The sequence below is a fragment of the Girardinichthys multiradiatus genome, chromosome 23 (genome assembly GCF_021462225.1).
Source record: "Girardinichthys multiradiatus isolate DD_20200921_A chromosome 23, DD_fGirMul_XY1, whole genome shotgun sequence".
Lineage (NCBI taxonomy): Eukaryota > Metazoa > Chordata > Actinopteri > Cyprinodontiformes > Goodeidae > Girardinichthys > Girardinichthys multiradiatus.
Genome location: NC_061815.1, coordinates 35,100,748 through 35,161,695, shown reverse-complemented (window position 1 = coordinate 35,161,695; position 60,948 = coordinate 35,100,748). Strand labels below are relative to the sequence as shown.

Genomic DNA, 60,948 nt, shown 5'->3' with positions numbered 1-60,948 from the left:
ACAGACTGGATGACTGACTGAGTGCATGAAAAACTACAGGGCCACCCACGTGCTTACTGGTCTTGCCAAGGCCTATGTGTGTATACCCCAGGGACCCATGGTCAAAATACCCCCCCAAATCTGATTATTGTCCTAGATCGTGAGTTCATGAAGAAACTTGAAATGAATGTATGCCATTTAATTGCACAAGGATAAATTAAAAACAGAAGAGTATACTACACCTATTCACAGAACAGTCTAAGTCAAAAATGGGCTCTGGCTTTGAAATATGTTACTTAAAGAAGTATAATGCTGTGAGTTATTAACTATAGCTTGGGATAATTTTGAAAATATTCAGATGAATGTTTAATTTCTAGGGTTTGAAGGTTAAAATAATATCTAGGAGATCAAAATAAAGGGTACAAAGGGTAATTTCAAATGATTGATAATTAAAATTATAGAACATCTATCAGCATGTGAATTATTAAAAGAGTGGTCCTGGGAATAATTTTCTCCCCAAAATCTCAAAAATTTAATAGCCCTGATTTAAAGAAATGATGTCTGTTCTCCTTTTGAAGTGCTGCGATGGAAAAAAATGGGTTAAGCTTCTTTTGTTTGATTTCTGGTTAAGTTTAAACATTAACTTTTGATTTAACTGTTTGGGTATACCATAAACTGATACATTGCAATTAATGATAACTATCAAGAAATGCAGTCAAATTATGTTTATTATTCAAATTGGTAAAAAGGTATTTCTATCTAAGGAAACCCAGCAAATTGCATCGAGTCAGTGACTTGCGGCATTTACTCCTCCAGGATGAGCAAGTAGAGACAGTGGACAGTCACTTGCATTGACTTGACAGCAATCCCTCATACTGAGCATGCATGTAGCGACAGTGGAGAGGAAAACTCCCTAACATTTGGATTCATGTAAGAAAAGACTGTTGCTGTACTTCTAAATTATTTGAGATCTTTTTGAATTGTGTGTACTTATCTTTAAACAGGATCCTAACTACTGTATTATTAAAGCAAAATAGATCAATCATAGCTGTTGGAATAATTGTATATAGTTTTTATCTTTTATTTTTCTTCTTATCTTATATTTTTTCCTTTTCTTTAACTTGACTATTTGATCTTTATAACCTTTCATGATGTATGTGTGAGTAAGGATGTGATGAGTTTGTCTGCAGGCAAGGATCAAAGGTGGAGCTGAGAAGGAAGCAGTCACAGTTGAGGAAGTCATAAAGATGAAGGCTGATTGTGCTGAACAGAAGACACAGTGATCTTAAGATGGGGGGAGATTGTGGAAGTGTGTTGTTACAAGATAATGGTGTTTATGACCTGTTTACGATGCAGCTGTTTTCCCCATCCTTTAGAGAACGACATTCATTGTAACTAGGGAGCCCCCAAAGATAATAAAAAGAGAGGTGCGGACAGATGGTTTTCAGAGCGGTAGGAAATTTGTAACTGAAAGCACATCTCTGTCCGTTCTCCTCGCAGCGAGTAAAGTAACTAATTCTTTGTCTTTCTCTTCTTTTTGTGATGTTATAAGTATTTTCGGTTGTTTGAACCTGACAATAGCATTACGATATATTGCTGACAAAACGTATTATTGAAAAGAGATTGTTGAAACTTTATTACATTTCTGAATCTTTAGTAAATCCCTCAGTAAATTTGAATTCATTAAATCATTTAGCAAATTTGATATTTACAGTCTCACCTGAGATTAAATCTTTGGCCATTTATCCCTGTCTGTGATGTTTTGTCTTTGTTTTGTTGGAATGAATGAGTGTTGCATTAGACACATTCATGTTTAGTAAAAGGTTTCCCCTATATTGTTTCTGATGTAAATACAGTTTTGCAGTCTGAGCTGCACTACGATCGGTGTGTAAGCAAGAGGACCATGGAACCATCCAGAGCCCACCCATAGACTGCCTATCAGTCTATGGGTGGGCTCCTTATTAAAACAATTCGGAAAATCTCCCTTAAACATAGGAATAACCTTAGCGACTTTTAATTGATCTCCTACAATCCCAGTTTCCAGCGATAAGGAAAAAATATAATGAAGTGGTTTCAAAATTAACTGCTTTGCCTGTTTGACAAGACATGCAGGAATATTATCATGAACAGCAGAAGAAGTTTTAAGTTTATCAATTATGTCACTTTTTTTTGAATATCAGGGAGGTCAAAAGAAGAGATAAAAAAAAAACAATAAAAAAAAAAGAGATCAAAAAAAGTTTCCCTGTATAAAGTTTAATGGTAAATGGCCTGAACTTGTATAGTGCTTTATCAAGTGCCCAGAGACCCCAAAGTGCTTTACACTACAATCAGTCATCCACCCATTCATACACACATTCACACACTGACAGTGGTGAGCTACAGTGTAGCCTCAACTGCACACTGACAGAAGTGAGGCTGCCATACACAGGCGCCACCAAGCCCTCTGACCACCATCAGCAGGCAAATCGGGTGAAGTGTCTTGCCCAAGGACACAACGACTGAGACGGACAGAGCAGGGGCTCAAACCGGCAACCCACCAGTTACAGGACAAACTCCTACCACCTGATCCACAGCGCCCCGTTTAGTTCCATGACGAGGAATCAAAGGAATTTGTGAGACATTAAACTTTTTTTAAACTTATTATTGTTGCAACACTTACATTTTTCACTAAAATATTTATTTTTCCAGCTCCAATAAGATGATTACATTTATTCATGTAAGATTTGAAAATACTAGGTAAGAGGGGTAGGTTTTGATTACATACTTCTTGTAAAGTTTATTGTCAGGAGGGTGTGGTTCTTGGAGTGGACCCAAATGCAGACAGGCAGGAGCACATGGCATGCTGAATAGAAATAATTCATTAAACAAAAGGCAAAAACCTACACGTAGGCGTGAGGTGGGCGAGACATGGAACTCTGGCAAAAACTGGCATGAACAGACTTGCTGTGGCATACAGACATGAACATACCTGGCATGGCGCATAAACATACACTCAAGGTGGCAGCAGGTTGGAGTAGCTCAGTTACTTTTTTAATATGAGCCTTTGGGGTGAATAAAGTGTTTTTGAGTTTGAATTGAATTTGAATTTACTGAAATCAGGCCATGAAAGGAGGGTCCGAAATAAAAAACAAAAACCAAAGTTCAGGAGGGAGCGACTTGGAGATCATTCCAATGAAGCCAAAGAGTTCAGGAGGCCGGCAGTGGCGAGGAGACCTTGGCTGCCAGAGACAGCTGCAAAGATGAGAAATTCGAGTTTGGCTGCAGAGACAAGAAGACACCGATCATGAGACTTGGACCCAGGGCGAGGCTTGAGAAACTTGAACCCAGAGCAAATCTTGTGTGTCTTGGTCTCTGGCCAGAACTTGGGATTCTTGACCTCTGGCTCACGGACGCGAGGTGGTTCCACCTCAAACCTCTCGTCGCAGGACTCAGGAATGAGAGAAGGTTTGATCTTAAACCCCTCGTTGCCGAGCTCAGGAACCAGAACGAGAGGCAGTTCATCCTCAAACCCCTGGAAGACCTTGGGACCTGTAGCTGGAGGGGGGTCGATTACGATAAAAAAAAAAAAAAAGGGTTTACCGGACCCTAAAGAAAAAGGCAAAACATATTTTGCTGGTTTTTGACATTGTCTTTGTCATTGTCATTACAGGAGTCAGTATTTCTGACTGGAGAGCTGAGCTGCAACTTCCTACCATTTTTTTTTGGCTTGCAGGATTTAGCACAGAAGCCAAAGTTCAGGACTGATAACAAAGATGAATTATAGAGTGCATAAACTGCGGTTTATTTTTAAAAAACATCTTTAGCATAATGCATAATATTTGCCTGACTTTACTGGAAATACATAATATACCCATAAAAAATAAACAAACTAAAAACAGAGTATTCAAGAAGTTTAAAACAGCTAGGGGATTCTTTTAGAAACTGTCATCATATGATATTGTTTAAAGAGTTTATATCTTATTTAAATAAAGTTTGTATGGTTACCCGATGTGACTTGTGTTACCCAAACATTTGTAGATAACTACCTTGTAAAATAAAAAAAGCACAAATAATGATGTAGGTGACTGAAGATCTATTAGAGTTATTAAATTAGCAGGTCTTAGAACATTTCTTACAAAAATAATAAAATAAAGAAAATTAGCAGAGGAAGTCTGAGGCAGGTTTCTTTCCTACATCACTTGATGGTAATACAAGAATGCTTGTTGAATGCTGAGGATGAAGGAAATTTAAAGATGTAGACCTTTGATTGACACTATGAAATCTATGGAAATGGGTGTTGTAAAGGTAACAAGAAAAACAAGGTTGTAAGATCTAAAAGTGTCAGTAACAGAGTGTGCATTGCATTTACTATGTCTGCCTCAATGAATATTAAGATATCCGGCAGAAATGCTCCTCAGTAATCTTATGAAACAAATGACAGTTGCAGCTTAAATGTAGGTAAACCTTACAGTTTGTTTCAGTCAAAAAACATTCGTAATATTCAGTTTAGAACTTATTTAACCAGGCAAAGATCAAAAGCTAATATTACATTTTAGAATTGCACCCATTTTTTTTTTTTTTTGTCCTTGGTATTCGATTTTAAAGGCTGGCTTGCATGCTAAGTCCCCAATAAGGTTCTTCAAAAGTCAACCCTTTAAAAATAAGGAGGCAAAGAAATGTATTTTAATCTAATAAGGACTCCTAGCTGAGGAGTTCTGAAACTGGAGCTCACAGAGGTGTTTAAAATTGGGAATTGTGGAAACTGATTAAAGATCTGTATTTAAATTTCAACTTTTTATCACAGTGTGCCCAGAAATTCCTCTTATTGTTCTAGTTGAGGTTTGGTTGTTTATGCCTGTGTTATAAAGATTTTTAATGCTTACTTTTACTGTGTTGGTGTTTTTACTATCACTTTAAAAAACAAATGACCCCTTTGAAGGACAATATAAGTATCCGAATTTAAATCTAATTCACACAGAATCATTTCATGTAGAATATGTATATCAAAAATTCTTCATTCCAACTTTTTGTGCAACAGTATTGATTGCATTCAGTAGGCCAAATCAAATGTAGCATAAATTGTACCTTATTTGGAGTTGATTTGAATCTCTTTAAGTTTAGTCTAAAATTATTTGACAAACAACAACAATAAACTGCACAATGGGATCAACATTTTATTTATTTCTAGATGTGTATTAATATTTAATTATTTTATAGAAGTTAAATATTAATTTTGCCTCCATAAATCTGAAAAATAAAATATGAACACAGTTCTGTCATTAAGTAGCATATTCTGGTTTGCATTCAGTGGCGGTTCTATCATAAGTGGTGCCCTGGGCGGGACCCTCTTTCTGCCATCCCGCAGGGTTAGGGTTAGCCAAACACACAACAGCTCCCCAATAAGGCCAAATCTGAAAAATAATTTTTCGCCCTGTAACTTACAGAAAATAAAATTACTGATAACATATTAATTCATTCAGACAGATCGGCAGATAGTTTTCCCTCTTAAACATGTGTACTTGTTTTGTGTGTTTTAAAAAATTAAAAGAAACATATTAAAAATCTCAAACAGTTTTAAATAATTTCTTTTAACTGAAGAATAATCCAGTTTAGGTCTGAATAGTCTACATATGCAAGATTTTGAACAAACGATGGACAAATGCATCTACAGTAGATCCTCCCAAAAACACAGAATTACCCTTTAATTCAGCATGAAACATCATCATAATAGCAATAGAGTCTTTAATGGTGCAACTGAAGACAACCTTTGGTTTTATTATTGTTTTTAACCCCCACCCTGAACAAAATGTGTGTGCATTATTCTTCCCAGCATTTTAAAATGATTGTGGATCTCTCTGCAGCATATGGAGAATGGCATCAGATGAAAGATATTTTCTTTGCTGGAAGGTGCAGACGTTACTGTAGGAGCTGTACAACATCCTTTTCCGTTATTGGACATGTCAGCACACAGTTCTCTGGGCATTTGCTGCCTGCCGTGTTTCTCCCGCTGATGAGTGTTATAGGAAAAATGGAGTGGAACTTGATGATTTCTGCTACTGAGTCAAACATCTGAAGAAAAACAGGGTGTAAGTTACGACAAATTTAATGCTTTGATGAGTACGTGTCTAAATGTTCTCTTTTGATTTATTACACTTACATCATTTGAGCGCTGGCCTGTTCCGAGTGCATACTTCCTGGTGGCCTCAAAAAACCGAATTTTTACATTATAGACTTTCTTCTCATAATACACGACCAGTACCAAGGGTTCACTGTTGGTGTTAATGGAGCAGTCTCGAACTAAAAATGCCCCGTCCTGTGGTCACACATAAAAAAATGAGGCGTTTTACAGCACTTGTTTTTTACTTTGCTGTTTGTGGGTTGCTTGTGTGCTTCTTATGTCTTAGGAAGATTTTGTACATGTAGCTGTTAGCTTTTGTTTTCTGTTTTAACTTTGCTGTGGCTTCTTCTATAAAATATGTTTGAAGGCTTTAAAATTTAACAAGACATCAATATAATATTATAATATACCTACAACACCTTGCAAAGTATTCAGGTCCCTTGAACTTTTTCAAGAAACCCGTATTTCATTGAGATTTTTAATGACAGTGCAACAAAACGTAGCACAGAACTGCAAAATAGTAGGTAAGGAATGGGATTTTCTAGGAATTTCACAAATAATAATCTGAAAACTGGTGTGCATTTGTATTCAGCTCTTTTACTTTGATGCCTCTAAATAATCTCCAGTACAAACATTTAACTTCAGAAGTCACCTAATTAGTAAATAAAGTCTACCTGTGTCTGATTTAATCTCAGTATTAATCCAGCGTTTCTTTGAAGGCCTCAGAGGTTTGTTAAAAAACAAACAAACAGAGAGAACAAACAGCATCATGAAGACCAATGAACATAGCAGACAGGTCAGACATAATGTTGTGCAGAGGTTTAAAGTAGAACCAGGTTTTAAAACAATCTCTCAAGATTTGAACATCTCACATTGCACAACTGGACAAGGCCATCACCTTAAACTGACTGTGCAAGGAGAGCAGAGGCAGCAAAGAGGCCTGTGATAACTCTTTAGAAGCTCCAGAGACCCACAGCTCAGGTGGGTGAATCTGTGGACAGAGTAACTACGGCATTAATAGTGCACTCCACAAATCTGGCCTTTATGGACGAGTGGTAAGTGGTTTTTAAAGAAAGCCACAGGAAATCCCATTTACAGTTTGCCAAAATCCACGAAGGGGCACACACGTGGAAGAAAGTACTCTGCTTAGATAAGACTCACATTACATATGTTTTGTCCACATACAAAATGCTTTGTGTGACAGAAATGTTTACACTGCACATCACTCTAGATGGCAGAGCCAGTGACTCACATGTCCTAATTGCCCTAATAGTGACTTTAATGGCTGTTTTAGTGTGATTGTTTTGACTATAGGCCTGTTACTTCCAACAGGCCAAATCATCTTCAAGAAAAAAAGAGAAGAAATCCAGATGCCTTAAGAACTTTGGATGCTGGTGGCAGCATCATGCTGGTATTTGCTGAACACCAGGATGTCTTGGAAAACAGCCCTTTTAGAAGCTGCAAAGACAAATGCAGGGAAGGAACTACAAATAAATGTAAGCTGGTTGAAGGTTTGACGCTCAGTCAGACGCCTCAGTCAGAACACAATACTGAAGCCTGGAAGTGGTCTTTTTAATTGAAGAGTAAAAACATGCTTCCATTCAGGTGTGTGTCCATATCTCTTTATATGGGATTTTGTGGAGGTGGTTGTACAATACAACACTACAAATAACAATGTAAAACAATGTAAAACCTCCAGAGTGGTTTGAAGCAGCCACACCATTAACCACTTTGCTTTTTGCCTTGCTTTAACTTCTTTTCACCAACAGGTGGCGCCTCAGAACCAAATATAAAACTCCAGACCCTGAAAAACAATAGTGCATTATTATTTCAAACTAAATGCTAAACCTGGTGATTGTAGGAAACAATCTAATTTCTGTTGAAGCCTTTATAGCACTGAGAATGTGGTACAGCTTTACCTTTCAGATTTAGATCAAGGCATATTTTTTTATCTGAATGGCCAAGTCAAAGTCCAGACCTAAATCCAATTCAGAATCTGTGGCATGTCTTGTCCACAGAAGCTCTTCATCATCTCTGACCATGCTTGAGTTATTTCCAAAAGATGAGTGGGCAAAATGTTAAGTTTGCAGATGTGCAAAGCAGGTAAAGTCAAACACCAAAGACTTGCAGTTGTAACTGCAGCAAAACGTGGTTCAACTAAGTATTGTCTTAATACATATTCACAGCACACTTCGCAGATTATTATATGTTATTTGTAAACACGTTGTAAAAAATCACAATTCTTCACAAATTTGTACTGAGATACCTTGTTCACCAGGTGTAAGGCATGCTCAGCATCTGTACGATTACAAGGCCCAACATACCAATCTTCCTCGCAGTAGGTCTGCAATATTTAGAGATCAGTTCAAAATTCAGTTATCAGCTGTTATTTTTTTTATTGTTAAACAAATCCTGAACATAAAATGTGTTTACAGACTGGCTTACATAAGGCTTGTCCATTGGAACAAAATCATTTTGGTCGATGTCTTCTTTTGTTTGAGGCCACTCATGGTGATGGCGTTTTGATGGCACCCTTTCTTTAAAGAGATGTTAAGTTTGACTTATTTAACTGATTAAACTACTGATTATTATGCTTTCCAACATACTCACCTAAATGTTGATGTGACCTAAATAAAGACAGAAAACTATTTAGAAGTAACACTCAGCATCACATAATTATACTAATGAACCTCAGGATTAAGTCCTACCTGTTCTCTAAGTCATGAGTCTCTAAATCCAAAGAATGTCTTTGATGGGTGAGCATGGGTGAAACACTCTTAGCCTGTCGTGGACCTAAAAGCACAATTAGCACAATTACAACTGGGATATTATTGACCCAAATGTTATATTCATGACCGTCAAAAATTGCTTTTCTAGCCTTACTTGTGACAGGTGATCTGAGGTCCATCTGGGAACACAACAAAATAGAAAACAATTACAATAAGGCTTGTATTAAAGTCTAGAGCTACCTCTAATTTCTTCATTTGAGTCAAAGAGGCCTCTCTTTATTTATTTTTTGAATTATTCTTTTGGCAAAAGCACTTTAATTTATCTGAGGATCGTTGGAATTATTTTCTTTGATTGTTGGAGAATTGTCACTTTTTTTCTTTAGAGAACAATTCAGTTGTTTTTAATTAATTTTGTAAATTCTTGATTAATTGTTTACAACTTTAACCAAATGTATTTCATTATCAACCCCCCTAGATATAGATGTAGAACTATTTGAAGCAAAAGATATGGTTACGATTTACAAACATATGGCTCACTTACTTTTTCAGTGTTTATCAAGTGTCTACTGAAACCGAGAGAGCACAAAACATGGAGAAAAGTGTTATTCCAGACATTTTATTAACCAGCAGATGGCGACACTGCGACACTACAATTACCAGCAAACGCCGTCACAAAAGCTCTTGATCGTGTGGTGGCAAAGCACAGCAGCGTGGAAGTAGGAGAAGGCAGTGAAACTGTACTTACTCACTCCTGCAGACTTCATCTACAGCCAGTCCAGCTAGTTCTTTGGTCGCATCCAAGGTAAACGGTGGATGTGGTGGAGAACATCTGCAGAGCACAGTCTTAATCTGTAAATCAGCTGAGTTGTAGTTAAGCATAAAGTCTTAAAGTAAATATTCATATAATTACCTGCGAGAGGGCTGTTAAATTAGAAAAAGAAGGAAAGGAATCATGTATTTAGCTAATCAAAAGATTATGCACGCATAAAAAAGGTTTATTGTACAGGTATTTACTTGATCTTCTGGCTCCAAAGGTGGGGGCTTCTTATCTGTAAAGGCAACATAGGAATATTTGAGGGAACGGTGTTACCCAGAGAGACAAAATGTATTTAGCTATTGAACTGTTACCTAATTTAATTTTTTGCCGGCCTGGCTTCAGGTCTCTATTTATAGCAGGCCCTGAAGTTCAAAAACAGAAACAGCAGATTAAAACTATCACCTGTCAAAGCACAGATAAGAGCACTTCTGGATCATATAATATTAATAATTTTAAGCAGAAACTTGCAATAGTAATGCAGGAAATTAAAAGATGTTACATAATCACATATTAATACTTTTTGTTGGTAAGAATTGCCTTTTCAAGAACTAAATTGCACCAAGGACAGAATTAAAATCTTTTATTTATGTATGATGTGCCGTTCATAGTTTCATCCAATGAAAAAGTGCTACAGATGCAATATTTGTTTTGAGGATCTTAATAGAGAAGTACAGAGAAGGCCAAAGGGAGCTGCACAGTGTTTTTGTAGATTGGGAGAAAGCAGATGGATGTTTGCCCTGGAAATGAAGAGACATGAAGGTTAGCTGGAGCAAGACAGAATACATGTGTGTGAATGAGAGGGATCCAAGTGGATCGGTGAGGTTCCAGGGAACAGAGATAAAGAAAGTGGAGGATTTTAGGTCAACAGTCCAGAGCAAAGGTGACTGTGGAAAACAGGTGAGGAAACATGTCCAAGCAGGTTGGAATGGGTGTAGAAAGTGTCAGGTCTGTTGTGTGATAACAGAGTATTAGCAAGAATGAAAGGAAAGGTGTATAAGATGGTGGTGAGATCAGCGATGTATTGTTTAGAGACAATAGCACTGAAGATGAGACAGAGCTGGAGGTAGCTTTGGGAGTGACGAGGATGAATAGGATCAGGAATGAGCACATAAGAGGGACAGTTCATGCTAGAAACGTTGAAGATAAAGCCAGAGAGGCCAGATTGAAATGATTTGGACGTGAAAAAGAGGATAGCGAATACACTGGCAAAAGGATGCTGAAGCTGGAACTGGCAGACAAGAGGTCTAGAGGAAAACCAAAGAGAAGATTTATGAATGGAGTGAAAGAAGACATAAAGCTAGTGGTTGTGGTTGTTTTATCTGGCCACCAATTTTTAAAGAAAACCTGTTAGAGGCTGCAGAATACTTCCTTTTCACAATTCTGCACTATTGTGCTTTTCAATCATGTAGAATCCCAAATAAATACATTGAATTTTGTGGTTGTAATGTGACAAAGCATTTAAAAAAGTATTGCGTGTAAAGTTTTCACTTATACTCCATTTTCCAAAACATGTGACTGTCTAGTTTACCTTTAATATGGGAGGTCTTTCTGGGTGGACATCTAGGAAGCCGTTTACGCTAATTGATTGAACAAAACATAGAGTAAAGGCAGTACAGTGGTGCAGTTGAACATGTGTAACTATTTAAAAAAACAGTGGGAAGAAGACTTACAGTGGTGACTGATGAAAGGTTCTGAGCAGGTGATTGCCTTGGAAGATCCCTGTCTTCGAAACAAATGAAAATGTTATTGTCAGACTTGCAGTGATGGGAGAAGTTTATTTGAGTTTTAAGTCTCATCAAAACTGCATAATCTCTGATTACCAACGGAGACTGCAGCAAGTGTAAACATTTAAGAGACACATTGGGTACATGGTTGCAGAGATGCAGCTGTGAAGCATCTGGCTGTGTGCCACATCCATGCAGAAGAGAAAAACCTGTCTGTTCCCATTTCTCTCTCCTCGACTCCTGAATAATTGTAATCTCCTGCAGTCTGACTCAGCCAACAGATGGCCCTGGAGACCCACTAACAGATCATGCTCGCTCAGCATGAGCTCTCACTCAGAGCCACACTATTTTCAGTCTCACAATGTATTAGGCCAAGCTGTTTTTACTTTTTCTTTTTGCCTGAACTCCATTCAGATTCTTTCTAATTATATACACTATCACATACTTAGCTACAGAACCTTGGCTGTCACTCTAAGCTGCTGCCACACTGTTTCATACCTTGCCATGTATATTGCCTTTTTAAACATCATGTGTAACGTGAGTCTAAACGTGAGGGAATAAATTGTATATTGTGGAAGTCAGGTCTTTGAATAACGTAGATTGATTTTGATGAGCTTCTTGGATCTGCTTGGATCAGTGGTGTGGAATTCACAGTGTTCTGCCACGCCACAACCAGTAATATAACGTTTCAATGTCACTGTGTCTTTTTATTATATATTTATTTTTTCATATTAAATGATTAACTGACTATCTGGGAATGAAATTACAATGCTCCAGTGGTTAGATAATTACTGGCCAAATAAATCAAACAGTAATTGTAATTGATGCTGTCAGTTTCATTTTATAGCTTTACAAGTTTCTGGTAGATTAATTCAGAACATTTGAGTTAAATGGAGTCACTGCTGTGAATGTAATTTATGGCAACACCTAAAACACACTGCTTCCTTGTATGACGTCATCAGGAAATCAATAGAAATTAGCCAAGATTTCAAGAAGACAATTGTGGACCTCCACAAGTCTGATTCATTCTTGGGTCCAATTTCCAGATGCCATAAGATGTCATGTTTATCTGTTCAATCAACTGTATGCAAGTGTGAACAACATGGGAACGTCGAGTCATCAAACTGATCAGGAGGAAGACAGGTTCTGTGACCCAGAGATAAATGTATCAAAAGTAAAAGTAGAAATATCTTGTCAGGCTGCTAGCTGAAGCTAGTAAGAGAATGGCATTATTCACAGTGAAATTAGTTCTGCCCTGATCTGGGATGATTAGCCACTCAGGGACGAAGATGCCATTTCTCCAAAAGCAACATTTAGAGCCAGATTAATGCTTGCAAATGAACTCAAGGAGTTAGACCTTAATTGTTTGAAACAATAAATATAAAACATAGAATTTATAATAAAAAGTTGTCTCTGTTTAAATTGCAGTTTAAAAGCTCTCTGAAAAGGTCAAGAATTCATTTTCAGATTTTATTAAGAATATATGAGACGTATTTGATTTTAATAAGCAGTGCGAGTGATTGCAAATATTTTAGGTTAATTAAAATGCGCTTTCAGTAAAAAACTCAAAATAAAAGGAATTAGATTCACCAAATCAGCTTATCATGAAGTCAAATATAAGTGCATCAATGATGTGCATGCAAACTGTGGATCCCAATTTATACCTGCATACTCTCTGTCCTCACTTATAGGCCTGGCAGGAAGTATGCGCACGTTGTGTATTTCTTCCTGGTCATCCACCACGTCATACTCAGGCTCCATCGTGTTGTTAAAGTCACCACATGTCTGCGCTCTGTTCCAGTCTTCTTTGAAGCGATCCTGAAAACAGAGAATTGCGGCTTTTTACACGGCACTTATTACAAGATATAATAGCCTGCTGTCACAGTACGCTTAGCTTTTTCTTGGTTTTTACGTCAGTGAATGTACAGTAACATATTCTGAGCCTTTCCTTTTGTTAATCTAAATCTGTACTTACTGAGAAGCACAGGAAGTAGCAAAGTGTTGTTACAACCTTCTTGTCACCAAGGGATTTCCTTTTTTAGGCTTTTGATTCACACTGACTAACTTTTACATTCAGCCTTGAAGAAGTAGGTGCATTCTGTTTCACGACATTAATCAACGAGCTAGTCCTTTCCGCGAGGGATGGTATTATGCCCCAAAGTGTCCACTAAAGTACAATTATGGTGTAGCTGGACAAATGGGTTTGACTACAACAGTGGTCGCAGAAAGCATGATCAAAGCAGTTTGTCTCAGTTCAGACCCTGGGCCTCATATGAAGAAACCACGTAGACACATCAGAGAAGATTTGTTTTTAGCACACTTCCACTTAGCATGGACGTTAGGTGTGGAGACATTTTAACACGATGAACTCAGCCTGCAAGTTTATTTGAATATACAGTTAGTCATAAACATATGCCTCATAAATACAAATATCAACTTATTTACGGTTTTTATGGGCCATATTTGTTATCACAGCTAATCCAGCAAATCCTCTTCTGTTGCAATGACAACATTATTGAGATTCATTTGGCAGGTTTAGATTTGAAATGATTTCAACCCATAATTTTGTTTTTGATAGATAATGTAAAATGTATGTTGATTTAGGAAAAAAAAAAGCTATTAAACTTTTGTTTATCTTGTTTTTGCATTTTCTAAGGAAATGTTGACATATTTTTTTACCCTTTCCGACAATCAAATGAAAAATCTATCAAGGCATTACAGTAAACAAACAGTTATTACGTGTTTTTACAGGTATTTTGATGATTTATCTTTGCTGATGAGCTCCAAGTCTTTGAGGTTGGAAGGCCTCCTTCCCATCACACTAATCCTTTCCTTTGTCTGCAGATTCTGCATTGGGTTTAATTCAGGACTTTGGCTGAGCAACTCTAAATTGTTAATATTACTTTGAGAATCAAGAAACATGGTGGTAAAATTGAAAGATTTCCCTAAAGCTAAATCTGTCAGGGGTATGAATAACTTTGGTGCTTAACTGGTAAATATATTAATACATTGTTGTATAAAAAGTCTAAAATAATAAAATTCTGTAACTGCTCACAGAAACAAAATGACTATAGGGAGGATGTGACAATAAAGCAGATGTGATCATCTGCTCCAGGTCAATTTGCCTCTTTACCAGTTTGTACCCCTATTATTGTAAGTACCTACCCAGCACCATTTTGTCCCTTCTTAGCGAACCGTTTTGTACTCATGTACTTAAACCATAGCAATTTGGTTTATTTTCACTTTCAATATCTTTTTCATTGTTAGGTATTGTCATGAATCATTTAGATAAATAGTCACACAAATACCAAATTTTTACGTTTAATAAATTCATTGTCTTAAAAATCCGCATTAAACTCCAATTTATGTTGGATTGTATCCATGTTTGGGCCAAACTGACACAAAATATGACAGATTAACTGAATCTAAACCTGTGTACTCCCTTGCAAAAAGTACCCCTGGCGTAAGCCTAAGCCCTATATTTTTTTATGGCGTGATGTAGCCTATCTATGCAGTTTCCAACATGCTGACCAGGAGTATAACACATGCTCTTTGAAAAGATGTTGGAATAACTAGAGGGATAGAAAAATGAGGCAATTCTAGAGTTTCTCTAACATTGTGAGTTTAGTGTGTCATAATTCGGTGGGGTTGTAGACAAAGAAGCACTGAGATTTGATTGCTGCAGTGTAAATGCCAGAGGTTTCCAAATAATTCTCTTCATAGTGTTTTTATTGTTCAAGAACCAAGAGATTTGTTAATTTTTCTTGAAGAGGCAGAACAAGAACTAAGTTCTTTCTGGTCGGTACATTTCTGACTTTACAAGAAACACAAGTTCAGATTTGTGCGGACGTCTGCACCATTGGAAAAGTGGCAATGGTGTCATTTCCGGTTTTCTACATTAACCTCATAATATCTATCTATCTATCTATCTATCTATCTATCTATCTATCTATCTATCTATCTATCTATCTATCTATCTATCTATCTATCTATCTATCTATCTATCTATCTATCTATCTATCTATCTATCTATCTATCTATCTATCTATCTATCTATCTATCTATCTATCTATCTATCTATCTATCTATCTATCTATCTATCTATCTATCTATCTATCTATCTATCTATCTATCTATCTATCTATCTATCTATCTATCTATCTATCTATCTATCTATCTATCTATCTATCTATCTATCTATCTATCTATCTATCTATCTATCTATATATATATTTTTTTAAAACATGGAAAGACATAAATTAGCTTAGACTCTAAATGTTTTGCAATGATCGCTATTTGTTGATACCAGTCACTGGTCTCTATAAAAATATACACATTTAATGAATGCATGCACAGATAAAATTCCTGGTCAATACTGCAGTGGGGTTTGGACACACCATGGGACAATTCACCCTAGACCAGTGATTCCCAGCCAGGGGAACCCGTACCCCTATTGGTACGTGAGCACATTGCAGGGGGAACATGAAAACATTTAATATTTTATTTCCAAGATGATGAATAAATGTCATCAGTTAAAGATAATTCTTGGATGTGTGATGCTTTATTAGGACCCAGGTGCAAAATACACCAAGCTTTCAGTCAGTCAGTCTATTTTCTACCACTTATTCCATAGTGGGTTGCGGGGGAGCTGGTGCCTATCTCCAGCAGTCTATGGGCAAGAGGCAGGGTACACCCTGGACAGGTTGCCAGTCCTTTGCAGGGCAACACACAAACAACCACACACTCATTCATACACCTAAGGGCAATTTAGAGAGTCCAATTAACCTAACAGGCATGTCTTTGGACTGTGGGAGGAAGCTGGAGTACCTGGTGAGAACCCATACATGCACAGGGAGAACATGCAAACTCCATGCTGAAAGAACCCCTGCTGGGAATTGAACCCAGGACCTTCTTGCTGCAAGGCAACAGTGCTACCAACTGCACCACCATGCAGCCCACTACACCAAGCTTTCATCAAACAAAAACCCCAAAAAAGGCATAATAAAATAACTACAGGTGGAAAAGACTAGAGCCGGGGTGTCACTGCTCTTCACTTGCACAACCCTCCGCTGCCGAGAGAGAGAGAGCGAGACAGCAGCCATTTCAACTCTGCCTTCAGATTTATTCAGCCTTATCAAGGACAAGCAAGCTGAGGTGTCTTATTAAAGCTCAGTTAAATGATGAAAATTCTGAAAAGTAAAACTGACATACTCAGTCTGAATATTATTTTGAAGTGTTCTGTGCCGGATTTTTTAAGTTTAAATGTCTGTTTATAAGGGACTTATTCAAAAGAGCTCCAGTTTTTGTTATAAAAAAGGCAAGTTTATAATTTATTTTGATTTTATATCTATTTAGATTACTTATTCTCTTTTACTGCCACAGTTATCTTTATGTTTAATTTGAGCTGAAAAGAATCAAATGCCTAAGAAATAACTGTTCAAGTTAAGGAGGTAAAACAAAATGATTTTCATTTAATAATCAGTTGTTGTACATTCCATTTTTGCTGACACATTTGACTGAGGAGGTACCAGTGACTTTTGTTTTTTAAATTGGGGCTGCATCGTGGTAAATTTGTTAGTGCTGTTGCCTTGCAGCAAGAACGTCCTGGGTATGAATCCTGGCCTAGGGTCTTTCTGCATGGAGTTTGCATTGTCTCCCTGTACATTAGTGGGTTCTCTCTGAGTACTCCAGCTTCCTCCCATGGTCCAAATAATGCTTGTTAAATTAATTGGTTTCTCTAAATTGGCCTTAGAAGTAAGTTTTTGCATGGTGGTTTGTCTAGTATGTCTCTGCGTTGCCCTGTGATGGACTGGAGGCCTGTCCAGGGTGTACCCTGTATCTTGCACAGTTACAGCTGGAGATAGGCACCAGCCCCCTGTGAACCTGCAAGAATAAGTGGGTATAGATGATGGATGTATGGCTTTTAATTTCCATCCACTGTTGAATGGAAAATTGGATGAAAATTAAATTTTAACTGAATTTCTCCACTGAGGGACACTGTAAATTACAACGTGAAAAGCCACATTTCAAAGCAGTGCTCACTTCTGAAGTGTATGAGCTAAAGCTACAAAATACTTGACAATGACAAGGTGAAATAGAAAATGTTTCACGAATCAAGAACAACGGCAGTGTTATAAAAACAGATAATGCTCATTTAGTCTTTTCAGCCAAATGAACTAAATCATGATGTCCATCACCCCATTAAATGTTCCCTGTGCTTATTCAAGCAACACACAACTACATGTAGTAATACTCAGCACATAATAAATTGCAGCACTCCATCCTCTATAAATTGCACAACTTACTGAGTGTTTGAACAACCGAATATTGTGTTGACAGCTCCAAACTAATGGAAACTGAAGAGAAACAACAGCAACTATAAACCTACCACAAGTATGCAACACATAAATTAAACAACAAACAAGACCAAACGTCTGTTGTAGAAAATCTCTTCAACAGCAGCTGTAATTTGTAGTCAAAGCACTGGAAATAATCCCTGCGGTTTCTGTGTTTTATTTACAGCAGATTTATAATTTTGAAAAGTTTGCGCCAGCCCTAAAAGTTTCCCCGCGGGAACATTCATGTGGAACCAATGTGTATTGGAGCACCATAACTCACCATTATCACAGCGAACTCATGGCTGTTCCTTCTCTCGGTGGCTAACGAGGGAGAGAAACAGAAATGAAAAACATCATTAGTTGGGTGTTCTGCTAAAGAATGTATCCTTCCAACTTAGTTTGTTCTTGGATTTGTCTTCCTCAACACTCAGACATGCAGAGGAATGAGGTCTTTAGAAGCTGTTTGTGGTTCCCTGCTGCTTTCAATGAGGATGTAGTCTTTTAATTTTCACACCTGGTTGGAGTCTGAATGACCTTTTTTTAATTTGACATTTTGAAGTGTTTTTCACGTTCATATGTCTATTACTTTTTTTCTCTTTCTTACTAATTCTAACTTGAATGAAATTGCTTCAAGGTGTTAAGTAATTTGTCTCATTAACTATATTGAACTTTCATCTCTTGATAAATTAGAAGTAAACATATTTTAATGAATTATTACAAATTTGTCTGACATTTGTTTCAATAAATTTAGCACATAAAGAGATCTGGTAAGCTTTGAAGGATGAAGCAATACCACCATGTTAATTTCAGTGAGCTCTACTTTAGGTCTTTTTACGGGCATTACTCCTTCTATACCTAGCTTCCTTTTTCTTGTTTCTTTTTCGAAGTACCCTTTCTAACTTGTGGATCTGTTCACACAGGCTGCTGTTATGTGAATTTTAAAAAGAATAATTTTAAAAAGAAGGTTAAATAGAGATGGGATCCAGGTCCAACAAAGCATTTCTTAAAACATCCTAGTTTGGTTCAGCAGAGTAATCTCAGTGAAGGTGGACATTAATTTTACTTCGACAAAACAACCTAGCAGTAATGTAAATATATTTAAATATATATATTCATATATTATAATCATCAGAACTCAATAGAACAGATAATAAAACATTTCTTATACATGCACATAAATTCTAATGAGCGAAAAACAGTGACTGAAAGGGTAACTAAAATTGTTTTTACTAGCCTTGCCATACAGTCCGATATGTCAAATAATTTAATTTTATCATAGGAAAAAAAATGTTTTGACCGTGAGGAAACAAAGCGTTTATCACGAGGATTAATTCTTCAGTATCAAAACCTTTAAGAATTGTTAGAGAAACAGGCTGATGATTAAGGACAAAAGTTTGAACCTCACAATCATTTAGCTGGTGGCAGGAAATTAAAATAATTTAATTTGGCTTTCAGGTATAAAAATATCCAAATTAGTCATCACTTGAATGATCACAATAGATTATTTTGAACTAGGCACCAGCTGTGCTCAGGTACGCGAAGATTGTACCACAAAAAATGTTACATCATACTTCACTGCTGGTTTTAAGAACTTTTACTGAGATGCCAGAGACAGTGTCAGAGTTTTGTCTCACTGTTTGAGGCATTGAGTAATGCGGCACGCCCCTCCTTCAACTGTTGCTGCACACTCTAGGTCAGCTGGCTGAAAGAAGGGTCCTACACCTTTTGGTCATTTACAAGAAAGATAAATTAGGCTGTTTGGAAAAACACTCCTGGCAGGAATGGATTTTAAATCCATTGCTTTGCCTTTTAATTATTTTATACAATTTCATATACCAGTAATAATGTACATTGTGATATATCTTGATATAGTCGATATATTTTGCTCATTTTCACAAGTCTAGTCTAGTCTAGTCTTACTAATTAATGGTCTTTTTAATTAATGTTTTTTTGTATAATATTTTTAGCTTTGTTTTTTTGTATGAAAATAATGTGTGAATAAAGACTTAATTCAAGTGGCATGTATGCTAGGCAGCCGGCCCATCTATCTATCTATCTATCTATCTATCTATCTATCTATCTATCTATCTATCTATCTATCTATCTATCTATCTATCTATCTATCTATCTATCTATCTATCTATCTATCTATCTATCTATCTATCTATCTATCTATCTATCTATCTATCTATCTATCTATCTATCTATCTATCTATCTATCTATCTATCTATCTATCTATCTATCTATCTATCTATCTATCTATCTATCTATCTATCTATCTATCTATCTATCTATCTATCTATCTATCTATCTATCTATCTATCTATCTATCTATCTATCTATCTATCTATCTATCTATCTATCTATCTATCTATCTATCTATCTATCTATCTATCTATCTATCTATCTATCTATCTATCTATCTATCTATCTATCTATCTATCTATCTATCTATCTATCTATCTATCTATCTATCTATCTATCTATCTATCTATCTATCTATCTATCTATCTATCTATCTATCTATCTATCTATCTATCTATCTATCTATCTATCTATCCATCCATCCATCCATCCATCCATCCATCCATCCATCCATCCATCCATCCATTACTTTAGCAGCAGTATGACTATTTGCTATTACCAAAGTCAATCTTAGTAGGATCGCATCTCATGTGATAAGATAGGATTTAAATCCATGTGGATGGTCTGATATTTTACATTTTTATGTAAAAAAAAAAACAAGGGAAATGCCTGCACATCTCTAAAGGAAAACTCTGGCTCAGTAGTCTCAGTATCGGATTTGGCACGGAGGTACAACACTCAGTGGGGCCGCCTGGCTTCTTCCCAGAGCTTACTGGGACAAGGAGAGTGGGGTGAGAGAACGTGTATGAAAAGAAGGAGAGATTATATAAAAGGAGTTACCATCTGAGGTTGAGCAGTTACTGTGGAAAGTGAACTCTGGCCTCGTGGAAATGGGCAGAGAGGATTTTGCAGGATCGTAATCACCTGACCTCTTAAGGATTTGTGACCTGGCTTTGCTTGGTGCTCCAAGAAAGCATCAATGTAGAGATCCAGTAAAGGTTCAGTCTCAGCAGAAATGATATCAACTGGACTCCAAAAGGATACGCTGTGGGTGGAAGGTATATTGATAATGGTATCTCGGTGTTGCATACCTATTTATGTACTAGAGACCTACAGTTAAGCCAACATTTATTCAAACCCATGGCAGATTTAGGTTTTAAGCAATCCTTTTAAATTCAAAAACTTATTTTTTCTTACTGAACATATTAATAACATCTGGAGTGGCCAAGCCAGAGTCCTGACTTGAATCTGATGGAGAATCTGTGGAAGGAGCTAAAGATTAGGGTGATGGCAAGAAGGCCTTCCAACCTCAAAGACGTGGAGCTCATCACCAATAACAAATGATCAAAATACTAGTGGAAACATGCAAAAAACTGGTCAGCTGTCATTCCACTGATTGTGGAGAAGTGTATAAATAATTGTCAACATGCGTAGTTTTCTTAAAAATGTAAATAAAAACAGATTATATATATATATATATATATATATATATATATTATATATATATATATATATATATATTTTATTCCCGATCAAAAGCTAACTTAATGGTTAAAGGAAAATAATTCAAATTATAAATCTACCAGAGTATGACACGTTGTGGGTTAACCATATGTAATAAGAGATTTGTCTTAATATTCACATTTTGCACATTTTTATTAAAGTTATAAAGATTTTGTTATAAAATGTTATTTGAGTAAAATGACCACGTTTTGGTTTGTAATTTAACAACATTTCTTTTTAAATTAAAATAACTATAATGCGGTGCAATATATGAGATGCTAATCATGTGTGGGAAATCTTTAGTGTTTTTCAATGTTACCCCAGGCAAGCTTCTCTTACCTTACTTTATATTTTCTAAGAAATACAAAATTTGAAGGCTGCGAGAAAATATTCACAGTCTGCCTACCTTTTCTGAAGATTTGAAGCAAGCGCACACCTGCATCAGCGGGTATGCAGCAAACTCTGCGTATTTGGCTACAAAAATGAAAAGTCTTCAGTTTTTCTACCTCTCCCGTACACTGAACAGCAACATTTGAGCGGTTTCAAGTTTTTCTGTAAGTGCTGAGCAGCCCTCTGCAACCTAAAATGACTTCCTGTGTGGTGGTTTACTGCCCTGCAACTTGAGGTCTGTTTTAGACCATGTGGAAGGCTTCATCCTCTACGTTTGTGATCTGATGGTATTGATCTCCATGTAAAAAGCTGACAGTTAAGAGAATGAACAAAATATTAATCAGAAGCCTAATTTGTCATATGTGCATCTTTCTAGACTGCAATCTAATTTATAAAGAGTTGTAACGTTTCCTGTGTTTAGTTCTTGACACCATGCTCTTTTTTTATGTGTGGCATTATTTTTATTGAGAAACCAGTCAAAGAAAAATCGATTATTAATCAGGAGATTACTTCTTAAAATCAAGTTCACAGCTATTTGTCACAGTTTTGAGTATTTTGTTGAGATGACATTTCAACTTCTGCTTTGTCGGGTACAGAAGGAAGCAGGGTGACATTTACTCTTCATACTGCCATCTGCTTTTATTTCTGCATCAAACAACACGCTGAACCTAAATTAAATGTGTGAATACATTTAATCAAAGCTTAACCTTTCAAAGCGATGTTACTCTTTAGTGCCATCATTTCATTTCAGAGAACAAATGCCAAGTTAGGTTGTAAACAGCTCCAAATAGGTTTCCTAATCACACAAGAACACAGTGACAGAGTTATCATAATTAACTATTACACTGTAATACATTAATTGAGAGACATAGAGAGATTTTTAGCCCAAGTCGGGTTGGTTGCAGTGCGTCGTTGACTTTGCAGCAACACTTCTTTCTGAGCTAGCATTTGGCAACAGTGGAAAGGAATCATTCTCTTCTGCTGAAGGAAGAAACCTTCAGCAGAAGCCTTCTGGTGTAACTCACTAGGTATTAAGAGAGTGGAAAGCTAATGTGGAACAAAACACAGATTCCCTGGTCCAGGAGTACTTTCTATAAAAAACAAAGTCCAAAGAGTTCAGGTAGTGACTTCATCTAGACCCTTGTTATAGTCTGTAAAAAACAATTTCTTTACTTGGATCAGAAGTATGTGCTGCTGAATTCCACCCCAGTCCCTCCAAACCAAAGTAGATCAGACAACAGTATAGTAATCAAGGATGTTTGTATATTTTGTAACAAGCAACTTCTATAATAACCTAACAATATGCCACCAGGTAGTATTCCAGTTTACAAATATTTCTGAGTCCACAAACACAGCTTATAAGAGAAACTAGATTGTTTTGATGCACTTTGATGCAGCGAGGTTGTTAACCTAGTGGAGCACAAACCTGCATTATTAATGCAAAGGTTGATCCTTGGCAATTCAGGAGAAGTTAGTTGCTGAGCTTGGACATTTTGAATTACAACTGCTACTTTTATGGCCCTTTGACACATGTAGTTCATTGCCTCTTGATGGCTTTTGGATTAGTGTATGTATGTGCAATGCATATGGATTTACATATATTTGTATGTATTATTTCTTGTTGCTTATTCCTTTACTTTCTCTCCTTTGTCATATTTGTCTTATTATAATTATCGCAGCCTGTCCAATTTGTTGCATGACCTAGACATGGTCTATCGTCCCCTTCATTTCCTAGAGTGAGTTATGCAATTTGGGCAATGTTCCTTTCTGCCCCCGACACTGCAAGAAAACCAGACCCACCACACTGTAAACATGGAAGGCTGTTACACTTTTAGTAACAACAAGCAACACACCCAAATACATTTTTTAAGGGTTTTTGGGTTTAGTTAACAATTTCGTTTCAGACAACTTCTTTACAACAGCAATTCTATCTGCTTAAATAGATGAAATGTATGCAAAATCATCTTCCTGTCTGCAGTGGGTGTAAGGCAGGGGGCCTCTTTCCAAAAAGCTATGCAGCACTAGCACACAAGGTCAGCTTCTCTCCTGTGGTTTCTTCTGCAATGGTATAGCCTGACTTCCTGTGAAAGATTATTATCTCGCCTCTCATATTCTCACTGATGCTTATCTTTTGAGCCACTAACGCCAACTCCCCAAACATCTCCACATCTCGGCCCCCAGTGACAGCTCCGTCGGCTAGTCAATCTGGCAGGTCATCCTGTGTCCTCAACCCCCCCCCCCCCCCCCCCCCCCTTGTTTCAACAGCCAAAAAATGAGCCTGCTGTGTCCTGGACCTGTCAGGAAGAAATAGGATCCTTGGTCCCGCTCTGGGGTGTTAGCATCACAGAAGTTTAAAGTGGGTGAAATGCACATCCAGTTGATTTTTTTGTTCATCAGTTTCCGACGGAGGTTAAAGAAAAGATTTTTAATTCCCAGCTCTGCAGGAATCACACTTTTAATTGCAATAGTAAACCACGGAGGTAGTATGTATCAGTACATTACAAACAGATGTAACCAGAAAGTGACAGTAACAGTGCACTAATATTTCCTTTAGGACGTATAACTGCACCTTTGCAAGTTGTTAAGGACATTTATTTATGGTTTGATTTTTAAGTAAATATTTATCAGTTTGTCTTTGCCACAAAAGAACATAAACTGATGGATCATGTTGCTTATGTGAGAATGCCTCAAACTGCACTTTAAAGCATCCCATTTGTCTTGTCAGGTCAAAGCATCTACAGTCGTCTAAGCAGTTCTGTGAAGCAAACAGTTTGAAATATTCTTGTCACTATGCTTACGTGTAGATGTCTAGCTGTGGCTTTGAAGACTGAAAGAGTTCACCACCCACCCTTTAACTTCCAGCTGCCTGTCACAATTACAGAAGAAAATCAAGATTGGATTTTAGGAAAATGAAAGTCAACAGGATAAAATCAAAAAACGTTTATTTGATTACTTCTCTGTGGGGCTAAAAAGGGAACTCCATCATATATAAATCAAACCAGTTTAACCAGACATTTGGGTAAGCTCAAAAATCCCTTTTCTACTAAATAATAAAAAAAAAAAACCCACTGACATTAAGTCAAACTGTCAGATAGATAAGCAAGCAGGGGGGAGGAATGAATGACATCCTCCCTGATGAGCAAGTGATTCAAGCGGTGTGAATAATTAAAGCCCGGAGCTGTGATAGGAATCTGTAGACGCTTGCCTCAGATAATACTTGAAGGATATCAAGGGCCTTTGGTGCGAGGAGGTGGCGGCTGAGACAACATTAGTCACCCTCTTCGTGCCCCGGGCAGCCGTCAGGACACTGTGCTGAAGGTCAGGATATGATGGATGGGCAGAGATGGGTGCTGCCTCACCCGCTGAAGTTGGCTAGAAAATGAATGTCCTGTACATGAAATATTATCCTCATGGAGGAAGATACCTGATCGGATACTGCAGTAATGTGTCACACCTGTATGAACTTTGTGAAAAGATGTGGTCTTTCAACGTGATAGAAAGTCATTGAGATAGAAAGACATAAAAAGATATCTGTTTAGCCAAATAATTCATTTGTCATTCATTTTACTGTTTTCTGTTATCAAAGAATGTGTTTTAATAGATTTGCCTTAGAGGTGTTCACAAGTCTTTTTTTCAAAGTCCAACTCTAGTCTCAAGCTATTAAGAGGCAAGACCAAGTCAAGTCTTTAGTCTTTTTGGGTAAATTCAAGTCAAGCTTTAAATCTCTGAGGGACAAGTTCAAGTTGAATCTCAAATCGTTTATCCGAAATCTCAGTCCATTCTCAAAACTTTTACCCCAGGTCCAAGTCAAGTCTTTCATCTCAAGTCCTAGTGAACTATTTAAGGGGCAGTTCAATATCACATCTCAAATGTTTTGTCCCAAGTCCAAGTTCAGTCTCAAGTCTCAAGCATTTCACCTCAAGTTTGAGTCAAGTCTCAACTCTTTAGTTATGAGTCCAAATCTCATCAATTGTACTGCTAGTCAAGTCTTTCAAAGCCAAGTCATAGTCAGGTCTCAGGATTTTGAGGAGCAGTTTCATGATCTCAAGTATTTTGTCCCAAGTGAAGTCTAGTTTTTCACTCCAAGTCCATGTCCCAAGTATTTTGTCCCAAGTCCAAGTTCAACTATCTTGTTCCAAGTCCAAGTCTAGCCTAAAGGTTTTAATCTCATTTTAAGTCAAGTCTCAAGTGGTTAAGGGGCAAACCTAAATTGCCTCTCAAGTCTCAAATGACTAAAATTAACATCTCACCAGATGCATGCTTTCTCATCTGCGTAAAACATGAATTGCTTTATTTAATACCTCCCAATCATTATATTGAAGTCTAATGTAACGCATGAATATTTGAGATCTTTATTTTTTATCTGTCATAACATGATCTAAATTATCTTTTAAATTAATGAAGTCAAACATTTACCCCACCAAGTATACATTTTTAGGACCTGCCCTGGGGTGGCCAAGGACATGGAGGTGCAGCAACAAACACAACATTAATATTTTAAAATGATGTTTTCAACATAAACATCATGATATTCAACATAAATAAACCAAAACACAGAGGCTTACTTTCCTCGCTAGCACAAACAGGAGAAGATGTGTCTGGAAATTAAAGTTAGCCCTTGCCTGCAAACTCCTTATTCTCTGCAGATTCAGATGTCTGGTGCTCTGCAGGTCACATGTGGCTGATTGAGATGAAAGAAGGATGAATTATTGACGGTCCACAGCAGCATCATTTGTTTTCCGTCCAAGGTTGACCAAATACTGCTGATCTTTTGGCTCCACCAATTACGGACAGATATTTGCTAACTAAATTAGCTGACACCTTATGACTGCGGTCGTAACAGCATTTAAGTAAAAGAAATGTAATTTCTAAAGGAATTAAACAGAAAGTGTTTTTATTTTGAAGAAATGTTTCTATCATTGCATTGTTAAAATGAACACCGGTTAATCCAGGTGCTCAAATTATCCACACCTATACAACAGTATATAGTACATTATATATGATTTAGAGGTCAATCTTCTCTTTACCTCCAGTCTGAGGTTTTAAAACATTATTTTGGGAAAACAATAAAATCTAAATTTAAAAAGCACTCTTCTCAAGTTAACCAGTACATATGTTCCAAGGTATGTTATTACAAAATAAAGAGCAAGGCATGACGCAATAAGTGCAGGAGTTTGCTGATTGCATTTTTGAATAAACTGGAAGCATATCTATTTTTATGAACCATACATGTGTTTATAATGACAGCAGCTTAACTGTGGAGGAGATGTAGAGATTCAGTTTGGTTAATTTGGTCTAAAATGACCCACTGTTATTTCATATAGTGTTCTATTTGAGACACATCCATCTGGTTATTATTATTCTAAAACTTACATGAACACATTGTTATAAACCATTAGTGCTCATGGTCAAATATACCTGGTCGAACTCACCCTCAACAGGACAATAGGTGCCTCCTGTCAGAGCTGCTGTCTGTGGCTGACTTACAGTAAAGGTTGCTTGAATGGGAGCATGAAACAAAAACTGAAACTTTGAAGCTGGTGTTGAGTCCTTTTACTGACATGTGCTATCTGGAAACATTATATAAAACTTGTTTTTATTACCATGACTGCCAGACATTTGTATACAGTATGGCAACTTAGAGGGTCGAAAATTAACCATTTATTCAAATAATGTACATCCAGCCATTAATCTATTGTCAGAGAGAAGCCAGAGAGAACCCTTGCATAGGGAGAACTTGCAGACTCCTTGCAGAAAGAGCCTAAGGCTGGGATTTAAAACCAGAACTTTCTTGCTGCAAGGCAAAAGTGCTACTAATTTCACGGTGCAGCAGCCCCATGATCTACATTTACCTGCTCAGCTTCAGCAATGACTGCATGAGAAATTACTCATAAGACCCGAGTCCTTAGAGCACAAGTCAAAGTCAAATTTGAAGTCTCTGTGTTTTAAGGTGTGACTAGAGTCTAGGCTCTGCCTTGAGTTCTCACCTATGATTGTGTGGTGTATTTTAAAGGGTCACGCTGACTGTTTTGTGCTACTTCTGCATTGTCGCTGTTTTTTGTGTCACTCATCCGCTGGTTTGTCTAAACCAAACATCTCTAATGTCAGCCCTAAAAACACTAAGCATTTCCTTTTTTTTTTATGTTTGAAAATTAAACTTCTGCACTAAATAGGAAATGTACCTACTGAGTGAGTGTACACATCGATGAATTAAAACAAATGTGTAGTTTGTTAGGTTGAAAATTATGTTCTAACTATAGACTGTGGATAGACTCCTCAGCATGCAAAAACAAGCATCTGTATGAACCAAACCGCAAAGCTCGCCATCTCTGAGCACTGGTGTGGTTGCACTCTATGCTTGTCTCTCTCTCAGCCTTCCCCCATAATGTACTCCATTCTTTTCAATGTTAACAGAGTTTTGGCAGAGTCTCTGATAAACCCTGTGTACAAGTCAGCTTGCGGCAAGAAAGATTCCTTGATTATTCTTTATTTTTCCCAGTCATCCATCCTACTGGGGCGCAGAGTCTGAAAAATTTGTGTAACAGTAGGAGGGAGACATGGGGGTGAAGAAATTTGTTAAAAGAACATTTCAAAGAACAAGTGTATGTTTTTTCTTATTATCTTGTTAATAATAACTGTTGTTTTTAGGTACTTTTAGCAGCGTTTGTGATCACCTTCCGATTAGCTTGCAAAAAAAGCAAAAACAAATGTGTATTAAACTATTGAGTGACTGTTTTACAAAATTTTCTTTTTTATGTGCGTTTTTAACAGCTGGAGAATATGAAATTTATTCTGCAGAACTATGTGTTGAAATTTGATTTTATGTTTTTGAAAGGGGATTTCAACGACATTCCTCATTTTGAAACTGTAACAGGAATTCTGGAATTCAAATAAATTAAAAGTAAAATTTATCTGTAACCATATGCAAGTAAACAAACATACAAACTGATTTACTCTCCGGAACATATTATACCACACTTCAGAAACCATTTTTTTTTCTTCTAAGAACCGTATCAACTCACATTTCCAAATATAATGGTGCACCTGGTAGACAACTGTGCAGGCCTCATCTAGCTGTGGTTTCAGATGCTGATATGAGTCAAGTGTTCCTTCTTAAGATGCTGGGTTGTTATTAAAAGCAACAAAATAATTTTATCATTGCTTGATGCTCACTATGCTGCAGCTTTCTTTCTATTGTTTCACTGTCATACAGATATAGTTCAGATTTATGCTTGTGATGTTGTCAGATTGCACTAATTAAATTTTCTCCACTAATACAGAGAAAATTACAAACTAATTTTATCTTGGAAAGGACAGGAAGGAGATTGAATAGATGTATTTAAGCTGCTGGCTTAACTCCCATTTGAAACACTTTCTTGTGCTCCTCAAACTAATGAACGTTTATAATTATGCAACAAACTGCATGCATATGGTTGATGGCTTATTAAGGCTTTCTAATGTAAAAATAAAATGCACTACTTGGTGAAATGTGTCTTTAAAAATGCCACAGGGTGAATTCAATTAAAACATGTAATTTTGACAGACAGCTGATAAAACAAGTTAACATTCTGACTTACATTTTCTTCATATCTTCTCAGAGGTGATGTATAATAAGACGCTGACCTTTACAAATGTTTTCGTGGAAAAAAAATACTAATTCAACACCTAAAAAATATGCACCTACTAGACCCCCCTTGTTCTAAAGTTTCTTTCAGGCAAGAACGGTCATGTTTGCCTTTCTGGGTCTCCCTACGTACACCTTCATTCTACAGATCCGTGGTTGAGATCAGAATTAGATTCAGAGCGGCTTTTTGAAATGCTGCCATCACAACATCAAAAGCAGAACCTGTTGACTCATCTTCCACCAGAATAACCCATCAACATTAAGTATTAAAATCCAACATTAAACAGCGGAGGTTTCTTATTTCATTAAATAACCACAGGTCTCCCCTACCATGGTGGTTTTACAGCCAGGCGCACCTCAAGACGTGACCAAAACAGCTCACATGTTGGCATTGTTAGGGACTTGTTTGGATCGTCCAGTTAGCATGACCCAAACACTGAAACAAATAAAGGAAGGGCCTCATGACTCATGTAACTGAAGAAGCCGTTTGGATGAGATGTGAAACACCTTTAAGAAAGAAGAAAATAAGTTGTGTTTCTTCAATTTAGGCACTTAGGATGTCGTGTCCTGGATGACTGAGAATTTGCATCAACCTAAGGCAATTCTGTTCACACAACTACCAGTCATTTCATATTTTCTTTTTCAGACCATTGTCTGTAAACCTGGAGCCGGTTGTTTGCATGTGAGAATCCCAGTAGATCAGCACTTTATGAAATACCCAGACCAGTTGTCTGGTGAAAAACACCATCTCATGTTCAAAGCCTTTTAAATCCCCTTTTTTCCCCATTCTGATGTTTCAGCCTTAACAAGTCATCTTCACCATGTCCAGATGCCTAAAAACCTTAGGTTTCTGCCATGTTATTGACTGAGGTGTTCTTTATGTAACAAGCAACTGAACAGATGTACCTAATGAGGTGGCCGCTGAGTATATTAATTTTAATTGTTTCTCACTAATCTGCTATAGATTGCTGCCAAACCCTGTCAGATTTTGTTCCTGTTTAATATAAAATGAATTTATAGTAAAATGATTTGATTTTATGAGTCTCTTAAATGATAATTTGGTCATACGAATCGGACAGGGAGGGAAACAAGCTGACATAAACCATCAAGGTTAAACACACTTACTGTGTGTGGCAGTGCCCAGGGGTTGGATGCAGTACCCATGTAGGGAGGACTTGGTCCTCGACGCAGCTGTCACAGGTTCGAGTCTCAACCTGTTGATGTTTTCTGCATGTCTTCTCCATCTCTCCACCCCTTTTCCTATTAGCTCACAAAAATTAGAAAAATAAAGGTCACTAGCACAAAAAAAACCAAAAAACAATTACTGTGTTTAATGGTTGTCTAAATAAGAATATAAACACATAGGAGATTATGCTTCATTTAATTACAAATTATAGATGTCCGCAGTGGCACTGCTGTCCTTGAATGGGCGTGTTTATTGACAAGTCTATAAAAATGTCAGGTCAAATTAAGTTGGTTCCAGGCCAGTCTCTGTAATCTATGAGATCAAATCAATTTCAGCTATATATATAACCAGAAGCTCACCTGAATGCAAGACCAAATTCAAAAATTTTACCCAAAGTAAAGCTGTCTTATTGTCTTTACTCTGTGCTCTGTGGACTTTCAAGCAAACCTTTCAAACACAGACATGCACACTGAGAGAGAGCTTGGCATTCCAAATGAGTACCAGTGAAACCAGGAATAATGGATGAGTAACAGCTCGGTGAAGTCTAATTAATGCAACCTCTCGACCGCTGAATCCCGCTCCTTACTTTCCCTGCCACCTCCGCTCCGGTCACATGTGTAATAGCCTGTTGGGAGGGATGACATCCGTCTCCTTAAACAGGCAGACGGTTCAGGACTTCAGCCTGGCTGTGGCCTCTGGTAAATGTGACTTTACATCATCCTGTACACAATCCATCCACATTAGCTTCAGGTTGGAGGAGCTCATTTCATCCTCATTGCCTACAGTGTCTGAGTCCGACAGCCACTCCATTTATATAAAGCACAGGTCCTAGGTGCTCTGTGGCGCTCATGAGGAACAAGTGGTTTAAAAAAATGACCGGACAGAGATGGTGGCTGTTATCTGAGTGCAGGATGAATGTCATAAACTGATTTAGATAAGGGTGAGACAGTTGAAAGGAGACTGTATATAGACACATATCCTCTTTTCACTGTGTCATATTAATTAAAACAAATTATTTCCTGTTTTAGGTCATTTAGGATTATCAAAGTTATTTCTGCTTGCTAAATGACAGAATAAAGAGAGATTGGATTACTTTCTTCAAAGTCATGGGATAATGAAAAGAAATCAGCCAAGATATCAAGAATAACATTGCGGGCCTCCACAAGTCCGGTTTGTCCTTTGGTAAAATTTCCAAATGCCTGCTGGTGCCACTTTTTTCTATTCAAGCATTCTTATGGGAGTATGAACAGCATGGGGTTCTCCAGCCTCATACTGTCCAGAAAAAGAAACAGGTTCTGTGTGTCCCAGGGATGAGCATATTTTGGTGTAAAATGTGCAAATCAATGGCAGAACAAAAGCAAAAGCAATGACTAAGCTGGCTGAAGTTGGTAAGAGCATGTCAACAATGAAATGAGTCATGCACTGACATGGGCCGAGAAGCCACTCAGCGAGGAAGAAGTCATTACTGTAAAACTAACATGCAAAGCTTTATTACAGTTTTCAAATGCACTAAGAGACAAACTTTAGTTTTTGGAGGCATGTTCTGGGGTTGGAAGGTAAAGGTTTGGGACCAGTGGGTCTTCTAAATGGGAAATGACCCTAAACCTACCACCAAATTACTTAGAAATTGGCTCAAGGACAACAAAGCCTTGTTTTCAGTGGCCATAACCACTGTCCCATAGGATCTCTGTCCAATAGGAAATTTGTAGGCAGACATTAGTTTATTTGAGTAATTAAATTAAAAAAGGACACTCATACACTGTATGACCTACATTTCTTACTCACACTAATACATTTTAAGCATATATTTCCATTAACCTTGATGATCAGTCCAGGTAAGATGCCTCTGCCACTGTTTCATGTCCAGCAATGGCTCAGCACAAGTTGTAGTCCATGTTCTGGATTTATGTGTGTGGTGGGTCTATGTCCTGTGATGCTTGGTCAGTCTCTTAAAAGGGCTTTGCTTCACAATTCTTTACAGGCTGTGGTTATCCCTGATGCTTGTGCCCCTTTTCTAACACATTTTTTCCTTCTTCTCAATATTCAATTAATATGCTTGAATACAGCTCACTGGCAACTGCCAGCTTCTTTACCATCACCTCCACACTCATTGTGGAGCATATTGATGACTGAAATTGGTTTTCATTAGTAAGCCATAATTACTAAAAGTAACAGTTCAAATATATTACCCTATGTGTTACTCTACGTAATATATTAATTTCTCTTTATGAATTCTGTTATTGAAATAATAACTATTTGATGGTTTATTGAGCTATACCTGTATTAGTTCAAGTGATGATATATTTTAATTGTTGTCAAATGTTTTGTAAATGTTTGTTGCCCTCTCCCCGTTTTCCCTTTTAAGTGTTTTAGCAATTTCAAGCTAACATTATAAATAAGAAATTGTTCCTATTGTTTGTCTGGTGAAATAAATGTTTAATAATAATAATAATAATAATCTTTAGAAAAAATCTAAGTGTGAATTAGTCAACTAATTGAATTCAGACCTTTACTAAATACTTCTTTTTAAAGTATTTTCTTAAGTACAGGTTCTTTTTAATCCTGCAAAAACTAGAAATGCAGAGAATTGTTTCCAGCAGAGGATCAATACAAATTTAGAGAGCGTACCTGGCAGAATGTCTAGAGGTTACGATTGAAGAACACCACCTAAAACGTTCCTCTAGCTGAGGAAACACTGAATAAACAGACAGATTTTAGTCTAAATACTTATTTTTAGAAACAGCATCAGTTTCCTGTAGGATCTGTTTGATCTAATTCTGCAATGTTTACTTCAAATACAAAATGTCTTCGATAGTTGTGCTGCAGCACTGTATAAAGGAGGCTACATTTAATAACCCGAGCTATGGTTTTCTTACATAACATGCGGAGATGGTTGACACAGAACAGCACAATGATCAGATCTTTATCTTGCTTGTTTATCTCTGCTTCTTCGATACTTTTTATGCTAGATTCTGAAACCTTTTAAACGGGGGAGGATGTAGACTAAAAAGGAAATGCAAGAGGAAATAGGAAACCATGTATATAGAAAAGGACCCCCTGATGTTTCTTATCAAAATTTTTGAAAACTAAACTGTTATTTTAAACTAACTGTATCTAGACTAGTGAGATCAGATTCCTTCCAAATCTGTAAACTAATCATGTGTTTAACTTCAAGCATGAAAATTAGCATAAATCAACAGAACTGTTTTCTAAATTTAAAATAACACCTTTCTTTTGTAGTCACCACTTGGTGGAGCCAGTAATCACACATTTTTCTCTGTTTGCATAGTGATTTCATTAGAAAACCTCTTATAGACACTAACTTGTAATCATATGTACCATTGTTTTAAAGATAGGAGATATAATGTATGTAAAATTGCCATATATATGTATATATACATATATACATATATATATATATATATTTTTTTTAAAGAGATAAAATATCAACAGGGTAGAGGTGATCTAATGCTGAAAAGTCATTTGTTAAGAAATTTAATCGCCAAAGTCAACTTAATCATCTTTGAAATGAAGCAGCTGTATTACCTCTTCTCCTAAAGTACGAGGATGAAATAATCTTTAAACTGCTCTGCAGTTGCCAGCTGAGGCTTCCTTTGTGTAAAACACACACATACACTGACAGACAAACTTACACTAAAAGATGGCCGGGCGTCGAAGGACTGTAATTTTTTGTTTGAAGCAGGTCTGGTAATTCAGCTCCACCACTTCTAAATTGGAAAGGTTGCAGTGTTACGGTTACTTTGTCCACTAAAGTCCCTTTGGGACAATTTAAGAAATTTGAGCCAAGGATGATAAAAAGAAAATCCATGACTGGCTTGTCTGATTCTATTATGGGGTCAGTGACCACAACTCTATATACAAACAGTCACTTTTAGCTTTTTTATCTTACAAAAAGTCTTTTCACATCTTTTCTTTGATGTCAAACAAGCGTTCCTGCAAATACATTTGTTAGTGGTTAAAGGTAGCTTTAGATGGGAGCTGAAGAAAGGGGGTAATGTATAAAGACCGCTTTGGTTAAGGAAAATGCATTTTACAGAACATTTGGAGCATTTTTAGTTGGTAAATTAGATGTTAGGACCCTTGTGCAGGGTTCTTATGCAGCGTAGAAAATGCTGTACATGTTGTGAATTTGATTTCATAATTTTTCCAAATCTGGACGAGTCTGGAAAAAAGAAAAACTGAATAGGGAAAAATATCCTGTTTCCATGTGTTATTCCTTATTTAAATAATATGAAGGATGCAAATCAGATTTCCTGAAAAAATCAATGGACCAGTGGTTAATGTTTAATTTTAGTTTGGACTTGCCACATCGTTACTTTGTCCATTTCATTAATCATTTTCCTGTTGAGCTACTGAGAGAGTCTACAAATAAATTCACACTCATTCAAAAGTCAAAAATAAGCCATATTACAGCATTTTTGTCCTCTCGATCTTCCTCTACCCAGGTTTTAAACAGGACATGTATTTCTTAAACTGGTTTTCTTTCATTTATACCAACTAAATAATGGGATCTCAAATCTCACTTTGTGTTTGAAAGAATATATATTTAGTCTCATATACATTTTATCTAAGTTAGTCTAAATCTTTTTATTTCATTTAAGGGGCAATCATTTCTGTACTAATCCTAAAAGAAATCTTGCTCCTGAGAAATATCCAAAAAGATGTCAGGATTCTTCTTTAAATTTGTAAAAGAGGTTAATCAATTGGAAGGAAAGAATTAATCAGACTGATTGTCGCTAAATTATTAAACTTGATTTGCTCAAACATTAATACAGTTCAAGGTAGCATACTAAAAACAATTGTTATTGTCTTATTCAATTGGCTAATTACAGAATATTGTATTTTAACTAGTAAGTCTGGTTTTCATGTGTTTTCCCCAGTTTGATTAGGGGAGGTAAGCTTAACAAGTCTGAAACCACAACTTGAAAGAATCAGGGTTTTCTAACTGTCGAACAAGTACCACTGGTGTAATTTTAGCTGCCTTGAGGAAATATTGGTATTAAATATTTACAAGGTAAATACATACAAATGAACTGTAGTGTAGCGCTAATCAGCGCAAACAGCATAAAGGATGAACTGATCAAGCACATGGCGGTTTGTTTCAAACAGAAACGTGCAGTGGAGAAAATTAGAAGAACTCAAAGTATGAACTGAAGCTGAGGATTGTGGACCATCACCAAGTGCTGGTGGTTACTTATGCCGTTACCTCTGAAGTCGGAAATAGCAATTTACCAATGAAATATTTGTTGATCAGGCCATCTGTGGTTAGCAATACAAATTAATAACCATATGTATATCAGAATCACAATCAGAATCAGAAAAGATTTATTGCCAAGTACGTTTTTGGACATACAAGGAATTTGTTTTGGCGTAGTCGGTGCAATACAGTACAAATTAAACAGTATAAACATATCTACAATATAATATAAATATATGTGCACAGTTTTAAGTGAGTGAGAGTAAATATAGAGCAGTATTGGGTGCGAGAGCAGTACAACAGTGCAGGTGATCAGTGTGCAAGCATGGCAGTGCAAGTAAAGCAGAAGTCCAAGCTGAGCGTTAATGTAACGCATAGAGTTGCATTATCTGGATATTTCAATTAAAACCCTACAGCAACATGTTTATAAGTAACATACTGACTATCAAAAATGATGTTTATACATTTTTTTTCCTCAAACTGTTTTATACGAATAGCAGCCATGTTGGATTTTAAGATCAGTGTTGATACATTTTTGATAAACTTTTTAAACATTTTTAAGTTTGGAAATGTGGTCTCCTGAGTCAAAATTGGTAAATGGCCTGCACTTGTATAGTGTTTTATGTAGTCCGAGGACTCCAGAGCTCTTTAAACTACAATCAGTTATCCACCCATTCAACACACTGACAGTGGTGAGCTACATTATAGACAGAGTGGGGCTTTGAACCAGCAACCCACTGGTTACAGGACAAACCCCCACAATCGTTGACACTGTCAGCCACTGTCAAACGGAACCTTTAAGTAAAGCGCACTCTTAAACTAAGCATGCAGTACCATTAGATAAGAACGTTTTTATCCTGATTGATAAACATATCAAACTGAATACTGTTTTACATGTCTACAAAAGGTTAATATTTACTGAGGTGATACTCATTTTAAAAAGAGATATTTCATGTTTAATTTGGCTTATAAGAGATGTTTGTATTTAACGAGTGACACTCAGGTTTTCAAGGTTTAACCTGTTTGATTGTGAGATTTAAGCTAAAACAGTTTTGAAACAATGGCTTAAGTGGATAAAAGATGGACTACTGGAAGCTGCTGTATCCATTGTGTGTGGTTAGAAAACACCCTAAAACTGTCTGGTTTCAACACACCTTGTAAATTTACAGTGAGCGTGATGAGAGTTAACACATGATGTCAACCTCCAGTTGAGAATATGTCATGATAGGACTATAGCTAGACGTCGGCCTGAAGGTGTCTTGAAGCTGTCTTAAAATAAACAAACATCTGGATATATCAATCAATATATATGCATGTTAAAATAACTAAATGTTATGGTGTTGTCATTTCCCTAAATTTCTGAGTTACTCATTACTCATATACCCATTAAGCTGTAGTGAATTCTGGTCTTGGTTCCACTAACCGCCTCCCCAGTATTTATTAGCTTGTCAGATTTGGTTACTCCTTGTCAAATCCTTTAGTTTTCCTCTCCTCCTCCTGTTTCACTTGATTATAAGGCAACTCCACAATGCACATCATGTGGTTCTCGCCAGTGTTGCCTCTGTATCCTGTTTACTCTTCATTAAATCATCACCTTAATTCTGTTTGAGACTCTGATTTTCTTTGTATAAAATTCCACCATGCTGTTATAGAATAACTTAATCCCCACCCCAACACCCACTTTGAAAAATCAAAGCCAACACCTTTTAAAAAAAGTATTTGAATAGTTTATACATTGTTCTTTCTGCTAAGTCACAGTCTATGCTGAAACATAGTAAATTTGCTTCAGATTCAGTGGTTTGAAAAATACCAATTTAGTGTCAGGATTTTCAGAAGAGTTGTCTTGTGAAAAATGAACCAGCCATTTTAAATTCAACACTCTGGGGGAAAATAATTTATCAGAATCTGTGCCCACTTCTCCCACTACTATTAGGCAGTTCATATTAGCTGCTGGTCTTCAGCTGCAGTGCCAGTCCATCAAACCAACACAACACAGTTACAGGAAACTTCATTTCTGAAGAAGAAATACTGGAGGTCATGAACATTAACATGCTAGATATGAACACCTCTCCTTTGTTAAGAATATGCCATGTAGTGCCACCTATTGGCACTAAACCATATAAATCCAGGACAAATGTGAAAATCTTCCACACTACTTCTTTCCTTAATGTTATGTACCTTGTACATTTATTGGGCTCTTAAGTGTTAGACCAGCACAAAGTAGCATATCATCATGATGTAGAGAGATAAAATACAAGGTTTTATTATTCATTTTACAAATAAAAATCTAAATAAGTGTGGCATGTAATTGCATTCGGTTCCTATTAGCCAGTACTTTGCAGAGCCATCTTGGCTGCAATTACAGCTGCAAGCCTTTTGGTGTATGTTTCTAATAGCTTTGCAGCTCAGGAGACTGAAATTGTTGCTAATTCTTTGCTAATTTTTTGCTCAGCATCCCCGCAGCATAATGGTGAGAACACAATGTTACATGGTGGGGACTGTTACTAAGGTATTGCATATATGTTTAAAAAGTTTCAATTTGGTCTCATCTGAGCACAGACAGAACTTTGTTTCACACGTTTGCGGTGTCCTCCGTATGGCTTGTGACAAACTGCAAATATAACTTCTTATGACTTTTTTCAACAATGGCTTTCGTTTTGATACTTTTACATAGAGTTCTTTGGAGCACACATCTAAAAGTTGTCCTGCCAACACCTGGGCTGTGGATCTCTGCAACTCCAGGTACTATGGGCCTCATAGCTGTTTCTCCAAATAATGCTTTCCTTTCAGTTTAGATGGACAGCCATGTCTTGGAAGGTTTGCATGTATAGTTTTCCTTCCACTTAACAATATGCACCACTTTGTGTTGGTCTGACGTGAAATAAAAAAGCTAAGTGTGTTATGATTTGGGGTTGTTTGGTTTTTGGTTGCGGGTTTTTCCCTTTATGTTTAGTTGAGGCTTTGAATCATGCTTCTGTTTATTATTTTCCTGGTCATGCTTTAGTTTTTGTCTTCTAGTTCATGTTTTGTCAAGTTAGGTTTTTGGATCTGGTTATGCTTTAGTTTCATGTTTTTCTAGTTATGTTTCTATTAGTTTGTATCCTTGAATTTCTGTTTTGCTCCAGTCAAGTTTTTTTCTCTCCTGTCTGTCAATCAACTTTATTCGGTTCACCTGCACTGAGCAAATCAGTCTCCTCGTTTCACCTTGTTCTTGTTCTATACAGGTCCTTCTCAAAATATTAGCATATTGTGATAAAGTTTATTATTTTCCATAATGTCATGATGAAAATTTAACATTCATATATTTTAGATTCATTGCACACTAACTGAAATATTTCAGGTCTTTTATTGTCTTAATACGGATGATTGTGGCATACAGCTCATGAAAACCCAAAATTCCTATCTCACAAAATTAGCATATTTCATCCGACCAATAAAAGAAAAGTGTTTTTAATACAAAAAACGTCAACCTTCAAATAATCATGTACAGTTATGCACTCAATACTTGGTCGGGAATCCTTTTGCAGAAATGACTGCTTCAATGCGGCGTGGCATGGAGGCAATCAGCCTGTGGCACTGCTGAGGTCTTATGGAGGCCCAGGATGCTTCGATAGCGGCCTTTAGCTCATCCAGAGTGTTGGGTCTTGAGTCTCTCAACGTTCTCTTCACAATATCCCACAGATTCTCTATGGGGTTCAGGTCAGGAGAGTTGGCAGGCCAATTGAGCACAGTGATACCATGGTCAGTAAACCATTTACCAGTGGTTTTGGCACTGTGAGCAGGTGCCAGGTCGTGCTGAAAAATGAAATCTTCATCTCCATAAAGCTTTTCAGCAGATGGAAGCATGAAGTGCTCCAAAATCTCCTGATAGCTAGCTGCATTGACCCTGCCCTTGATAAAACACAGTGGACCAACACCAGCAGCTGACACGGCACCCCAGACCATCACTGACTGTGGGTACTTGACACTGGACTTCTGGCATTTTGGCATTTCCTTCTCCCCAGTCTTCCTCCAGACTCTGGCACCTTGATTTCCGAATGACATGCAGAATTTGCTTTCATCCGAAAAAAGTACTTTGGACCACTGAGCAACAGTCCAGCGCTGCTTCTCTGTAGCCCAGGTCAGGCGCTTCTGCCGCTGTTTCTGGTTCAAAAGTGGCTTGACCTGGGGAATGCGGCACCTGTAGCCCATTTCCTGCACACGCCTGTGCACGGTGGCTCTGGATGTTTCTACTCCAGACTCAGTCCACTGCTTCCGCAGGTTCCCCAAGGTCTGGAATCGGCCCTTCTCCACAATCTTCCTCAGGGTCCGGTCACCTCTTCTCGTTGTGCAGCGTTTTCTGCCACACTTTTCCCTTCCCACAGACTTCCCACTGAGGTGCCTTGATACAGCACTCTGGGAACAGCCTATTCGTTCAGAAATTTCTTTCTGTGTCTTACCCTCTTGCTTGAGGGTGTCAATAGTGGCCTTCTGGACAGCAGTCAGGTCGGCAGTCTTACCCATGATTGGGGTTTTGAGTGATGAACCAGGCTGGGAGTTTTAAAGGCCTCAGGAATCTTTTGCAGGTGTTTAGAGTTAACTTGTTGATTCAGATGATTAGATTCATAGCTCGTTTAGAGACCCTTTTAATGATATGCTAATTTTGTGAGATAGGAATTTTGGGTTTTCATGAGCTGTATGCCAAAATCATCCGTATTAAGACAATAAAAGACCTGAAATATTTCAGTTAGTGTGCAATGAATCTAAAATATATGAATGTTAAATTTTCATCAAGACATTATGGAAAATAATGAACTTTATCACAATATGATAATATTTTGAGAAGGACCTGTAGATACACATCTGTCCTGTTCATTCCTCGCGGAAACGTTTTTGGTCACGTCGCTCTCAGTTCATGTATTGGCCTTCGCTCATGCCAAGCCTGTCTTGCCAGCCTGTCCATGTTTGTTTTTTGCCACAGTCTTCTTAAGTAAGTTTTGTTCATTAAATCATTTCACTTACCGCCATGCTGCCTGCTCGTCAGCATTCCGGGGTCCTCCGTTACACAAGTCTTGACAAAGGGTCACGGTTGCAAAATGAAAAATTGTGAAAAGTGTAAAGATTATGAATTCTTTTACAAAACACTGTATTCATGCAGGATTGCAACACACTCCAACTCATTCTGTGGAGATCCGAAGGCCAGGAGGGATTTATATTTTCTCCAACAAGTTCTTGGGCTGCCTGACCTTAAATCCTTCCATAAGAGGTGTCCAGGCTGCATCCTGATCAGATGCCCGAACCACCTCAGCTAATGTCATGTGTATGTGTGTATGTACATTTAAATTTTGTTTTGCACAGCAGAAGAAAAACTATTTAAGCCCAAAAGTTTTATCCTCATAGGATGTTTGTCCTCGTTTCTACAGAAGCATATAATTTTCATGACTTTATTTCTTACATAAAGACACGGGGTAAACTAGATTGTAAAAAGTTATTTCTGCAAATTTTCATGGAAAAAGAAGATTTTCAAGTATCTTCCATTTCTCTTTAAAACTTCTCTTTTTCAAAAAAGGAATGATTCATAAATCAGGAAACTCTAAATATTGTTTTTGCTGTATTAGTCCTGGGGTTTGCCCATGATTGAGCTGTGTTTATCCATTGCATTGCATGTCGAAGTAAAGTTGTTTACTTGAACCAATAATAAAACAGCTGGAAATGTTAGCTTTGCAGCACCTGTAACTTAACACCCCCCCAATAAGGCTGTACGTGATCTATGGACAGGAAAATTGGGATGGTACTCTGAATTTAGAAAAAGATAAATTTCAAATCCAGAGAGAAATCGATGGAATCTACAACAGAACTGAGCTACTTAAACTTTTTTTTTTATCTTTGTTTCCAGCAGAGTTAAGAAGTCTGCACAGGGAAAATACTGTGACTAGTGGGTCACTTTCATGACCTGTTTGGGGGGTTTTATAGTTGAAATGTAATCTATCAGGTCTGGACTTGGTGCAACATAGATAAAGCTTAAAAGTCATGTTTAAATGAAATTCCCAATTTGTTAAAAAGACTGATTAGTCTCAGTAACACAGCAAACATGAGACCACCAGCAGCAACCTATTTTATTGTTGCATGAAAACTGAAAACAAAATTGCTGACTATGCTTAGTTGAAAACAACAAGGCTTAAAAATCTGCCTGTTTGTAATCATCAGGCTAAGAAACATATTTATTTCATTCTTTATAGGCATATACATTATTTTGCAAAAGTATCCTTTGAGATTTTAATGTATTTTGAGGGGATTTTATGTGGCAGACCAAAACCAAGCAGTGCATAATATTGTGAAGTGGAAGGAAAATTATTTATTTTTTTTACAACAGAAAAAATCTGGCATGCATCTGGCTCTGAGACGATACTTTAAAGAACCACCTTTCATTGCAGGTGAAGCAACAAGTATTTTGGGGTATGTCTCTATGCACCTTGCACATCTAGAGACTGAAATTGCCGAACTTTATTTTGTTGCAAACTAGCTCAAGATCTGAACCATTCCTGTAAACAGATTTTCCCAACTAAGCTGTGGATCTCTGCAGCTCCTCCAGTGTCACCATAGATCTCCTGGCTGCTTCTTTTATTAATGCACTCCTTTAAATGGATGGCCTTGTCGTCATTGTTTTGCAGTTAGACTGTACTCTATCCATTTGGTTGACAGACTGATCAATTTGCACATTAGCTGTACAAAGCTTATCATATTGTTTTATAACCCAAAGGGGGGGGTGAATACAAATGTTCACCTTCTGATCTGTAAAAAAATTTTGAAAACAAAATAGTTTTCTTTTAAGGCTTTGTAGGGGTCTGGTTGAGCAGGTAAAAATATGTCAACAATCTGGCTTGATCAGTATCTGTCCTGCAGCTATTTTGGTTACATGCATCTCAGAGAGAATCCAATGTTATTTTCCCACTGGGGATAGGTAACGCCTCAAAGGCACCAAACAGAAAGATTGATCTGGATGTAACTTCAGGCCACCTTTTCCTCGTGGGAAATAAATAAAGAGGGGAAAAAATCTTTAGATTTAGAAAAAGGGGAAAAAGCAAGACTAGAATCCATGGCACATGATGGGAAAAGGAGTGAGGAGCTCCTCAATGCACTCAAGTTACCAAAATTTCCATAATAATAAAGCCTAAACTGTTTATGGTGTTTATTAAAAAATATGGAAATAAGCTTTCTTTCCTGTATCTTCAAATATGCATCCATTAAAACTGTTTTAGAGAGATTGAATATTAATATGTCACAATACATCTATTGTACAAAACAAGCTTTATGAGTTTTCAAAGTGTTTGCTCTTGGGACTGAAGAAAAAGTGCAGCAACAGCATGGCAATCCTACAAAAAACATTGGCACGGTAACAATGGCTTCATATGCACATGACAAGTTTAACAAGGATTTTTGAAGCTGACTTCATACTGAGATTTTTCTTGCAAATCCCTGTCCTACATACTGCAGCTTCCAGCCCAGCAGTGAAACTATTACATCAAACCAAGACATCATTGGGCTCTTGTTGTCTTTCCTGCTGATATATAAGTAAAGGAAGTTTACTTAAAGGAATATTTCGGGGCAGTTCTTCGAATTAGTTTCAGTGGTAATTCTTTACCACCGATAAAGTTGGACAGATATCAGAGTCACATTTGGCAGATTAAAAAGAGTTCTGAAGAGAATTGGAAGTTTAGTTATTTGGATCCACCACAGCAGGTTGGACTCTGCTTAGCTGAGTGTTGCACGAAGAAGCCAGCAGGGGTAGTTTGTGGTACATTTTATGGCAGCCTCCAATGGATGGAAAGTACAACTGCATTGTAAAATTATGCTTTTAAAACTTGATTTCAGAGTTCTGGAGGATGCTTTCTTGGTCTTCTGAAACTGATTGAATTTAGTTTCTGCAGCTTGTTAGTCACAACAAAGGCTAACGCTAATGCATGACTTACACAGGATTTAAATGCACAGCTTAAAAACTGAATCAGAAGGATATACAGAACTGACTCAATGTCTGGATTGTTTTTTTCTGCAGTGCACAGCTTTCTCATGCACAACAAGGACATTGCTTTAGCTGCTGCTGCCTTTTTTGCCTCTGCTGCTGACAGAGGAGAGTGAAAGCACCAAGATGTTCTTTCAATCAGAGATCAAGGACTTGTACTTATGTAGATATCATAGGAATAGTTGTACTAAAAGCACCTAGCTTTGTTTATAGTCCCTGTTTATTAAACAAGCTGGTCTGAGAAGTTGCTTTGTTTAAAATCAGTCAAACTGCTTTGTTTAGCCAACAACTGCTGGCTGTAGTTTTAACTCACCCTAGAAAATTAACAGTTGGAATTTGTTAATGTATTTAGATTACATAAAAATGTACTGCTGAATTTTGTGAGTGACATAAAGTAGACTCATTTGGTCCTTTAGGACCTGCAGCGCCCACTTTTGGTGTATAAAGGATGTTGCAGCTTAACCCACACTGGGCTTCACACATGTAGCACTAATAAAAATGTTTGCCTTTTGTAAGTGAAGAAGCCAACAAGAATATTGTTAGTCTTGGACTGTTATAGAAAAAGCAACACAGATAAATGACGAGTCATTACTTTAAGATTTCTGAGACTGTTTATGATTTCCTTTTCATTTATTTTTACAAAACTACAACAATTCAATTCAAAATACTTTATTAATCCCAAAGGGAAATTAAATATTAATCCCAAAGGGAAATTCAATTCAGAAATATAGTTATTGTACTAAGTGTACTGTAGTTTTCAAAAGCAATGTTGCTTATGACTGTATTAATGCTTTTCTAGCAAAGATAATAATTTACTTTTAGTTTTATTTAATTATTCATTTTATCTGCCAGTTTTACTTAAACATTTGAGGAGGAATTCTGAGTACAAGAATTTCATTGCAGCAATATTGTTCAGTTGCAACTTGTACTTATCAGTTAATCTGAACTGAATCTCTCAGGATGTTGCCTTAAGGGAGGTCAGAGTCTATCTAACAGAGCAAATATATTATTGAGAGGCAGAGTATAAATGCATAAAGTCAGAAATATACTATCCCTCCAAATATTGGTCCTAGAAGTTCTTTGGTATTTAGATGTTGTCCAAATTTACTATTGAGATGATGATTGTGATTCGATACAGTGCCTTGCGAAAGTTTTCGGCCCCCTTGAACTTTTCAACCTCTTGCCACATTTCAGGCTTCACACATAAAGATGTAAAATCTCCGTCCCAGTCTCAGGTCTCTTGCAGACTCCAACAGGTTTTCTTCCAGAATGATCCTGTATTTGGCCCCATCCATCTTCCCATCAATTTTGACCATCTTCTCTGTCCCTGCTGACGAAAAGCAGGCCCAGACCATGATGCTGCCACTACCATGTTTGACAGTGGGGATGGTGTGTTCAGGGTGATGAGCTGTGTTGCTTTTACACCAAACGTTTTGCATTGTGGCCAAACAGTTCGATTTTGGTTTCATCTGACCAGAGCACCTTCTTCCACATGTTTGGTGTGTCTCCCGGGTGGCTTGTGGCAAACTTTAAACGAGACTTTTTATGGATATCTTTGAGAAATGGTTTTCTTCTTGCCACTCTTCCATAAAGGCCAGATTTGTGCAGTGTACAACTGATTGTTGTCCTATGAACAGACTCTCCCACCTCAGCTGTAGATCTCTGCAGTTCATCCAGAGTGATCGTGGGCCTCTTGGCTGCATCTCTGATCAGTCTTCTCCTTGTTCGAGATGAATGTTTAGAGGGACGGCCGGGTCTTGGTAGATTTGCAGTGGTCTGATACTCCTCCCATTTCAATATGATTGCTTGCACAGTGCTCCTTGGGATGTTTAAAGCTTGGGAAAATCTTTTTGTATTCAAATCCGGCTTTAAACTTCTCCACAACAGTATCTCGGACCTGCCTGGTGTGTTCCTTGGTCTTCACGATGCTCTCTGCGCTTTGAACAGAACCCTGAGACTATCACAGAGCAGGTGCATTTATACGGAGACTTGATTACACACAGGTGGATTCTATTTATCATCATCAGTCATTTGGGACAACAACGGATCATTCAGAGATCCTCACTGAACTTCTGGAGTGAGTTTGCTGCACTAAAAGTAAAGGGGCCGAATAATATTGCACGCCCCACTTTACAATTTTGTATTTGTTAAAAAAGTTTGACACATCCAATAAATTTCATTCCACTTCACGATTGTGTCCCACTTGTTGTTGATTCTTCACAAAAAATTTGAATTTTATATCTTTATGTTTGAAGCCTGAAATGTGGCAAGAAGTTGACCAGTTCAAGGGGGCCGAGTACTTTGGCAAGGCACTGTATATTGTGCTGCTCTACTCGACAAAATCACAATTTTTGCATATTTTATGTGAGTGTTGTCTTGCAGAAGTTTAAAACCCAAACTACGCGTCAACACTGGGTTATTGCTTGTACCCATGCAAGCAAATTTGGAAACTTGGCTTTTGTAATATTGCACAGGCTTTGTAAGCTCACTGGCCTCTAGATCTCAAACATTCTTTGAGTCAAAGGTGAAGTTTTCCTGTAGCGACATGGTATGACTGAACACTAAGGTGAGGAGAGTTGCAGCGGGTACAGTATTTATTTCTCAAACAGCAGCGGGAAGGAAACTGTGGAACTCCGCTCAGAAAAAAAAGCAACCAGAAGTCCTGCTTTCCCTGTGCCCTGCTAATCCCTCCTCCTTTCATCCCTCTCCATCTCCAGAATTCCAAATGGCTATGAATGGCTTTTTTTCTGCCTGCTTTTCTCAGTGCTGCGCATTAATAAATGCATTGCACTGCAAATGGCATCTCCATGGAATGGGCTGACCTTCATTCCTCTACAGAGGGCATGCCAGTAAATCCATTTCTCCAGAGATGTGGTTCACTGAATAACAAATCACGGGGCCATACGTGGTTTTCTCTTCTGTTAAGAAGCCTTTTGCTGGAGGCGTCCCTCACAAGGAGAGTAACACCAGGAGTTTATTATGAAGAAAGGGAAGTTGACAAGCCCACAATCTGTTGCCAGGAAACTATACCTCCAAACACATGAAGACTAATCTATTTTTCTTTTCTTCCTTCCTATCCTCCAGTTCTCTCCTGATTATAGTCTGGTAAATTACACATATTATCCCTTCAAAAAAAGCAATGAGGTGCTGTATATAAATAAAAGGCTGTTTTCTCTAGCGTACAGACGTGAAGCAAACACAATGACACCCTCAGCGTCGTCTGGGAATAATATATAGGCCTATTTCTTTCGTGATGTCGCACAGTTCCTCAACATATTTCTGCATCTCATTTCCGATGTTGTCCTCTCTACCTGTCAGAATCCACATTTCATGAAACACCTTATCTTGCTTCATGACCAATGTAGCGTTATTTTCGCCTTGCAAACAAAATAGCTGCCGCTCTGCTGACTCCGATAAGGGCCTTTAGTCGTGCAGTAAAATGACAAGTAGCTAGATTACAATTTGGTGATTTACTCTATATTTATTCTGGGGACCTAAACCACACAACCAATTTCGGCAGACACTGCTATTTAGAGGAGGAAAGATTTGGTGAACTATGTTTTATTTTCTATATTAAATTTTCTTCAGATGTTTTTCCCTGTAATTTTCTTTTGGTTGCATAAAAAAAATCTTATAAATCACAAATAAATCCAGAATTATAGTTTTTAAAGAAATGTAGACTATGTTTCAAATGTTTGGTGATCTTAAATACAGAGCACTGCAATAGTATTTCCACTCCATTAGCTATTTTTACATTTTGAAAGACCAATAGGACAATCCTGGAGGAAGATCTGCTGCAAAAGACTTGAGACTCGGGTGAAGGTTGACCTTCCAGCAGGACAACCACTATAAATATATACAGCCAGAACTACAATAGAATGACTGGCCTAGTCAAAGTCCAGAACTAAATCCAATTAAGAATTTGTGGCAGAACGTGAAAAAGTTTATAGTTACTCTTTACAGATACTCTTTATTCAATCTGACAAGGCTTGAGCTGGCAGAGACATCTCTTAAAAAGTCTTCCAGATATAATTCCAGTAAAGATGGTCCTACAAAGTTACACATTTGTCAGATTTTTACCTGTAAAAAAAGGCTAAAACCTGTTTAACTTTCCTTCCTTTACAATGATTCTGTACAACTTTGCGTTGGTCTATTACATAAAAGAAAACCTGCTGAAGTTCTGGTTGAAATGTGAAAAATTGTGAAAATGGTAATAGTAATGAATAGTTTTGCAAGGGACTGTATTTCTGCAATTGCTTCTGTACACTCGATTGATATCAGTGGGTCATTACCAGGCCTCTGCAGAACCTAAAAACTTGCTTGGAAGGTACTTCCACTATTTTAAATCAGGCAGTGATCTGAAACACTGAGGACACCAGGCCTTGAGTACTGATATCAGACACCAACAATGGGACCAAATCATTACCTATTGGCCAACTGTGTATTCCTCTGTGTATTCCCTTTCCTCATGATGGCATCATGAGGATCAGAAACGAACCCACAACTTTCAGATAGGCAACTAATCTTCCCACGGAGACACAGCCGCCTGCGGCATTAATATCTTTGGCCATGTATGTATTTACAAACTGTAATCTGGCTTTGTAGGTTGCTTTTTGGGGTTTTTGCTTCTTCCTCACTGAGTGGACTTTCAGCCCATGATGCTTTTCACTGTGAATAATGACAACCCCTCCTCAGCTTAATGTTTATACATTTCTGAATTTGAAGTAATAAATATCCTCAAAAAAAATTCTCCCTTCTTTTATTCTAGCATTTAGCAAAAAAAATAAAATAAAAAATACTTTTGGTAATACTAACTGCCCCTTTTTTCTCATACACCTAAACTAAAATAGAATGCAACCAACTGAGGTTTGTGGGAGAACATTCCTAAACAAACAACAATTATGGAGACCAATGAATGTCAGGGCTAAAACAGTGGAGAAGTTTGATGCAGGACTAGGATGTAACATCCCAACCATTGAACATTAAACAAGCACTGATCAGGGTTCACAGCGAGGGTTACTAAGCCCAAACAGGTAAACACTGAAGCCTGAATTTATTTAGGGGTTTTACCAGAGGTGAGTTGTGCAGCCAAAAATTGTTCTTAAGTAGCTTAGTAAGCTTTAATATAACTTTACTCAAGAAGAAGTAAAAAGTTGCCATACAACAAAAATGCTAAAGAGTAAAAAGGTAAAACCCTACTTAAATACTAACTGTTTGATCATAACATTTATTTAATTTGTAAAAAATATGTAATTAAACAGACAAAAATATAAATTTACGTCGATCCTGGCACCCCTATAGAGAAAATGTATAGGTGTGGGAAATGACTCACCTGGCGACCCCACCTGCTTCAGCCAGAGGGACTGGAATAATGAATGAAATGTGGGTACTTTTTAAAGTATTTCTTTTGTTGTTAATGTCCATCCAAATACGTGTGGTCCATTCTTGGTTTGTCATTAATAATAGCAGAAGAAAAAAAGCAACAAAGAGGAAAAAGCAGAAACAATAAATAAAAACAGAAAATATTAATAAACAAATAAAAACTGCTTTTTTAAAACAGATTTTTCAGTATATGCCTTTATTCATCTATTTCAAGGAATTATTCTTGTATGTAGTTTTGAAGCTATAATTTTGGTACAAATTATTTTTTTCATATATTACAGTCTGTGTTCCGAAGGACAAAACATGCTTCTCTCTTTAAGAGATTTCTAAAATTTAAATAGTTTGAATACATCTTTAGGGGAGGAAAAAAGCAGAAAAAGGAATATTGATTTGTGGGCTGACACACACGGGGCAACAGACGTGCTAAGAGCGCTCAGAGTGCAAGGAGGCTCATTCTTCTTGACTCATACAGAGACGTAGCGTGCAAACGGTCGTGCAGGGATGCCCAGAGCTCAACCTGATAAGTGCATCTAACACACTCTCCCCCGTGTTGGAGGCAGATTATTCTCACACATGTGCGTGGATGGTGAGAACGGGCCTCGTACCAGCTTTATTAAATAAGTGGTGGTCCTGCCTGGTGAAATGGAGCAGTGAGGAAGAGTTACATGCACCGCCTCCTCTGCAGTGTTGGTGGACTGCCAGCATCACCATAAGCAGTCAGTCAATAGGCTGACTCAACAGTGTGTGAAATTAAGAGGGAAATAGAAGTAGACAGACATTAAGCCTTTCTCCCACTCCCTCTTACCCTCTCAGACACCAGACAGCAGCTAATGCACCACCCCCCGCCCCCCAGAGCCCCCACACACTGCTATCACACACCACCAGCAGCAGCAGCACTCTGCTACTTGTCAACTGCTTCTCAGATTAAAAAAAAAAATGCACAAGCTACACTGACCTCTTTTGACAGCATTAATGTAAATATCATACTGAGAGACATTTCACAGATGTCTGTTTCTGGGAGTTATAGGTTTAATAAAAGCTGAAGAGAAGGAGTGTAAACATGTTCACACACAGTCACAAGGCAGGGAGCTCTAAGCTGCTTCTGCAGGACACGGTTTTTCCTGACAGGCATTCCTGTGTGGACAAACATGGGCTGTTTGTGCCATAAAAACATAAAGCGGCTCTTTCTGGCATCTGAAAGGGAAGGACATATCAATGCAATTCAGTTTAAAATTGACAAGGCTGAAAAATCTCCCATAGAACTAGACATCTACTGTCAGGTATCCACAGGGAAGACGTTTAGAATAGCTGCCATTTCCCCAATTTTCATTCTTCTCCTTGATATGTTAATACAGGTTGTGTTTTTTGTGTTAGAAACAAAACCTTTTCTGCTGAGAGCCTCATTTTGTCAAAGCAGGGAGGAGTCACATTTCCATATCAAATGTCTGGGTTAGAATGCAACTACTATTAAGGAAATTTTCAACAGTAGCCTGATGATAAAACAAGCAGTTGCCAAGGTAATATGCTAAACAGTTTCATTGACTGTGAGTTGAACTATGAGAACTGCATCCAAAATGGAGTCTGGGGGTTTAACTGCACCCTGCTGAGTGAAAATAAATTTAGCTTGTTGCTCAATAATATTAATAGATGGTTTGCAACAACAAGCTGAATGCTAGATTATGATATATTCATTAACTGCATGCCACTTTTGGAAAGGAGCTGAAGTGCTATGAATTTTACTTAAATTTCAAGTCAGCTCTTTGTTTTTTGAGTGGGAAACATTCAAATTCAATGCAGTTGTTTAAAATCAAAGTTGCAGTTTGTTAGCTCTTAAAATAATTTATGATAATGGATATCCAAACATTTGATCTGTTGTAGACCAGTCAGTAAACAAATGTTCTGTTTGTTTACAGAAACAAAATTATGATGAAAAAAAAAAACAACAAATTAGACAAACATGTCTTATTTAATTGTGTGTAGGCAAAAAAGTGAAATCTCACACTACTAGCCAGACCTGGCCTGTGGGTTATGTGGACAATCTTTTCTTGGTAGGTAATATTCCTTTGAATTTCAGATAGTGCACTGATCAGTTTTTATTTTAGGGTATTAAAGTAAAGGGGGCTGAGTCTAGATGTCTGCTTCCTTCCACTTCACATTTCATTACTACTTTAAGTTGGTTTATCACACAAAATCCCAATCCAATACAATGATGTTCAGTGTTGTACTGTGACAAAATGTGAAATCCATCATTCCATCATTGTTCTTGTTACAGATTCTGAGGTTGTACATTTGAAAAGTTAAAATGAAAAAACTGAGTTTAACCCGTTTAGATAAAACCTAAACCAAAAACCCCCAAAAGTGCAACAAAAACTAATATAAATAGTTCACGTGTCTCAAGTCAGATGGTAACACCCACAGTGAATTACTCCTGATGCAGCAAACAATTTACCCAGATGACCAGTCACATGAACTGTGAAGCTACCTGTGCATCCACAACAAAAACATGGCCAATGCTCACCCACATGAACCTATAATCGCAACACATTGAGCTACATAAAGTTCTTTTTTTCTTGCGTAAGGCAAATTGTTCTCTGTATCTTTCCTTTTCACATTTTTTGCACATATCTGTATTTTGTCCATTTTATTATAGCTTATGGCATGAAATTTGCTTATGACACTATTTCAAAGCAACTAGAGATAACACTGATGCATTATTTAATAGTTATCTGCTTCCTGATTTAGTACTTGGTGTACAATATTTTATTTGTAGTAACTGCATCCTTTCAAAATTACACTTGACTTTGTGCTGTATAAACTACCATGATAGATTAAAATTAACAGTTTAGCTTCAACAAGTTAATGTTTTTTACCACAGTTTTATAATATGTTGTTTGTGAAATGATTATTTCACTGATGTTGGTTTATTTAAGTGTGCTACATTCTGCATATATAAAAAAAAAAAACACTCAATCTGCCTTCTTAAGCAAGTTTTGTTTTGCACAGTTGTGAAAATAAATCTTTTTTTTTTGTGAAACCCTAAAAACCTAAAATAATATTCTAGTTTTTTTTGTTTATCAATAAAAAACAAAACAAAAAACAATGCATAATATGATGCTACCACCATATTTTATGGTGGGAATGATGTATTTAATCTTAGCGTTCCTGTACACATAACTTGCATGTAGGCCATGGCTTGTGGCAAATGAGACTTACTCTACTATAAAGGTCAGATTTATAGAGACAATACTAATAGTTGGTTGAATACAAACGCATGTCACATTTTTTAGATTTATTTTGTAATACCTTTCTAAAAAACATTGCAATATTTTCCTTCCACTTCACAGTTTTGCCCTTTTTCTTTGTCTGTTACGTAAAACCCTAATAAACTACATTACACTTAAGATCTTGCAGAGGTATAAAACATTTAGCAAGGTACTGTTTATGAACGATTCTATTATTTACTTGGCATAATATATTTATTTGAATGAAACAATGTCTTTTAATGGAACAATATGTTTTGGAGGGAGGAAGTATGAAAAAAGTTAAGAAAACTTTTGAAAGTATTTTGAAGTATTTAATATAGAAATATTTAATAGAAATATTGAGTATTTTGTGTGGAAGATCTTATTCTCGTGATTGTAATGATCTAAAAAGTCATTCCTCGTTTCTGTCCTCTTGCTAAAAGCCGCGGGATAAAGATAGATTCCTGAGGCTCAGGGCAGAAAAGAAGACAATGACTGTGGAGACTCTTCAGATGGATATTGACCATAGGGGTGAAAAGCTGATGGAATTTCATTGACCTATGGCAAACTGCAGCATGTTACACAACCAGATCAATGTCCTCGCTCCCTCCTGCGCCCCCATTCGCCTCTCTCTGGGGGACTTTTAATGCTCAAACTTGTTCTCATTGAGGAATCGAGAGGCATCGTGGCTTCTGAGCATGCTGACAGATGTTTGTGAGAGGGCTGTGTGAGGCTCCTAAGAATATTTGGCTGGTTCATTTAATCTGCTTTTTGTATATTCTCTCACTGACTTCAGTGGGGATGTAGGAGATGGAGAGATTCTGTGATATGGAAGGTTCTGCACAGATGATGCATGTGATTCTCTTGCTCTTGGAGATGTTTTGTATTCATGCGGCTGATGTGCAGCCTTTCTGTTCTGTGACCAAGGTCAGCAAGCGAAATATCTGATTAAATCCCTTCTGTTTGATTTGTGTATTGTACAAGGACACCATGCTGGGTCAACATCCCTTATAACAGGCACAGCTAAAATGATGTCAGGGTTTCACGTCAGTGCAGATGGAAATCTCTTGAGAAGAAATTTAAGAGGGAAACAGCAGCTCTAAGTGGTGTGATCAAGGTCAGATATGGTCACAATTCAATTTTAATTTAAATCTGCGCTTTTTTGACTTTTACATATAAAAATGTTTTAGTTAAAAAGTAAAACATGCAAAAAAGTGCATCAGCACCTCAAAACCTACAACATTGTGGTGTTCTGGTTGATTCATATGTATGGTAATGTCTAGGCTTATTTGTCATATAAATTTGTCATATAAATGGCCTCTATAAGAAGATGTTTCAGTTCTGTGCACTGCTGTGTAAATAGAAGTGAGTTGCAATCTTGATGGGGGGCTTGTTTCAACAAATTTGCAGCATGCAAGTGGCAACATGAGATATCTCCCTCACCCGGTTGTTATCAGCATGTTTCATTTAGCGGAGCAAACATCATTGCAACCCATGACTGAGCGTGTTACACTCCTCTCTGCAGAAATTAGAAGTTTATTTACAATTTGTGCTCTTCTGTGGAACAGGACACTGGCAATATTTGCAATTTGTAATAATTTGGTTTGCGTAACAGACAGGTCAGGACAAATAACAAGCTTAGGGAGCTTAACATAAATTACACTATATTAACATTAATAAACCAATCAAACTTGTATCAGAATCATTCTGAAGGATGAAATCCTTAACTTTGCAGGTAGAAATGTATATTACATTATAAAACAGCAAAAGGAGATTTCTGTGGATTTCTGAGTTTGTTCTTTGCTTTAGTAGTGCAGTTGTAATTTAACCATTAGTGATTAGATATTAGGTTGATTATTATAAATGTATTTATTGATTCCACTGGTTATTAGCTCTCATTGATTCTTCATATCTTTAGTTACAAGTTCCTTTCAGTCTTGATTCTAAATACATTTTTCAATGAACAAAAGTAATTAATCTATTTACAAAAATTTTAAAAGAGATAAATGTATTGCTAGAAAAATTCCACCATCCAAATCATTAATGTCCCAAGTGTGGCATGTGGGCCTCAGAATGATTATTTGTGCCCCCCCCACTGCATTTCATGAATGGTTTAAATCTGGCAAAGGCAGGTGAAGCAGATGGACGCTTTTATTAATTTCTTAGGATGCGATTTTCACAAATTAAATCTTTCTAAACTGAAAACAGTTAGGTACAACAAAAAGTATTCACCTTTTTGCTTTAACTCTAATTTAACGCTAAATATAGGACAATAAACATCCAGTAATGTTTCCTGAAAGCTGACTTGGATGCACACGTTCACAAAACCGGACTGAATACAGCGAATGTTTTCAAAGAAAGAAAAACCAACATAAGGCAAATATCAATATCCTTTCATGTTTTGATTCTAAAAGATTTACAGATCCTTTGTCTACAAAAATTTACTACTTTGTCTGTTTAATTAAGATATTGTTCAATTTAGTTTATTGTTGAACAGGTAAAAATAAAAATTAATGAATAAGAATTATCTGGTTTTAATGAAAAACTTTTATTTGTGTGCTGAGAGTACTCTCAAATTGATGAATGGTAGCACTGATCTAAACGGATTAAAACTTAAAAGTTTTTCAGTCTAAGGAAAATAATTTTTTTGGACTAATCCTAACCTACTGAAACACCAATGCTGGTGCATTGGCCAGGAAACCCTGCCTCTCGCCCATAGACTGCTGGAGATAGGCACCAGCTTCCCCGCAACCCACTATGGAATATGACTGACTAACTGACTGACTAATCCTACTTTAAACCAGAAGGGGAGACGTGGAAAATGCTACCTTTAGTAATCATCCAGCTTCACAAGCATCAGCACAGCTACGGCAAAACAAAACAAAACAAAACAAACCGTACCTGTCATTTCACCATTCACAGAACTGGCTGGACTGCTGCAGGTATGCATTCTGATTCTGGGTCTCTCAACCTAGCCGATGACGAAATATGGGGCAAGAGTTGTTTGAATAGGCCAGAGGTCACCATACAGTTGAAAGCTATTCACTTCTTTGGGCACAGATGTCAGGATGGCTGATTGTTTTTTGTTTCATAATCACACATGGGACCAGTTATTTGATATGACAGAGGAAAAGCTACTCTAGATAAGGCAACTGGCTTAAGCAAATTGAGCCTCTACAGTGTATATGGAGGAAAACAAGACAGTCTTGCAGGAATGTTACACAAATGGATACAATGCAAACAAAAAATACAAATGTAAAAAGGTTCATAAGTCCCATCATCTGACTGGATAGGCTAAATCTTCTTCTTGAATGATTCTGAAGTTCTTGTGGAGAGCAAAAATTAGCTCTTCAGATCAATGCATTTTCAGGGAGGGAGTCATTGCAACGGATTTTTCAGCCAATCAGAAGTAGATAATTTGAGAGTTACATCTCCGCATACAATATTTTTTTTCTAAAACACCAGAGAGACTCATACGTTTTAAAAATGTCAACCATCCATGACTTTAGCCAAAATAACTACCTAATGAATAAAGCTATTTTCATATTCAGCCATTTTAAACATGTAATCATTACACCGAATAAAAGACAGGTTCACATTTAAAATCTGAAACATTGTTACAATCCCTCAAAACAAAAATCTATGAGGCACAGGTCTAACAAAAAATGTACAAAATAAAACTATTAACTCCCAATACTAAACAAAGCTCGGTTTACGTTAGAAGAACATTTTGCACCAATTGCTGGATTTGCCTCACAAATTACTAAACAAAAAAGGAAGCAATAAACCTTGGGCAAAACAATAAACAAATACCCTATTTTAACTGGAAATGGAACAATGATTTTGTACTAAAATAAAAGTAATATGCTAGGGTCCCTGGCTGGCCACAAAATGGAAGAACAAAATTTGGAAATTGTCAAATTTGGACATTTATTTATGTTATATCTTTCACCATAGCCACATGTTACTTAATCAGCAAGATATAAAACAGTATAAGTCCTTATGATCTTTTATTTTAAACACCTCTTGGAGCCTTTGTGCTATGTATAGCAATAATGATTCCTGACATGTATCAACTTAAAAATAAGTGCTGTTGTACAACCAGCAGGAGCCCACAAATCTTTGTCTCCTTCATAGAAATATGTTTGTCAGAGCCATCAGTAATCATTTTCCTTTAATCGACATAATCGAATCATAATCCCTAATTAAGTACCACAAATGGAAAGCGAGCTGACCAATGTTATGTTTAATGCTCAAATGCCAGTTTGTCTTTATTAAAAGTGTTGTGTAGGTTACTGTCCAGCTTAAAATGTTTAGAGAGAGACATGACTTGTATTTTAAAGGTGCGTAATAATTTGGGTGCAATGAATAAGGGGAAATGCAAATCTTTGAATCTGACTAACTTTACATGATATCTAAATAACTTCAGAGAGAATTCATTTTATTATTAGATATCTTAATTAGAAATATATCATATATTCCAATTGATTTGTTGAAAGTATTTTGTACTCAAATGTTATTAAGATAAAAACAAGACTTATACCGGCTTACTTTAACAGTTTCTGCAGCTGCAGCAGATGTGTCAGATGAGCTACTCGGTAAACATTGAAGACAGTGGTTTAAAAATGCCAAGAATAAAGAGAAGAGGAAGAAAAGCAAAACAGAGAAAACTATGGGGGTGAAATTAGGGCTGCAACTAATGATTATTTTGCTAATCAATTAATCTGTTGACTATTTTTTCAATTACCGATGATCAGATAGGAAAATATACACAATATACCAAATATACAAAATATACTCATGTAACTACACAGTGGCAAAAAACACACCAGAAAAAACATACACTGTACAACCCTGGGAACAGACTTTAAGCGACCAAGTTTCAATTAGTGAAAGGATTGTATTATTATTCTCCAGGTGAGAGGCAATGCATCAGACATGCAGGTCACTGGATTTCAAGACTCGCGGGTGAAGGGATTTGGTCAATCATGGAGCAGCCCATTGATTTTCCTCTCTTTATTTGCAGAACTTGGCACAAGGCAGAGCGAAACTTCTCTCCCCGGATGCACACACTAAATGTAATTTTGCCCGTTAGCCAACAAGCACACTTACCACCTGTTTTCTATTTTCATGTGCTGACATTCGAGAGTAGGAGATATCTTTGTGAAAGCTTGTGTAAAAAAAAAGAAAAAAGAAAGTGTAAATAGACTATGGGAAGAAGTGTGGTTTGAATGAAGATACAGTTTTTCTTTTTCTGAGGGGAGTGCTAGGATAGGATTATGTGGTGAATTTCCCAAAGTGTGCCAAATGTCAGATCAAATCAGATCAGGCCTTATGTATATATCAACTTTAATGCACTGAGCTACCTCTGTTTAATCTCAGAAATTCAGGGATGGATTTAAATGAGTTGAATTGATGGTTTGAGCCAACAATATACTGTAGAAATATTAAGTATTTTTAATTATCATAGGTCAAGCCAATGAATAAATGTCTAATAAACAGAGACTTCACCTGTTTTGGACACAACCATGGAAAAGGTGTAGATAGGCAGCAGTGTTGTGTGCTGACGTTTTTTTAATAAAATGTTTTTAAACAATTCTGCAGTATTTACAGCCTATTTATCATTATTATCTAACTCCATGTTGCCGTTCATCCATTTTTTTGGTTGCTGTCTTAACTTTGTGGTACTACTCAGACCATTTGCCATCATTTTACATTCATAGGATTGTCCCCATTAACTGACTCACCAATGAGACTTCAGAAGATACAGGGGTTGGACAATGAAACTGAAACACCTGGTTTTAGACCGCAATAATTTATTAGTATGGTGTAGGGCCTCCTTTTACGGCCAATACAGCATCAATTAGTCTTGGGAATGACATATACAAGTCCTGCACAGTGGTCAGAGGGATTTTAAGCCATTCTTCTTGCAGGATAGTGGCCAGGTTACTACGTGATACTGGTGGAGGAAAACGTTTCCTGACTCCCTCCTCCAAAACACCCATCAAACCAATCTTTCACCAGTCTTGCTGTGTGTATTGGTGCATTGTGATCCTGATACACGGCACCGCCTTCAGGATACAATGTTTGAACCATTGGATGCACCATCCTTATTTTACTACTACTTAGTGTAAAACTCCTGGAAATTTTGAATGTTTTTTAGTTTGAAATTGTCAGTGTTGTGCCCCTACGCATTGAGGATGAGAAGATAAGAGGGACGAGAAAACAGGAGGGCAAAACATCGTCTAGTGCAAATATATGGGAGGGCTGCAAATGGCTCACAGGGCACACTAGTCCATCTACATGTTTGGTTGTAGTGATGTGCCTAATTTTTTCAGTGAGGTGCCCATCCAGGTAGCTTGGAGGGCTATTCTAGATTAGCGTTTTTACAAGCTGCCACAGGCTGAGTTTCTTTAAATGCTTTAAACTACAATGTTATTATTAAAGCAATGAAAGTGGTCTCTCTTTAGTTTGGTCTTACGTCCCTTAAAGTTCTGGTTTTGTAATGCTCTGATCTTGATATCTCTTGGGTTTACATGGTGTAAGGATTATGGTTTTTGATTACAAATATGATCAAAAATCATAATAAGAAATCACAATTTAGAAGAAATAAATTCTAACCAAAAATAATTTCTTCTGAATAAAGATCAGAGATACAATCTGATGGTGTGATTATTGGGCTCACAGCACTTAATAATTACAATTAGTTAATTATCATTAATAACTGATAATTATTAACCAATACCACACCAAATGTCATTGTGTTATCAGCCGTTTTACCAAGTGGTGCAGAACACTAACCTTATCTTAACAGATAATCACTTTTACACAAACGCTGTCTCTTTATCTATGTGAAAATTTATTACACCAATAGTCCCTCTTAGAATCCAACTGTTCTTGTCCAACAACGTTCACCTAATTAAGCATGCACTATTCCACCCAGGCGGTACACTAATGATCAAAAATAAGGATGTGCTGAGGGTAGATGGAGACCAACAATTTATGGGCAAATGAGAATAACAACAATTTGAATCAGCAGAACAAATGCACCCAGACTTGAGCACAACTGCTCGTTGCGGTTTCACAGTATTCAGACAGCAAATCAAAACAGCTTAGCATAAAACACTTCAATCAATGTTTCATGCAACAAGTTAATACCTTGGATTAACTAATGGTGATCCTAATTCACCTTAACTATACCTCACCCTGCCCAGACCTCTAAATACACCAATCCGATTTTATATAAAAAGACCAAAATTACTTTTACGTCAATTTCTTTTCTTCACTGGCTTGAGAATGGGTCGTGGGTCTAAAGAAAAAAAAAACGGGGGGAACCAGAATGTCACACGTCTGTGATCAACTCAAAAATGGTAAATTTCTCCTCTGTCCAAAACCGGGAAAATGTAAGAAACTATTGCAGTCAACTGAAAAACAAGGAAGAAACACGTCTCCTTGGAAGCGAAACTTCTGTGGGTTTCACCTGCGTCTGGGTCGCGTCCAATGGTCTTTGAACGGGATATGGATCTTCTGATCTTCTTGTATCAGACAGATTTCCAGCTTTCAAGCTCTTCTGGGAATGGCCAATGTGGAGGAAAAGTAAACCCATCCGCAAGCTTCTATTTCTCCAGAAAGTTGCCTCCGAACGCAGTCTTGTGTGCTACGACAGGAAATGGCAGTTAAACGTTTGCTCGCATAGTCGTCCACCCAACCAAAACGGATGGCCCAACTGTGGTATTGACAACTAGTACTACCAGGAGCTGCAGTATCTGCTTTTCTTGACAGGGACACATATTTTGTCCCAACAGAGCGTGTCTGCATGACAGTATTTTGTTTCAAATGCAACTCAAATATCTATGGCTTTAATTAAATGCATATCCTGCTCTTGCTGACAATGTTTTTATGCACCTGAGTTTGCTGATGTGTCAGACCTAGGTTAGCATGTCTGTTTATATATGACTCCCTGATAATTGAGCTCGTCTTGTATTTCACTGTGGTTCCAGTTAATTAATTTCCAGTCTCACAAACATAAAGTCTCACAAAAATAAGAGGTCAGTGTGTAAGCCAGGTCAACGGCAGGAAACTGCAACAGAAAAAAACAGTCACAGCAGTTTCTGTTTCATTGTGAACGTCATGGCAAATGCTTAAAAAAACCTTGGTTACTAGGGAAAACCCAGACAACAAAGAAATGTGCATGGCGTTTAACACAGTTTTGCAAGTTATGCAAAGGGAAATTGGCAGCGCAAGTTGTGGGTACATGCCTCTCTTGGGGGTGCAGCAGACACAAAGTGACAGACTGTACAACCACAACAGGTACCAACAGGTCCAATACGTATAATATAAGAAGCCTTGATCAGAACCCTGAACTAATACCTGGGAACAGACTGGGATATCACTAACATATATAAACAATAGACAGGGAGCTAAATTTGCATGTCCAAGTTTCTGGCCACTGCTTTTGCATATCTATTGCTCTGAAGTTTATTTCTGAAAAGTCCTGCCAGAGAAAATTAACACACAGTTCTAATCAGTTTCTCTAGATTATTTGGTGTTTGTGTTTGGCAATGGCATTTTGCTTGGTTTCATCTTTAGTTTTCATTCTAAATGTTTGGCTGCCGAGCTATACATCAAGATTGT

At 37.2% G+C, this 60,948-nt stretch overlaps 1 protein-coding gene across 3 annotated transcripts; it reads right to left on the bottom strand.

The window, feature by feature from the left end:
* Positions 1 to 5,118: 5,118 nt before the first annotated feature.
* Positions 5,119 to 30,541, bottom strand: LOC124859988 (cytokine-dependent hematopoietic cell linker). Of its 3 annotated transcripts, none has more exons than XM_047352930.1 (17): positions 30,413 to 30,541; positions 17,965 to 18,005; positions 13,011 to 13,164; positions 11,293 to 11,345; positions 11,151 to 11,199; positions 9,934 to 9,984; positions 9,820 to 9,854; positions 9,716 to 9,726; positions 9,551 to 9,634; positions 9,347 to 9,371; positions 8,960 to 8,984; positions 8,785 to 8,869; positions 8,687 to 8,703; positions 8,522 to 8,613; positions 8,343 to 8,420; positions 6,116 to 6,271; positions 5,119 to 6,027 (listed from the first exon to the last, which is right to left on the bottom strand). In XM_047352930.1, the coding sequence occupies exons 2-17, from the start codon at positions 17,965 to 17,967 to the stop codon at positions 5,875 to 5,877; spliced, it is 1,071 nt and encodes a 356-aa protein (XP_047208886.1). In that variant the 5' UTR covers positions 17,968 to 18,005; positions 30,413 to 30,541; the 3' UTR covers positions 5,119 to 5,874. The 3 variants fall into 3 exon arrangements, with proteins under 3 accessions (XP_047208886.1, XP_047208885.1, XP_047208887.1); XM_047352929.1 differs by lacking the exon at positions 30,413 to 30,541 and adding an exon at positions 21,680 to 21,814; XM_047352931.1 differs by lacking the exon at positions 30,413 to 30,541 and adding an exon at positions 21,680 to 21,814 and having other exon boundaries at positions 9,347 to 9,368.
* Between the last annotated feature and the right edge of the window lie 30,407 nt (positions 30,542 to 60,948).

Excerpts from the sequence above, each read along its gene's own strand:
- LOC124859988 (XM_047352930.1), bottom strand. Across the intron at positions 11,346-13,010 it reads TGAGGACAGAGAGTATGCAG|ACAGGGATCTTCCAAGGCAA; the intron begins GTATAAATTGGG and ends TTTGTTTCGAAG. Across the intron at positions 8,870-8,959 it reads CCTCAGATCACCTGTCACAA|GTCCACGACAGGCTAAGAGT; the intron begins GTAAGGCTAGAA and ends TTGTGCTTTTAG.